This window comes from Artibeus jamaicensis, unplaced genomic scaffold (genome assembly GCF_021234435.1).
Source record: "Artibeus jamaicensis isolate MK-2021 breed Jamaican fruit bat unplaced genomic scaffold, CSHL_Jam_final contig_477, whole genome shotgun sequence".
NCBI classification, from domain to species: domain Eukaryota; kingdom Metazoa; phylum Chordata; class Mammalia; order Chiroptera; family Phyllostomidae; genus Artibeus; species Artibeus jamaicensis.
In genome coordinates this window covers 5755331-5826489 of record NW_026521854.1, presented here as the reverse complement: position 1 = coordinate 5826489, position 71159 = coordinate 5755331, and the positions used below count along the sequence as shown (strand labels likewise).

The 71159-nt window shown below is 45.1% G+C and overlaps 2 protein-coding genes across 2 annotated transcripts; one reads left to right on the top strand and one right to left on the bottom strand.

Annotated features, from left to right (window-relative positions):
* Positions 1 to 1876: 1876 nt before the first annotated feature.
* SLC18A1 (solute carrier family 18 member A1) lies at positions 1877 to 25547 on the bottom strand. The gene is made up of 16 exons (XM_053668145.1): positions 25477 to 25547; positions 23190 to 23433; positions 21198 to 21561; positions 20538 to 20596; positions 16723 to 16806; positions 15835 to 15927; positions 14243 to 14332; positions 13979 to 14022; positions 12203 to 12263; positions 12022 to 12117; positions 6162 to 6240; positions 5187 to 5238; positions 3932 to 3995; positions 3561 to 3680; positions 3185 to 3318; positions 1877 to 2395 (listed from the first exon to the last, which is right to left on the bottom strand). The coding sequence occupies exons 2-16, from the start codon at positions 23311 to 23313 to the stop codon at positions 2282 to 2284; spliced, it is 1578 nt and encodes a 525-aa protein (XP_053524120.1). The 5' UTR covers positions 23314 to 23433; positions 25477 to 25547; the 3' UTR covers positions 1877 to 2281.
* Positions 25548 to 40536: 14989 nt separating this feature from the next.
* On the top strand, positions 40537 to 64171 carry ATP6V1B2 (ATPase H+ transporting V1 subunit B2). The gene is made up of 14 exons (XM_037152694.2): positions 40537 to 40710; positions 46914 to 46969; positions 51299 to 51397; positions 52102 to 52195; positions 52323 to 52400; positions 52926 to 53065; positions 53395 to 53496; positions 53836 to 53933; positions 54541 to 54664; positions 56239 to 56389; positions 58353 to 58435; positions 59814 to 59918; positions 60984 to 61113; positions 62768 to 64171. Exons 1-14 carry the CDS (start codon positions 40575 to 40577, stop codon positions 62905 to 62907), a joined length of 1536 nt encoding a protein of 511 aa, XP_037008589.1. The 5' UTR covers positions 40537 to 40574; the 3' UTR covers positions 62908 to 64171.
* The last annotated feature ends 6988 nt before the right edge of the window (positions 64172 to 71159 follow it).

The following is a 71159-nucleotide window of genomic DNA, read 5'->3' as shown; positions in this document are numbered from 1 at the left end:
CTTGCTGAGTTCGCAATTTCACTTTTAGAACTTTGTGTCATGTCTAAATGTGAAAGTGCACCATGCATTCTTTTCTTCATCCCATTTGCAAAGCCACTTGTAAAGACGGATTCCATCGTCTACTTTTATGTGACTCTTCTTTTTATATGTTTCATACATAGGCTGCGTTTATCCTTATTTCTTTCTTAAAAATTTTTTAAAGATTTTATTTATTGATTTTTGGAGATAGGGGAAGGGAGGGAGGGAGAGAAACATTGATGAGCAAGAGATGCATGACTAGGTTGCCTCTCAGGGGGACCTGACCCCCAACCCAGGCATGTGCCCTGACTGGGAATTGAACTGGCAACCTTTTGGTTTGCAGGCTGGTGCTCAATCCACTGAGCTACACCAGCCAGGGCATATGGCTTATTTCTGATGGATAACAAAAAATGTGTCCTGACTGACCTGGGGTGTTTGGCATCAACTCTTGTCTGAATAAATATGCATCGGTGTTTTTTTGAAATATGTTTTATATTGCTCAAACAGTGTTAGCTGGCAAATCAAGAAAGACTTCCTGTTTTGAAAAATCTTAATTTTTAAAATGTGTTAGCAATTTCTGTAACAAGCCAATCCTTTATCATAGGTCCTTCTCCACATGGGTGGGAGACTCAGCAAGGCCCCGTGTCAGGGCCTCAGACCCTCTGCGCCCACCCGCCCCTCCTCCCTGCACAGGGGCCTCTGCTCAGCCTGCATTTGTAGTTACAGGTCGCATATTGTGACAAATGACTTCCTAATTTTATCACTGAGCTCCTTCAAAACCTGAGACCAGTATCATCTGACTAAATGATAATATAAGCACATCCGGTTTCACATATCAGGCAAGTCCAGTTCATGCCAACGCCCTGGAAACATTTCTACAGATCAGTCATCCATTGTCTATAAATGATAAGATTCACTGAGGTTCAGCTTGAATGACACTTGGGTCGAATCCACCAAACTCCTCCACAGGCAGGCAGCCATCAGAGCCGGGCAGCCTGCCAGGGTCGAGCCTGGACAGCCCACTCTGCCACCCAGGCACCTGCACCGTGCACCTGTGGGCCTTTCCAGTCCTGCCTTTGCTTCCGTCTCTGTCATTGTTCCCCACCCAGACCGTGGGCACCCCTGCGTCTTTGTACCTGAACGGAGTGCACACCAGCGTGCAGTATCGATCGTGGTACCCCGTGCGTGTCCCGTCTGCCCAAACAGACCGAAGCTACTAAAGGGCGGGTGCCTTGTCTCCCACCTCTCTGAATCCCCATCGCTCAGGAACTGTTTCCAAAAAGTGGCAAAAAGTCGAAACGTTTACAATGCCCAATGTATTTGCCCACAGACTTTCTTTTGCTACAAAGGAGCATCTAGTTTGCCACGTCTGAATTACGTAATGACGCACTCATTAGCAAGTGTGAGCCAGTGTGAGCAATGCCTCACTAAGATCCTCGGGGAAGAATTAGGAAATCCATCTTTGGGAGGACTTTTAGGGCCTCTGCTTTTGAACTTCTTCCCACGAAATCCTGGGATACATAGATGCATTTTTCTGTCCTCCTGCTTTTATTTGTCAGCCTAAGAGGCTGAGGAAAGGTGGAGACCCACAGGGGAAAGAGTGAGAATGCCAGTAACCGAGAGCACAAGATAAACAGGCTCTGCCTTCCACTGGCTAATGAAGAGTCCTCCATTCACTGAGGGCAAAGTCATATTAGTAGCTGTAGGCTTTGCCATGGACAAAAAACACTAAAAGCCAAGCTAAAACTTTCCCAAACTGGCATTTTAGCAGTACAATGTTGAGGACGCTATCTCACCTTAGCCCGGAAAGCTCAGGGAGGAACGGGGCACGGAAGCCCGAGAGCCTGCTGGGGACGCTCCAGAGGAGATCAGGAAGCAGGTGAAGTGAGGTTTGTCAGCCACCCCACTGGTTTCAGGGGCACCTTGTGCTCACTGCCGCCTCTGGGAGGTGAGTCACCCCTTGCAGAACCTGTCATAGCTCAAGTTCAGCCAGCCTCCCGGAAGCCTGAGAGAAAGTGTCACTCTGTCCTCCCACAAAACCTGAGCCATCTGAGGCATCAACATGGGGAGCAGGAGCCATGGGTGCCCCAGGAGAGGAGAGAACCTGGGCTGGCAGGGGGAGGGGAGGTTAAGAGACACCCAGGGGAGAGGGAAGTGAGGCCTGCTGAGTGGCCCATGTGCTCTGGTTCCAGGGAAAGGGGTGGCCATTGAAGCCCGAGCCTCAGAGACCCACGTGTGACAGGCCAGGGAACACCTTCTGCTGCTACTCCTCACTGCCAGGCTCCTCGTCGCTGTCCTCCCCCAGAGGAAACGCCCTTGTGGACTTCTGGACCGCGTGCGTCCGCGTCTCCATGGGGCAGTCCTGGCCCAGGATTGCCTGCAGCCAGAGGCAGGGAGAGAAACCACCACCCGTCATCCTCAGTCTCCACAGCTTCCAGCCAGCTCACCCAAGTCTGGTGCTGCTGGGGAAAGACTCCAGGAACGAGCATAGGACCCTCTTTCTGCTTCACACGTGTGCACAGGCCTAGTCAAGACAAACATCTGATATCCTGTAATTGAATCCTTATGGCCATAGCTCAGGCTACACCACCCCCATCAGACCTTCCTTTCTTCTATTGTTCCTTTGAGCAGCAGCTACTTCGTCTCTAACCCTCCCACCCCCTCAGCAGGCTGGTGCTGCAATCAGAGGACAGTATCCCGTTAACTAGAATCACAGGCTATGTTTCCCTCCCCTGTGGTTTGGTATTTGAAGAGGTGATTTGATAAGGAGCGTGGTAGACACGAATGAATGAGTGAATGGACGAATGAATGAATGAACAAATGAACCCAGTGGAATTCCATCCACTTTAGGGAGATAATCTGGCAATGCACACTTTGCTGGTAACGGCAGTCTTTGATGGTCCCTGCTCCCGACTCCCACAAACTTCCCATTTTCTTCATTTCCTTAGGACCCTGCCTCACTGCCTGCTGTGAGAGAGGAAGCAGTTACGTAGAGAAGCGAAAAATAAGGAAGTGCACAAAGGAAAGATAAAGATGGAAAAGGGATCAGAACCCCTGGCAATGCAGAGAGACGTTGAAGAGGGAGGAAGTAAGAGCGCAGGATGGAAAGGAATGAGAGAGACAAGGAAAGAAATGAGACTTTTTTAGCAGTAGCAGAGCCCCTTACCAGCTTCTCCTCCTGGGCTGGGGGGCTTTTCAGGAAGCAGCAGAGAGGGGCGTAGGCGATGTTGATGACTCCGATGATCACCATGAGCCAGGGGAAGCCCACGGCACGCACGATGGCACCGCCTGTGGACGGGCCTGTGAGGAAGAAGTATAAGTCACCAGTGTTTACGAGGCTTGGTCACATGGAAGGTATCGGGGGAGGGTCGTCAGCAGGTGACCCAGAGGATGTCCCAGGGTCAGATAGCTCCAGAAGCCTGAAAGGATCAGCCTCCCAGCTCTACTTCCAGCTGGTCACCAGTGGAAAAGGGAGACTGGGACACCAGGTGCTCCTGGGTGCTCCTCTCTCCCTCTCCACTCCCGCCCCCCAACCAACATACCTATAGCAAAGCCCATGCAAAAAGCCACATCGGCAATGGCGTAGACATTCCCGTACACGGAGGTGTGGCGCAGGTCCACCAGATGCCCCATGATGGGCATCATAGAGGAGTCCACCATGCCTGTGGCCAGAGCAGACCGCACACCTTCTGTCAGCAACACCCCCGGGCCCCTCCCTGGCTGTGCACCCTCCCGCCCCCTCCTCTCTAGTGCACTTCCTTAGCCTGCAGTCCCCCTACTCAACATGACACTCATTCCAAGTAGGAATGTGAGCTCCTTTCTCCACACCCTAGCCGGCTGCCCTCCCGATCTGTCTGCCTTTCCACAGACTAACATCCAGGGTCTTCTTATTTCCTCGAAGGGCACTTCTTACCTATGGCAAAGCCAAGCCCTGCATTGGGAGCAATGAGGCCAAAAATATTCCGAGCCAGAGGAACCTGCAGTAGGAAAGGAGGGAGAGTTCATCAGGAGCCCAGTGAGCCATGCGGGGCAGCTCAGCAACAAAGCGTGTTCGCCTGCAATGCACTCACAGCTGCTCTGAGCCACAGGCATTATCGGCTTGGATCCTCACACCTCCTCAAGGAGAACTCTTGACCTCCACTTTGAAGATATGAAAACTAGATTGGCTGTTTGGTCAAATGCCCGTCCCAAAATTACAGAGCCAGTAAGTGAAAAGGTTGAGTTTGCACCGAGTTTTGATTGTGTTATATCATAACAAGGGTCCTTCTCTGTCGCACGGACCCTCCCTCCCCGTCCTGCACACCCCTCAGACCGACGCTTCTGTCCTCCTTCTTCCCTGAGTGGAGTCCCCTCATTTCTATTAGCAGCAGCATCTAAAAGTCTAGGCTAAGGCTTAGCTCGGTAGCCAGTGGAGCAAAAAAGAGAGGAGAGACCAACGCCCAAGTATCCATAAGCCAGAGGGCAGGCGGCCTGTGATGCCCGTTCTCCCGCCCCGGGCATCTGTCACCTAAACCGCTGCCCGAGCACACTCGCCTCTCAAAGGTTTCACATGCTGTTTAGATTTTAGTGGCTGATACTAATTTTGGGAAAGATTCCTCGAGGAGTATTTATATTTTATTGACAGTACTGGCTACGAGCCCCTGGGGCGCACCGTGTGCCAGACACCGCTGTGGTCTGTGGATGTCCTGGCCACCCTGTGATTGTGCTCCGATCCCCATCACGGAGGGGAGAAAACGAAGGCTTAGAGAGCATGGCGGGGGCTCTAAAGTGGAGAGGCCCTTCTTTCCTTCTTCTTCCACCTCATAGTCTGGTGCTGGGGGCTGAGGCACAGACAATAAACTCACTCAGTGGCTTACGAGGCTCTGTCAGGGCGGGGCGAACACACGAAGTCATAAAGTGCATCATCCGGCTGGCCCAGAAGTAGACGCCCACGTGCACTGCTTCCTCCTCCCATGCACACGGCCTGGGTCGGCTCCAGCCCCCCCACTGGCCCTCCCTCTCCCCGCCCACCTCCCTACAGTGGGACGTCAGGGGGCAGCTCTCTGGCTGCTAAATTCCCACTGACGCAGAGTCCTCGCCAAGTCGACGCTCTGCTCATTTTGAAGGACAGTGATGTTTAAACGTCTGGGTCTCCCTCTCTTTTTTCACCTAGACCTTATTATACTTACACAAAGCAAGCTGGTACCTACTACCACCATGCCAATCAGGGAGCAGCGCCACCTGGGAAACAGAGCTGTCATTAAATGGTGCCAAGGGGAGAGATCCCTTCCACTCGCCATGCCGTCACCACCACACCGGTTAGTCCTACCGCCCCTAATTCCAGGGACCCCGTGGGAGGTCGGAAGATGAACGCATCTCTACGTGACCAGGTGGAACCCAGGCGAGCCCCTTCCCTGTCCTTTCCTTCCCCATCTCTCACCTGGCCCCACGCCTCTTCCCCCAGCAGAAGGAGAGGGGGCCCGATGGGAACTATTCTTCCCTCCCTTAGAAGAGGAGCCAGCTGGCTGAGAAGGGCAGGCCCGTTGGCAGCACCCCTCCAACGTAACCCATGATGTCTCCCCGTCCAGACAGCCTCTCCCCATTCATATCTCACTGTCTCTTCACGACCCCTCTCAGAAACCACAGGAAAGTAATGCCAAACTTTTTTCCTTCTCTGGTTGCCTAGAGCAGCGTTTTTCTTTTTAATCTTTATTTTTGAAGTCCTTATGCTGAGCTACGCAGATGAAATCAGAGCTGCTCTCAGTGATGTAGGAGCAGGACCCAGACTCACACCTCTTCCCCCAGCCCTCGGGGGCCCGGGGGCGCCTCCGGGGCCCAGTTGGGCAGCTGCTGCTGTTTCTCAGGCCTGTTCTCTGAGGGGTGGTTCGATCTCTTCAATGGCACAACAAGCACCTGGAAAGTGAAAGCTGTGCCTCAGGTATTCACTGCCGCTTCTACAGCAACCGGCGCAGGGCCACTGTCCTTTCACCTTTTAGCCCTTGCCACCTGCCGGCCCCATCCTCCCGGGGACAGTGATTACGTGTGTGCTGGTCCTAAACGTGCCACCTCAGCGAAGCTGCTCATCACCCCAGGTGCAGGGACAACCTCAGAGGGCTGCCCTGTCTTACACTCCTCCTGCTCGTCCAGGTGCCCAGTCTACGTACCGACCCATCTGGTTGGCCAGCACGCCGAAGAGGTTGGTGCCGATGAGGTAGGACACGCTGGCGGGCAGGAAAGCCAGACCTGTGGGAAGACACAGGTCCGCACCTCAGGACACGCCCTGTGCGCTCTAAAACACCTCCATCCTACAAGACAGTGAAGTTGAAGTTGCCTTCAAGGATTGCAAAGCAGTTTGTTTTGTGGGTTGGGGGGGCCCTGTGCAAACCCAGGCTGGGTGCCGGAGGACCCCACACCACCGCGTTCCTCAGGAGCAGGGCCTTGTTTAGCCTCAGTACTTGCGGTGTGCTTCCAGCTCCCCGCTTGGACTTCTGGGTGAGCAGCCCCAGCAAGCCATTCTCACGTGTAACGTGCCCTGGGCCGTTGGTGTAAGAACGCGCACACACTGGAGAAAGACACACACTTCCTGGGAAGTGCAGCTCCTGCCTTGCTGCCTCCCGGCCTTTCTATCCCTTAGGTCCTGACGTGGGTGGGTTAGTAAGCCTTTCTGAGCTTTGGTCTCTCATCTGGGAAAAACAAAGCTGTTGTTATGTGACAACAGCTTACGCCGAGGAGCACATTAGATGACGAATGTCAAGTGTTTTGTAAACTGAAGCCCCGGTCACACTGTGATCTGTGACACTAGAGTCAGGCGCTCTGGAGCCAGCGTGCGGAGCCCACAGCTGTGGGTTCACTCCGTGGCTTGGCCAGTTGTCAGCAGTGCGACCGCGGGCAATTTATTTACTTCCTCTGAGTCTCAGGCATCTGTTCACTCATTCAGTGCTTTTAATGAGCTTTTGTTATAGGCTAAGTATTCGAAGGGCCAGGGATAGAGTAATGAATCAGAGAGGAAATCCTAGTCTGGGGAGGAAGACAGACTAATAAATAAGGAAACAAATAGATGAAAAAGAGAATTTTGAAAAATGATAACCTTTGTGAAGAAAATGTAATGTGATGTAAGGCAGAATGACCAGAAATGGAGCTAACTGAGATTTGGTGGGGCAAGGAAGGCCTCTTTGAGAAGCTGACATTTAAGCTAAAACTAGAATAATCAAAAGAGAGTTTTCAAGCAGAAAAACAAAACAACCCCCCCCAACACCGCTTCACGCAAACACCCAGGAAAGAAACCACTTAGTCTGTTCTAGGAGCAGGAAGCAGGCGGGGGGTGCAGGGGTGCTGAGGCGCCTGTGCAGGGGAGTGCAGCAGGACAGGCGTGCCTGGAATCTGCAGTTTATGTGGAGTGGGAAGTGTGGGAGAGGAATGGCTACTCTGACTTGCTTTCTAGGGTCTCTGGTTGTGGTTAGAAGGATGGCTTCACAGGACAGGAGTGGAAGCCAAAAGCCTGCCTGCAGCACCCGGGAGAAACGGGGTCTTGTCTCAGCCTGGGAGTCACCATGGAGAGGAGGGGATGGAGTGGGAGGCATTTTCTGGGCGGAGTCAGTGGAATTCCGGGTTGGGCTGGCCACAGGCACAGCAGGGGTGGGGGAAAGAGAGAAACCAAGGAAGACTCCCCAGTTTTTGTCTGTATCAACTGGGTGGCTGGAGACTGGAGGTGAAGGAAGAGCTTGGAGGGCTCATAAAAGGTTCAGAAGGCCCATCAGACGCCCAGCTGGAGACGTCGGGCAGGCGGTTGGGCAAACGAGTCTGGGGTTCTGAAGAAAGGCCCCAAACACAGATGCCCATCTCCAACTACCTGGTTCATGCATCCTTCTTACAGCCTGGGGAGGGGCTGGGCTCAGCTACAAAAGATCAGGTAGAAAAGAGTCCCACGTTCTGCAACTCTGAGGACTCCTACCTTTAAAAGTTAGCAGAGAGGGAGGATGTAGGAAAGGGGGAAAGGAGCAGCCAATGGAGGGGTGACAGGCGATGGAGCCCAGAAGACAAGGGACCAAGAGGAGTTCGGCCTTTGAAAGCAGCGGAGGTTCGGCAGGGACAAGGCGGAGGCGGTGGTGCCGGCCCAGGAGCAGCGGAGTGAGCGCGCTCTGTGATGGAAGCAGGCGAACCCCCCCTTGTTTCTCCTTTTCTTCACAACCAGGAGCTGAGAATGGCGAAGCTGAAGGGACGAGGTTGTGCAAGCGGTCTGGACAGAGAAGAGTGAAAGCCATTTTGGAAAGTGAGAACATAGCTATGGGACTTACAGAAGAACTTTTGGACAGTGTAAAAACCTAGCTTAGTCAACTCGAATTAGAAATAAAATTTAAAAGAAGATTATAGTGGAGCAGAGAAAGAGAACCTATTTTAGATTTGGGGCCCTAGAGCTAAGGCGAGACCAACAGCGTGGCCCCGGGACGTTCTGCCTTCCCGTTCCACTGCTCGTGTGGAGGCAGAGCAGGGGTGACCAGGCAGGCCTGGCAGGGGTCAAGGCTCTGCCGGGTCACGGCCCCGGGGGGAAGAGCAGGCAAAGGAGCGCCAAAGTTTTCAAAGGAGTGGCATTGATGGTGGACCTGGATCCATCTGGATGGAATCCGGGCTAAGACAGAAGTGGAGACACGAGTAGTGATGAAAACAGAACAAGAATTGAGGCCAATGGCGATCTCAAAGTTGTCAAATTTGTTGAGGTGGAGGGATTAGAATGCCTGAGCAGAGTATGAGTAAGGTGATAACTGGGCTGCTCGGAAGGGCAACTTCAGGGGGGATACCAGTAATGATGTCAAGGTCAAGGTTCTATAAAGGTTTGATTGGCAAAGGGGAGAAGAAGCAGGGGTCATTGCAGAAGAGTAGGTTAAGGAATAGGCCAAGATGTTAGAGGGTTATCTACCTGGATATCAACGTCCCCAAAACAAGGACAGGAGTAGAGGTGGAAAAGACCCACAGCTTTCATGATGGAGATGCAGTAACTAAGGGGTGGGTGCTATAATTTCACAAGATCTTCAAAGGAGTTGGGGTCTTTGAAGGAGAATGAAGAAGAAATAACTCAGAAGCAGCAAAGGAGGCACCTGGACGGCCCTGAGGGGGCTGCAGGAAGCAGTGTTCTCAGGAAACACCCAGGTGTCAGCGCCAGGCGATGGAGGATGTGTGCGGAGCCCGGGCTGAGGGCACTGGGACCTTGCCTTGACAGGAAGCTCCCGAAGGCCCAGAGTTTGGTGGTGGTGGTGGTGGTGGGTGGATAATGGGAAATTGGGTCAGAACAAGAAACCTCTACAGGGCGGGGGTAAAAACAGCTCCTATGAGAAAGGCTGGCTGAGGGGCTTAAATGACACTCATGCACAGCAACCATTTTGTGTAGCTCCTGGCTCAGATTAAGTCCCCGCTGAGCGCTGGCTTTAATTAGTGTCATCTGGTAAGAAACAGGGTCAGGACTTGGACCCTGGCCTCCCACTCCTGTGCCAGCTGTTCCCACCGCCCACACCCCCAGGGCGGCAGGCAGCTGGCTCTGGCGCAGGGACTGTGTGCGTGGCATCGCCAGCTTCTGTGCCTCTCTGTGCTGATAGGAAGCCATGCCGCCTGGTAGCTACTATTGTGACGATTACAATGAAACCCAAAGTCAACAGTTCCCTGGTTACCAGCAGATGGCTTGTTTGCTTTTAATATTCTCTCCCGTGGGTGGAAGTGAAGTACACCTTAGTGGATTTGTCTAGTCGACCTGTGAGGTGTGGCAATCTGTCTCGAACTGTGCCTATTTGTTATGTTTAATTGCTTTTAAAACATGAGGGGTTTTAACTACCCACCTGTCCACCTGATTATCTGGAAACAAGTTCCTCTGGGAAGCTACCTGCCACTTAGATGGTTGTCTCAGTGTCATTTTAAAGGATGGAAACTTCTGAATGAGATTCCCCCTGACAGTGGCACATTGTGCACGAGCAGTGTCCCCAGCCGTGTGTCCACAGACACACATACGTTGTCCCCAGCACATCTTCAAGGGGTGGGACGTCACTGGCTGTGACTGTCAAAGTGATGTGAACAAAAACGATTACAAAATAGTAATGACTTTAATTTACTGAGTATATTTCATGCCTGGTGCTAATCCTTTTAGAATTCATGTAACAGTGTAATCTGGAAAACAACTCTGGAAAGCAGCTCCTTTTTACAAATGAAAAGAGCGAAGTTCACAGGAGGTTAGAAAACTTATTCAAGGTCATAGCCAGTAAGTGGCCACTGAGAGTCACACCCAGGTGGGCCTGTCTCCGGGCCCCAGCTCTGCCCGCCCTCAGTGACACGAGCGGTGGGCAGACGGGACATTCGAGCGCTCAGTGACAGACTGCCACCCACCTCAGAGGCCTCATCTCCCTTTTCCCTAAATGCAGTGCTCTGCATTCAGGGCAAAATGTTTTGAAGTGGGGTCCCTGAGGCTGTCTCCGCATCATTGGGAAGCTTGGAAAGCAAACTTGTTTCACTGAATTGCCGGGGGTGGGGCCCTGATACCCCAGTTTTAACAACCTTTCCAGGCAGTTCAATACAGATAGCACCGAGGACGGGTGTAAAGGATGGAGGAAGACAGGGCCTCCTTGAGTTCTGATGTTCCTGCAAAGGGGACCTCGTGAAGTCACCCCATGAGCTTCCTCAGGTGTCTCACCTGCCACTCTACCTCTCCTAGCGAGAAGCAACGGTGCTGCCTAATAGAAACTACTGTGACGATCACAACGATGCCCAGAGTCAACAATTCACCAGTTACTGGCTGATGGCTGGTTTGCTTTATACAGTCTCTCCTTTGGGTGAAGAAGGCTGGGGAAGGGCCGTCTGGAGCTGTGGGTCCCACCTGCATGGCCCGAGCCTCGGGCAGGGGACGCTGGCTGGCACCAAGCACTGACTAATTCAATTAGTTGTCATGGTCAGAGGCAGCTGCCACCCAGAACAATTCAATTTGGGGCTGGGAGCCTTGCTTAGAACTGTCCCCTAAAAAATTAGATTTAGTGCTATTATTGCATGCTGAGCCACATCAGGTCCTCATTGGCTTCCCCTCTGGCCCCATAAGCTTCCCCTCCCCGCAGTGACAGAGTACTTTGCACATAGTCTTTCTCTGTCCTGTCCTCAGGTTTCCCAAAAAGGAGCAGAGGCAGCTAGAGGCCTCTCCCCTGGGCCCAGAGCTCTCCCCTGGGTGAGGGCTGCAGAGTGGCCGACTCCAGAAGCTCCTCTCTTAGAGGTGAAGAGATAGCAAAAAACCCCTGAGATTTTACTGTCTGTCTCAGATTACCGTGTATTCCTATGTGGAATCTAATGGACTAACTGAAGCAACAGGCAAAATAGAGGCAGACTCATAGGCAGAGCAGGCTGACAGCTTGGGAAGTGGGAGTTGGGGTGGGCGGAGGGATGCAGCAAAAAGGAAGAGAAAGAACGCAGGGCGCAGACGACAGGGTGGTGACTGGGGGGAGGCGGCTGGGTGACTATGGGGGGATAAATGGTGACAGAAAGACTACACTGAAAATAATGTAAAAAAAAGTAATTCAGGGGAAGGGGAGCTAAAGAGAAAATGTGGGTGGTGGTGACGGTGCATATTCATGTTCTACAGGCCAAGGTTGCAGTTATTCCTCAAATGGCCCTTTGAACTGGACAGGTCCTGACGCCTGTCTGAGAAGTGGGCAAAGGGCTCTCGGCAAGTCTCTGACCTGCACAGCTTGAATAGCCAATCAACAGAGACGAGAACCTGCCTTCTCTGCCTAGAAGTCATTAATGGTTCAGCCACACAGGAAGTTGCTGCTCTCCAGCCCTGTCAACAGAGCCTCCCTCCCTTCTTTGGCTGCTTCTTGGAGGGACCACCCACCCAGTCAGGCTTGATTCACAGCTGTGAATGGGCAGTGATTCTATGAGGGGAGCACACTGTCCCCCTGGGACCCCGGAGACCTGGGTGTACTGATGCTCTTGGATTACCTGAGAAAGGGCTCGTGGCAGGCTCTTCTGCTCAAGCCTGAGCTGGGGACCAAGATCACTTACCCAGCTGCCACTCAGGGGAGCACATGGTCCGCATCATCCAGATGGGCAGGGTGGGCTCCAGCATGGCCACGCCCATGTTGGCAAAGCAGAGGGAGCCTGGGGGGACAGTCCCGTGAGCCACCATGGCTGCCCCGAAGCCCGGCCCCTCCCGGCCCGTGGGGGTGGGGTGTCATCAGCTTACCTGCAGCCACCAGGATATAAGGGTCTTTGAGGAGGGTAAGGAGCGGAGTCCCCTTGGCACTCTGAGGACACGGACAACAAAAACTCCCATCTGTATAGCATATAAACCTCCCCCTTTCACAGAATCTGAGAACGTACGGACGTGGAGTCAGCACCACCCCCACAGGGTCAGGGCTCAGTAACCCCCAGCTGCCCCAGTGTCTGTGCCGACCGCGAGCAGTGGGTTCCCAGGTTACCCCCACTTTGGTCTGACCTGGATACAAATTCAAGGTAATTAGAACAAACTTTCCTAAATATTTTGCATTTTTATCTTTCTTTCTTCACGGTTTTATATGAACTCCCCAGAGCCAACTTTGGCTTGAGGGCAGGCAAATACCAACTCCAGCGTTTAACTGTAAGGATGCCCTCGGGGGAGGCTGCCTAGATGACCTCTAAGGCCTTCTCAGTGCTGGGGTGCTGTAGCTCAGGTCTCAAAGTCACTGTCTCCGTTGCATGGAAAACGATACAATGGTTAACATGTGACAACACGAGGATGAAGTGTTTCACATACTCACAACTGCAAATCTACTTTTGCCCCACCCTGCATGTTAAATATACATTAAACTCATGACTGTATATGTGTATATATGAACTTAGCACATGAGTGTATATATATATTTATATACACACACACATACACATATATATAGTCATGTATATGTAGTTATACACTGCTTCACAGTGGGGATGCACCTGAGAAATGTGCTTAGGCAGTCTTGTCTTTGTGCGAACATCATAGCATGCACTTACACAAACCTCAGTGTTACAGCCTGCTTACACTTAGGGTACACGGTGCAGCCTCTTGCTCCTGGGCTAAAAGCATGTATAGCATGTTATTGTGCAAACATCATGAGATTAAATCAAGCACAGGGGAAAATTATGCAAACATGAGACGCACTAACTCCAAGATGCACGATGCCGCTGCTAGTGTCACACGGCAAACTGCTGCACAACAGACTCTTTCTTCATGAGTAGAAAGAATATATTCTAAAATAATGATAGGCCCTGGCTGGTGTGGCTCAGTGGATTGAGCACTGGCCTGCAAACCAAAGGGCTGCTGGTTTGATCCCCAGTCAGGGCACATGCCTGGGTTGCAGGACAGGTCCCCAGTAGGGGGCACACAAGAGGCAACCACATACTGATGTTTCTCTCCCCCTTCTCTTCTCTTTAAAAATAGATAAATAAAATCTTTTAAAAAATGATGAAAAGAATAGTAAAGTACAGAAACGAGTAACACAGTTGTTTATTATCATAATTGTATGTGCTATACTCTGAAACTGGCGGCCCAGTAGGTGTGTTCACACCACAGACAGGAGTGACACACGATCCCATGACTGGCTATGATGTCAGAACAGCTGCGATGTTACTAGGGGGTAAGAACTGTCTCAGCTCTATTGTAATCTAGTGGGACCACCACTGTACTCGCAGTCCGTCCTTGACCAAACGCTGTTACGTGGTGCATGACTGTGTGTGCTCCTGTGTGTCACCTAAAGTTTCTCTGACTCTCCGTAAGGCCCTTCCTCCCCCTTTGGGAAACGTCCAGCCAGACTCCTGTACTGTCCCCCGTGCCACCCTAACTGTGACTCAGTCTGGGAATCCCAGTTCAGTTCTCGCTTCCCCGGACTCCATCCCCTTCCCCTTTCTTTTTAGGTTTGGCAGGGGTGATCTAGGGACGCCTGGGTCGGTGCCCTTGGCCGTTCTATGTATGGCCTGGAACTGGAGCTTGGTGTGTACTCACCTCAGGAGAGAATTTGGACGGCTGTAAAATACAAAGCTGGAGTGCTAAGGAAGAAAGGGAGAGAGACGGCGCGGTTTATCCGAGTGTCGGAGGCTCCAGTAACCGCCACCTTGCTGTCACCAAGCCACACACAGATCTAACTCCCTGACCAGGACGGGGCAGTGCTTGAGCCACTCAAACATGTCAAGACCGACACCACAGCATAACACATCCCGAACCCGGCTTGGGCTGGCACCTGCCTGGTGGCCTCTAATGGTGACTTACCTCCATCCAGTAGTGCCAGGAAGGCCAGGATGAGGAAGGGTGAAGACTTCCCGACAAACTCATACATCACACTTCCGAAGGGAGCCCCCACTGGAAAGGCAAAGCAGGTGCAGGTTCCAGAGGTGAGGGCCAGGGCCCAGGCAGCGTGGCGTGGCCACGCAGACCCCGCGATGTCCACTGAAGGCCTAGGGGCTGAGCTCCATGGGAGGTTCTGGGGATTCAGAGCTGAAGAAGACCTGGCTCCGAGGTCTTCGAGTGCTAGTGGAGGAAATGAGTGTGGCAGGGTGGGGGGTGGGGCAAACAATTAGAACGTGGTAGAAGGTGAAGTTCAACAGTAGAGGTTCCACCTATGGAGGGCTGCGTAAGCACAGTGGAGTGAGCTCAGGAGGCCACAGGGCTTTGCCAGGTGGACAGTACTGGTGGGGAAGAACCACGTGCAAAGAACACAGATGTGTCAGAAAAGAGAGGGTGGTTGGAGAAGCAACAGAAGAGTCGGTGCTCCTGGAATACGTGTGTTTGGGAGGGAAAGAGTGGAGGTGGGGAAGGCCGAGGCCACAGAGTTAAGGGCCCCATAGGTCTGGACACGGCATCTGCTCGGCCTTGCAGGCTGGGGAGGAACGCCAGTGCTTTTTTTTTTGGCTGGGAAGGAATCCCAGCAGCTCTGGGCCTAGGGAGCTTCGTCAGGAGCAGCTTGGAGGATGGAGAGACTGCGCGAGAGGGCAGGCAGGAGGCTGGTGCCACACTGCAGCTGAGGTGGGATGAGGAGCTGGCCTCGAGGAAGTGGCTGTAGAGGACACTGGGCGTGTTCGTTAGGGAGGGAGAGGAGAGAGGGGGTACGGGGGTGCGCCAGTCTCAGCCTGGGTGTCTGGGTAGGTGGGTGCTACAAAGAGCAGGGGTTTTGTTCGATCTCTTCCCTGTGGTCGTAGAGGGTGGGGTGTGGGCCAGGCAAGAGACCTCTGGTGTTTTCTCCCCAATAACCTTGCAAGCTTCTATGGGGCAGGAACCACACCTGGGGCTTCTTACCTACATCTCCTCTGCACTAGCATTGTGCATGGCATGCAATAAGTGCTCCCCAAAAGTATGCAGCCTGTTGCATACTAAGTCAATTAAATCATACGAAGGATGAACCTCAAAGAAGGGACAGACAGCTTCATGGTTTGAAGCTTGGGATTCAAGCCCAGAAAACCTGCATCTGTATCCTGGCTCTGGCATTTCCTGGCTGTGTGACCTCGATGGCTATTAACCTTTCCTATTCTCACCTGCGTGTCAGGGACGACCACTCCTCCTTCACAGCACCATGCCAAGGATTGAAGGAGATTATATCTGCAATGCATGTAGCACAAAATCTGACATGTGGAGATCCACTCCTTGACTAGACTAGGCTTCTAGATCATTCCTTAAGGGCTATTCAGCTTTGAAAGGGGAAAGTAATTTCATCTTTCCTGGACAAAATTTTGGAAGGACTCAAAACATGACTGGACAGAGAAAGAAGGAAAAGAGTGCCTTCCATGACCTTTGAAACACCTGCCTCCTGGAGCCACCCGCAGTTCCCTGCCCTCGTGATCCTGGACCTGGGGCCCGGAGCCACGTACCCAGCACTCCCAGAGCCAGGCCCCCCAGGGCGATTCCCATGGCACGGCCTCTCTCGCAGTCATCAGTGTAGACACTTGCCAGCATCCCGAGACCTGAAGGGGAGGGACAGATGGAGTCAGCATCTCCACTAGAGTTTCAGCTTGAGGGGTTTTGCAAAGCTTAACCCACAGTGTTTTGCAAATACTTCCCCACCGGTCCCCCTAAACTCCCACACTGCTCACCCCTTCTGTTCAGAATATTGTCGGGAGTGTAAGTCTCTGGGAAGTGTAAGGCAGAACACCATTGTCCCACGACACTGGGTTTCACATCACGTTATCATTTCCTAGCACCTTCCCCGATGGACAGATCCGGACTAGGTCAAGGAAGGGAAACCTATGAACCCAGAGCACTGCTCCATTCAACAAGGGTGTGCGAGGACGGGGGCAAAAGCCCTGCGTGTCTGGGAGAGGGCGTGGGCTGAGCACTCCTGTCCCCACACTCGTGTGCTTCGTGGTGCAGAATTACATTTGACACCGTATTCAAGAGCACTGTGCAAACTGTGATGCTGTTACTGGTACTGCTAACATCACTGTTCCTATGAAATGGTGAGAGGGGACAGAGAAAAGAGCACGGAGTGGCATTAGTAAGAGCCGGGCCCACTTCACGGTTTTGCCTCGGGCTTGCTCTGAGCTGAGCTGGCTGCCTCCTACCACTATCAGAGGAAGTGATGTCAGGCTGAGGGATTTACAGGCACTGCCGGCAACTCTATAATTATCTTGCTTTCGAATCACAATTTCTGCCTTCTAGGGTATTTTCTTTAATTTTTCATAAAAATCTTAAAGAGGTGGTGTGTGTGCACGTGCATGTGAGTGTGCATGTGCACATGTGTGTAAAAATGTCAGTGTTACCTGCAACAGATGAAAATGAAGATCCGATGCCTTGAAGGGTTCGAGCCACAAAGAGCAGGGTGTAGGTACCAGAAAAGGCAAACACTGGGCAGAGAGAATGGCGAGAACGCTCCGGTTAGCACACCACGTCGCAAATGTGGGCCATCATGCCTGTGTTTAAATAAAGCCTGCTCACTGCTCCTTGGGTCTGGAGCTGTCTTCTAGTCTCCCGCCCTGAATCGGGACTGCATTTTAGCTGGTGCGAAGACTGAGAATTCGCAGAAGCATAGACGGATTCACCGCGCAGAGCTGTAGGCAGGAGTCTGGATTTCCACCTTTCATGCCCAAAGCCAACGTCCAGCATCTGTCCATTGAAATGAGGGCTGTCTAGGAAGTTCAAGGCCCTGGGTGGGATCTTGTCCTTAGACCCTACTTCTGGATCCTCCATACACAACACCCAGATTTGACCTTTGCCAATGTTGGGCCTCAGCGGGTCACCCAAAGGTGGGGATAAAAAGCTATGTGTACTTGAAGGACCATAGGCATCGGGTAGACAGTAAACTAATACCTTGCTATCCAATCAGATCTTTCCCTTCACCTTATACTGAAAGATCTTTTAGCCAGATAAAATCGGTGAGTATTTACTAAGCAGTACTGAACATGCAGCTGTGCTAGACTCGTAGCAGATGTGAAGTAAAGAGACGTCCAGTTCATGCCCCCGAAGAGGTTCAGTCCACTAGAGACTGACATACACAAAGCAGAACCAAATAGAAATGTTACCAAACACTAAATTACAGGGTGTTGGTGCTGAGGTTGGTAAGTGCAGACACATCTCACCTCTAGTTCAAAGGCAATGCCCACAAAAGACAGAAGACTCCTCCCAAAGTGTCTGCATCAGCAGAACCGAAATCCCTTTGCCCACTCATTACAGATGTCCTCACTCCTCTGATGCCTTATAATCTCCCACTCCTTCCCGACGTGATCACACTGTCTCCAAACACGCACGTGCTTGGTCTCTCCTCACCTGGCCTCCAGTGCCTGCTCCCAGGCCTTCAGGTTTCCAATCTGCTCAAGGTCAGCTCTTCCTATATTGTTTACTAACTCCTCTCTGTTTGCCCCATATGCCCAGGGTTTTCTTGGCTTTAAAACCAAAAGTTTCATATCTTGGGAGGCACCTCAATTTCAGTGAAGTAGGATGGTTGGTCATCCTACTTAGGAAGACCAAAGCAATCTCTTTTTCACTTTGCATCTCTAACACAGGCCATCATTTAGGTCCTAATTACACTGAGTCTGGTTCCCAGCTGGGGGCCCTTCAGGGCGGCAATGGGCAGCAGCAACCTTTTTCTAGTATTTCAAAAACCCAAATGGAATGTTCCACAGGAGGCACTAAACACCAAATGCTCGCTAGGATCAGGCCAGCTCAAGTGCAGTAGCACTGGTCACGCCACGGAAGCAATGTCACTGTGTAATGTCATACATACAATGTGGTAAATAAGAAATGCTTTCAGGCTGGGACTTTACACTAAAGACTATAGGGTCCTGGAGGGCAGGGGAGTGGGTGGAGGTGGAAGAGGGTATGGGGGGCAGATAAATGGTAATGGAAAAATACAATAAAAATCATGTAAAAAGTTAAAAATACAAAGACTAGGGGATCCTCTAGTCTTAATTTATTCTGTGGGCTGTTTGTTAGTCAGGCCTCCCAGGCATTGAAATAGCAGGTCCTTATGACTTTGATTAAATTTGCCTTTAAATCCTGGTTCTGGAAATCATCTCTCTCCCCCCACCCCCACCTCTCTCCTATATATACAGGCCCAGCAGAAGAGAAGTAACGCCTGCTTGAGTGTGGTTCCTAGGGTAATAATATGGGTTTTATCATTTATAGCTTTATTTTGAGCATTTCATCTAAAATGTCATGTGGTGTGCTTGAGTGTGATATTGTTATGTCACAGAACTACATGTTTATGATTTTGTAGTAAAAGAGGGTATTATCTGTGCCAGACCCTGTATAAATATCCCTCAGAGACCCAGCCTTTCCCCTGGATGGTCAGCAACCTCCGAGGCAGCCAGAGACAGGGCCTGACTGGTGATCATGGGGCCTGGACCTCTGCAGGCTAAAGATAACAAGTGGACCTAAGTCACGCTTCAGCTGCTGAGACCTAAGCTGGGACAACGCCCTGGCTACTTTCCCACGAGACCAGACAGAGGGATGCTGGAACAGACCTCAGAGCTGTCCTGGACACCTGAAGAAATGATTCGGAACCCTTACTTACCTCTGACTAATCAGCTCCAGCCTGGCCCCGAGCCCCCCAACCCTCGGTGTCTTGTGACTTGCCCTCTATAATCTGTAACCTACATGCCATCAGAGAGTGTGGGCTTCTGAGCATGAGCATCCTGTTCCCCTTGGTTATGCCACTCATAATAAAATAGCCAATCTTTTTCCCCTGCAGTTCTTGGTGTTTAAGGTTTCGCTCTGCTTGTGCAGGAGGACAAACTCTTTCTGCTTAGAAAGAGCAACATAAAGTCCTGGGGAACTGGAAATGTGTCTTTTTTTAAAGATTTTTTAAATATTTATTTATTTATTTATTTATTTATTTATAGAGAGAGGGGAAGGGAGGGAGAAAGAGAGGGAGAGAAACATCAGTATGTGGTTGCCTCTAGCACATCCCCAACTGGGGACCTGGCCTGCAACCCAGGCACGTGCCTTGACTGGGAATTGAACCAGTGACCCTTTGGGTCTCAGGCCAGCACTCAAGCCACTGAGCCACACCCACCTGGGCTGGGAATGTGTCTTTATACTTCACATTCCTTCACTGACTTTTGCCATCAAAGCATACTATGTATGCTCCATGAAGTTTTATGGAATGAATGATGGATGTCTCATTTGATGGAACAGCAAGTTATTTGTTTTAAATTTACTGTGTAGCATAGACTAAACTTCTAGAAGTTCAATAAACACCTCTAACTTGAATTTCCTCTGCTTTGCTTCAGCTAGAATTGCCACAAGTAAGCTGTGGTCTGGAGACAGAACTTAATCCGGCTCCTGCACTTTGTAGCCTTCCAGCCCTGAGTGAGACAAACTCCTGTTCAGCACTGGTTGATGGGAGTCAAGCCCTGGGCTAAGGAGGCCTGCGTTAGGGTCAGAGTGTCAGCAGGGGCAGCAGGAGCCGCCAGTCGGCCCTGGGCTGCCTCCCCTGCAGGAACCCCCTCCCCGTTCATTCCTTCCTCTTGTAATTCTCAGGGTCAATTTCTGGACTTTTTTTTTTCACTTACTGTTCTTATTCCACTGCCATTTTATTAGGAGCATCTATTGGAAAGTGGATGCACTATTTGTTTTTCCCTTTTTTCTTTCTTTAACAAATTTATTTTCCTAAGCTAGAACATTTTCTAACCTTTAATGTTCTCACATGAAGGCAGTATACTGGGGTATTTCCCAATTGCTCTTGTCCAATTTAGATTCTTCGTTTGCTGCCCTTTACTTTTGCAAATAAAAAATAATACAACATCTTTCCAAAGAACATGAAGGTTTGTACTAAACTCACTCAAGGGATTGCTGATACGCACACACACACACACACGATGGCACACACAGCAAAACAGTTTTCACAGCTTCCCTCAGTGGACAGAAGTGAAGTATCTGTTCTTCTATAGCAGAATATACAGAGTTGACTAGACTGAGTTGCCATTATTGCTCTAGTGCCCATACCAGACACTGCAAAGCACTTAAATCAGTACCATAAGCCACTTAGCTAGCGTGCTGCTGCCCTCTCCACTGCAGTGCACGTGATAAAATCAAAGGTAATCAGTGAAGGGAACAAAGGAGGAAGCAAATTACTTACTCACTGTGGAGAGAAACATGATAACAAAGCCAGCAAACATGGGAATGTGGTATCCAATCCTAAAAGGGAATTTGAAAAAAGATACAGTTCCAATAGGCATCCATATTCTGAGACTGCACAGTTTCACGTAATCGAGAAGGGAAATTCATTTATTTGAGTACATGGTAAAACATGTCTCTGAATGCAGGTGTAGGGAATGGATATGACGTATAAATGTATATAAGCAAATTAACAAACATGCAGTATGACCCACAGGCCAGGGCCTAAGTCTTCTTTTCCAGAAAGGACAGCCTAGTCAGAGTGTATGCTCCTCTGAAAAATTGGGATGGCCCCCACACAGCTGCTAAGAAGCCAGTGCTCTGGCTTAGATAGGCCTGCCCCTTCCTCTTCATGTCCGGCTGGAGCTGGGCTCTGGGACACGAACGTCACCTCGATGGCCTGCTTCCCCTTACTGTTCTCTTCCCGGTACCCAACAGTCGTTAGGTCACTAAGAAAATCTGAAGCCCATGGCATTTCATCAACATCGGGCTGTCCTTCGGGGTCACCAGCTTTTCTAACAGCGGACTGTCCTGGGGTGCAGACAGGAGAGTTTCCCTTTCTTCCTTCTAACCCCCCTTGGGACACCCCAGCCTACTCTCTCACTCGGAGCCACGGAGGTACCTGTTGGTGAGAGGCCCCACGAACGGGTTGACCAGAAGCTGCATCAGAGCCTTTGAAGCAAACAGAACCCCGACTCGTATGTTCTCTTCCTCCAACAACTCTGTGTCCTGAAGGCAGTCATTTTTATGGGTTGAGGTGGTTCCAGTGACTGGAGGTGGGGTGGTGCCAGAAGTGCCATTTGTCCCTGCTGTGCCCCTGGGAGCACTTTCATCAACAACCACAGTGCTGTTATCAAAGAAGGAGAAGATTGCAGAAAAGGCAGGGGAAGTGAGGGCTTCCCGGGGTGTGGCGGCAGGGGCCCGATGCAGAGAAGTGTTGACTTCTTTGAACTCTGTGGCATATAGGAAGGTGGGCACGATGGGCACTGAAAGTCAAGAAAGACAAGGGGTCAGGGCTAAGGGCACATTGTCTTCTTAACACTAGATGGTTCAAGGTCATTGCTATGAAGTTCAGTTTCATGCTCAGGGCAGGTGTCTACATGACGAGATTTGAAACCCAGTATAAGATTGTGCCCACCCACATTATACCATTAGCTAAAGTACCTAAATTCCAACTAACATGTAATTGGTCCTCGTTATTCATAGATTCCATATTGGCTGATCTGCCTACTGGCTAAAGTGTATCTGTAATCACAAAGCCAAAACCTGTGAAGCTGTCATGTGTTTTCTTGGACATACGTGTAGAGAGTGGGGAAAATTTGGAGTCGCCAGTTGCTCACTTTCCCAGCTGAGGCTGAACAAGGCGGGCTCTGCCTTTTTACTGTGGCCGATGCAGAGCGGGCAGGGCAAGGAGATGGGAGGAGCGGCTGGCTCCGCCGGGCAGGAAGCCGCAGCTCTGGGGCTGCTTGGACGGAGCTCTAACCCAACCCTGGCACCTGTCGGCAAGGGGCCTCGGACAAGGCACAACGAGGCCTTGTCTGAGACAAGGCTCTGAGCCTCGCTTCCTCTTTTGTAAAGAAAATAGAGAAGACTCACAGATACAGGAAACAAACGGATGGTTGCCAGATGGGAGGGGGTTGGTGGTGGTTGAAACAAGTGCGGGGATTAAGAAGTACGCCTGGTTGTTACGGAACAGTCCTGAGGATGTGAAGTCCGGTGCGGGGAATGTAGTCGGTAATATTATAATAACTACGTGTGGGGCCAGGTGCCTGCACTTATTGGGCGGTCACTTCCTAAGTCATACAAATGTCTGATAACTACACTGTACGCTTGAAGCTAATATAATATTGAAGGCCAACTGCAATTGAAAGATGTAGAAGAATAAGAAAATAGAATCTGCCAGGATGTGCTGTTTTCAGGACTAAGAGCACAGCCTACACAGGATGTGTGTGCACACATCTCTCCCAGGAACAGTGAGTCAGCACTGGCTAAATGCAGGGTTTGCAGCAGCTCTGGGAGTGTAACCACCACGCGTAGCGAGAATCGGCCATGTCGGGTTAACAGTTTGTCTCAGAAAGCTTCCTGTTTAAAAGTGTATGTTTTCCCCGGGGGGTAACATGTTAGTGCCCATTTGGATACTAGCATAACCGAATGTAAAGATGGATAGACTACCAACCAAACAGAGAAGGACTGGGGGAATGAACCACCAGAAAGGTAGGTTTTGGTAAACAGCTGGATATCCATAAAGCATGTTATTTCTGCAGAGCAGAAGCTGGGGCGGCAACACAGCAAGAAGATGCTCACTGTCCCAGCGGCCACAGGAGCTGCTAGTGCCTTGGGCAGACCGAGGGGTTGCGGGGGTATATAATGCTAGTTCTGGCTCCACTCGGCCTCTTTTTGGATCAGATATTCTGCATCTTCTTCTCTTTGAACCTCTGGGGCTTTCGGCAAAGGTCGGCAGGCTTCAGACCTTGTTTCCTGCCATTCCCAGCAGCCTCCGTGCACTTTCAAACACGAAAGGAAATGCTCTCAAGTGCATTCACTGCTGGAAGCTCGAGGGGAGTGTGTTGCCGGCCCGGAGCCCATGACCCCCGACACGAAGGCCTGGACCTACCGACCACAGTGAGCAGCATGTTGTCCAGGAGCAGAGCCACAAACACCACTCCCAGCACCAGCTTCCGGGACTCTCTGCCCTCCCGCAGCAAGCGTCCGGGGGCGTCCCAAACAGCCCCGAGCATGACCGCGGTGCTGAGGGTCTTCTCCTTTGGGTGCTGGGTGGAGGTCCTGTTACACCTGCAGGCCTTCTGCCGCCTTTACGGGAGGAAGGGGGGGAAGTCTGGCCAGAGCGATGAAACTCACTATTAAAATAAAAAGTAGAGTTGCAGGTGGAAGGGCGGGATGTGAAACTGTTGCACGCCCGCGTCTCGGCTTGCCTCTCACGCAGCTTAGTAACCCACTCGCTCGGTTCCCAGAGGGCCTGCCCGGGAGCAGCGGGCACGGTTTCTCACACGGGAATTCTGCCTCGTGGGTCGTGCGGATTCTGGAGCCCACCGAGCTCCGTGTCTACCATGTCAGACACTGGCCCGTCACCTCAATGGTTACATCCCATCCGAGGACTATTCACACTATTATTTACTCAAAATTTTCCTCTAAATCTACTTAAAAAAACTGAAATACTTGTTTTTAAAAAGAACTTCATGTGCCAGGCCAAAAACAAATTATAGTCTACGCCTATGTGTCACACAAGCTTTTCCAGGAGCCGTGAGTGTGACCTGTGCTGCCCACCGAGAAGCCCGGCATAGATCAGCCCCTTCATCTCGGAGGGGGCATCTGAGGCAACCCACAGGGCTGCCCAAGGTCATACGACTGGTGTCCACCTGGATGAAATCCCAAGCTTTTCAACTTGCAGGATGGTACCCTGCCACCTCCCCTGGCTCTGAGGTACTAGAAGCACTCTTAGCCTGCTGTTTAAGCCATCACGCCTGCTCAGAAAGGTGTGCTACTCTGTGTAAATAAAATGTTCACTTTCACCATTAGTTTTCTATTTAGGATTTCAGCTCATTAGTCACCATGAGTCATAGTATTTTGCTAAATTTCAGGTGATAACAGTGTCCGGGAAAGTAGATACAGAGAACATTTTGAGGGTTGCCAGGTGGGGGGGTGGCTGGGTGAAAAAGTGACAGGATCGAGAGTGCACATGGGTTGTCACAGAATCGTCACAGGGATGTCGAGCACAGCCTAGGGGACATGGTCAATAACACTCTAGTAGCTACGAATGGTGCCGGGCGGGTGTGAGTGCATCGGGATAATCGCTCGGTAAGTTATATAATGTCTAATCCCTGGGATGCACACCTGAAACTAATAAAATAATGTGCATCAACTGTAATAGAAAAAAGTGATTTAAAAATGAGAAAAAATTTCATTTTGTTTTACATGGCTTCTGTTCCGGTATCAAGGATACCGAGTGTGTAAATTTTAAAGTAGATTACCGCCACAAAACACATCAGGCTCTAAAGGTCACAGACACTCAGGCAGGGAATTTCTGCTCCTCAGGGCGTCCCCGAAGGGAATGAGGTTTAGGGTCGAAATTATGAATTGCCGCATTATTTACATAAGAGTGAAACACTAAACAGCTCTTAAAATCATGTCTTCAGACAATTTCAATGACTTAGAAAATACTTTTACTATGATGTTAAGTTTAAAAAAGGACATTAAACTTGTATTTACAGCTTGACCTCAGTGACATAAAAATTTGCGCCTTTTTAAAAGACTAGAAAGATGTACACCCAAATGTCAGCTATTATGATCAATACTTAAATTATCTTCTATGTCCTTTTCTGTCATTTCTAAATGTTCTATTGTTAACAATTTTCATAATACAAGAATTAAATAATGCTCAATGTGTATCCCTGGGATTCAGCAGTCAGCCCCCAGTACTGGGCTCCTCTGCTCTGTTCTGAGACAAGACTGCGGGGAGAGCCTCTCCTACACTGCGGTTCCAAGTAACTGAGAGGTTGCCTCCGAGCCAGATCCCCAGGCAAGTTTTAGCCAGAAAATTCATGCGATCATTTAAGATCCTGTATAAATAATGCATTTCTAAATACAAATTTAGTTCAAATACATAGAGAAGGTAATAAAGACACTCAAAGGAAAGCAAAAGAAAACTAAAAGATGTAAAATGGCTTAAAATAGGCATTCTAAGGCTAGACCAAAAAATACAATGAACAAACCCAACAACCAAACCAAACCAAACCGAACCAAACCAAACCAAACCAAACCAAACCAAACCAGGAATTTGCTAACTAACCAGCAGTGAACTTTACTTTAGAATCAGTATTTTCTGCTGAGAGACAGAAATCACTAGGAAAGATTGGATTTGTCCAGCGGGAGGAACTTCTCACCTTAGAGCCCATCGTGTGTGAGGTGCTCCGGGAGACGAGGCAGCTGCTCCCAGTTCGGCAGGGGCTCTGTTCTCTGAGCGTGGACGTGCTGGTGGATTTATTGCTACCTGTTATCTGAGGAGGCCAAATGTTCCCTTTGTCCACAGAAAATTTAATTGGAACCTCCAACAGGTTCCATTCAGACCCTTAGGTCCCTGCGTCAGAGGCAGGAGAGCAGGACTGGAGACAACAGAGAGGAGAAATTTTCCTAAGCAGAGAAGCGCTGGTCTGCACAGCTCCTCATCTGTGCTTATCTACCATCGAACAATTAACTCTTGCCTGGATCTGAATACACGCTGGAGGACAAAATGGAACCAGATTTCAGTTTCTGTTCGTCGCTACAATACTTAGTCCAAGAGGCTCCACATAGCCTGATTGCTTTTGGGAAAGAAATAAATCTTATCAGATCAAGTGTGTGTGTGTGTGTGTATGTATATATAAAATCTATGCATATTGTTCTCAAGACATAAAAATCCAACATCTATGGCCTCTGTAAAGTCACTGATTGTGCACTAGCTTCCCAATGCCAGCCTAGGGCCTGGCCCGCAGTAGCATTTCTTGGAAGGATGACTAGATGGATGGCTACAGGAGAGAGAATGATTCATTGTGGATCTCAGAAATGCACTATAGGTCTATATTTTTCTGATATTATGAGTCATTGGGGCAGCCCTGATTGGTGTGGCTTAGTAGGTGGGGCGTTGTCCCACAAATCAAAAAGTCACTGGTTTGATTCCCGATCAGGACATCTGCCTGGGTTGCAGTTTCGGTCCCTGATGGAGGTGCATATGGGAGGCAACTGATGGGTGTTTCTCTCCCCCGTTGATGATTCTCTCCCTCTCTTTGTCCCTCCCTCTCTTCCCCCCTCTCTCTCTCAAAAAAAAAAATAAATAAAACAAAGTCAGTGGGGTAAAGACCATAGACAATTTGTCAAAGAGCAAATACCATTAAAGAGCAAGGGTAGCAGCAGAGGTTTCCTACTGTGGAATTGGTGGGACCCTCTTAATTGTACGAATTAACTTGGAAACCTTCATTTCAGGGCTAACAAAGAAAGAAAGCACCAAAGGAAGCCTGGGAAGAGAAGTATGGGGAGGAGACAAGGACATTAGGGGAGTGTATGAGTTTCTTATGGCTGTTACAACAATCACCACAAACTTAATGGCTTTAAAAAAACACAGACTTACTATTTTAGAGTTCTGCAGGTCACAGGTCCAAAATAGGTTTTACTGAGCTAAACATCAAGGTGTTGGCAGAGCTGCAACCCCTCTGGAGACTCTAGGACAGACTCAGTTTCCTTGCCTTTTCCAGCTGCTGGAGGTGCCTGCATTTCTTGTGGCAGCTCCTTTCCACCTTCAAAGTCATCAGTGTTGCATTAACTCTCTCTCCCATTTAACGTTTTCTCTCTCTGACCTGTTGTCTCTCTCCTTCACTGATATAATTACATTGGGCCCATTCAGATATTACAAGAAAATATCCCCATCTCAAGATCCTGAACTCAATCAGATCTGCAAGTAAGTTAACATATTCGGCTCCAAGATTAGAATGTGAACATCTCTGGCAGGGGTGGGGGCAGCAGGTGTTGTTCTGTCTATCACATAGAATATTATTGTAGGGGGCATGGAATACCAGCCCTTTTATGTACCTTGTGGCCTGAGTCCCTATATGGGGGTGATTAGGGCCAAAAGATGGAAGGCTGTATTAGAAAAGTTACAAGACTCTGGGCATAAGGCAGTGGCCTGTCTGGAGTCCAGGGGACATTTCTGCCACCATGCACTCTGTCTTAAGTGCAGCTTTGTTACTCTGAGGGCTTAGGGCAGCCACCAGCAAAGCGAAACTATGTCTAATAGAGAACACCTGGAGCTGAGGGGTTGGGTAGAGCACCTCCACAGGGAATAAAAAGCCCTTCTGAGATATTACCAAACTGGGGATGCTCCCAAATGATTGGGGAACCATGGTTTGGGGGAGCTGAGAGTCTGAGAACAGGTATAGGCTGAGAATCATCAGCCTTTGGGAATTAATGGAAACAACAGCAACAATAATAATGACCAGCATTTATTGAGCACCTACTACATGTGAGACATGTTTCTAATATATAAGGTCTGTCCAGAAAGTATCTGTCCATGTACAATGAAAAATAAAGACATTTATTGAAGAAGCTATAAGATATAAGAAACACTGTACGTAGGACAGTGACACTTCAGTCCTTTCTAAGGAGACACGTTGGTGTTGCAGACTCTTTCCAGCAGAGTCCACCTGTTGTGGTTGATGATGAGAATCAATGCACAGGCGACAACAATCCTGTGTGGAAAAAGGGAACAGGCACAACTACTCTCTCAAGGGGAGAGTGCCTATGGTGCCTCGGCCACTCCCTCAAGAGGGGAGCACCCCGACCCTTGCCTGGACAGGCTTTTATTGTTTTCCTGGGGCCTTACATCATAGAAAGATTTATTATCTATCACATAGAATATTATTGTCTACATTCTAGGTACAATCAAGGAGATAAAAATAACATGCAAAGGGGAATGGCAATGAGCTCATTAGCTCTGTCTTTGGGAGAACTCATACAGGCTTTGGATATTACCTTGAAGATAGACAATACACATTTGTTGTTTTAGACCAGGGTGAGGGAGTTTTAGCAAGAGCAAGCCATAACAGTCTGTATGCATTTTCTAGGCCTGATTCCCACAGGAAAACTCGGTTCAAAGGTCTGGCTCCTGCCCACCACTTTGCATCTGTAGGTTTTCCATACAGAGCTGAGTCACATTTGCCAGGCCGAGACAAACAGGTCTCCTGCACCTTGGGACCTCACACAGTGATGCCAATGCCCTCAGCTGTCCCAAAGTATTTTCCTGAATCTCACTGATGGTCTGAAATCTTTTTCTTTTCAGAAGAGATTTTAATTTCGAGAAAAGTCAGAAGTCGCAGGGCACCATATCTGGGCTGTAGGGGGGCTGAGTCACCTGGGTGATTTGTTTTTTTGTGAAAAAACTCTGTAGAGACGTGATGCATGAGCAGGCGTGTTGTGGTGAAGCTGCCAATCACCATTTGCCCATAGCTGTGGCCTTCTGAATCATCTGAATAGTTTCTGTGGAGGAATGTTCAAGCTTAATGTAAAATTTGATGCAGATTCATTGTTCTACTCACTCAGTCATTATGAATGCGATGGCCACACAGTACACACGCTCAGTGGTGTCTCAACCCCTGCTGACTAGTACAGTGAAGTCATCATTGTTCACGCATGCGCGTTCCAATCTACTCTCCTTGGCTGCCAGGTTACATCCATGTTGTGTAAACTGTTCTCATTATGTTAACAATGTCTGGACTTTTTCCAGACAGACCTTTATATGCATATATTACATATAATGAACATACATTATATATTTATTTCAGTCAACCATAAACCATGCTAGTAATCACAGGTTAGCCAAGCCTGGATTGGTCTCATAAATGCCTATCACTGTAACAGTCAGAGTTTTGTCTAGTAAACAGAGATGAGCTTGTATCTTCTTGCCTAATTTTTTAATGTAAAAAAATCCAAAAAAGTTTGTGTGAGTATGATAAAATGAAAATTTGTATATACTGTGAGTAGCTATGCAAGGAGATACACTTGTAGAAAGCATTGTGGCTTTCTATCTTTTGACTTTTAAGTCATAGAACTTTTATACTTTTTTACTCAGTAATTTCACTTCTTAGGTATCTATTCTTTTAAGAAAGCTAAAATATGGGAGGAATATCAGAAGCACAAAATTATTATCATAGTAGTTAGGAAAAATTGGAAACATCTTAAATAGGCAATTGTAGAAAAATGATTACTATATGGGCTTGAAGAACTGTCACATAACTATTGAAACAAAGAAAAAAGATTATCATGAAGACTATACATCAACCTAGAAAAAATTGTGTATATATACATACGTAGATATTATAACATCAAGTGAGAAGGTAGGATATAAAACTTTACATACATCCATAGCAGTATTATCACAGTAGTCAAAGGCAGAAGCAGCTTCAGCAATATGTTCATCATATAGATAGATGGATAAACAAAATGCGGTGTGTGCAAATGGTAGAATTCACTCAGTTTTAACAAGGAAGGGAATTCCAACACATGCCACCACGTGGACACGGACAGTCTTGAGGACACGAAGCTAAGTGAAATAAGCCAGCAATAAAAAGACAAATACAGCATGCTTTCACTTAAATGAGGTATCTATAGTAATCATATTCATAGAAACAGAAAGTAGGATGGTGATTTTCAGGGTCCGGGGAGAGGAGGAAATGAGGAGTTGCTGTTTCATGGGTTTAGAGTTTCGGTTATGCAAGCTGAAAAACTTCTGGATGTCGGCTGATTGCGCAACAATGTGAATATACTTAGTGGTGCCGAAACTGACACTTAAAATGCTTACAATAATGGATTTCATGTTACATATATTTTACCACAATTAAAAATGTTTTAAAAACTTTATGTACATTATAATTATATACTCATAAAAACTCCATGTACATTGAACAAATACACCTAAATTATGTTAGTGCTTATGCTAAATGGCAACATTATGGGAGATTTTGAATTTTTTTAATCTAAATTATAGTGAAAATAATGTTTAAATTTTATTTATTTATTTATTTTTACAGAGAGGGGAAAGCAGGGAGAAAGAGAGGGAAAGAGACATCAATGCCAGAGAGAAACGTAAATTGGTTGCCTCTGGTATGCCCCCTGGGGACCAAACCTAGGCACCTCGAATGGGACTAGAATTGGTGACCCTTTGCTTTGTGGGGTGATGCACAGCCCATTGAGTCACACTGGTTGGAGCAATAATGGCAAAAAACTTTTAAATAAAAACTCATCAGTAAAAATAACTTATTCTGTGTGTGTATTAACTAGTCGACTCTAAGCCCTTAATAAGGACTAGTGATTCCTAACCAGAGCAGGGTGTTGAGAGCAGTCAGAACTGCAGTGGAAGTCTGAGGCTCTTCGACTGTGGCTCTGTTATTGCTCCAGTGGAAGAGGCTGGCACGCAGCATTATCAGACAGACGGCTTTTTCTGCAGACCAGCTAGCGTGTGTAACCTAATTACACTTACCTTTGGCCGTGGCCAATAGGGCTTGCCAGAATAGATGGTGCTGTGACTCTGACTGGAGGGTGCTTTCATTTCTCATTGCTTCCTGTTCCTCTTACTGCTCAAATATTTAACCATCAGTTCAGACTTCCTCTTATATTGAGCATATGCCAGTGTTCCAACCTCGAACTGGAGAGGTTTGTTGCTGTCACAGGCTTCCGAAAAGAAGGCCAGGAAGGTGTTAACTCTGTGGTTACGATCCACATGGCATTGTGCACCATGGTGGGTGAATCTGTGTTCAAAAACATAGGGAATTGCTGGCTATGCTAAAGTGAGGGAAGAGTTTATTTCAGATCAATGGAAACAATGTGCTTTGAAAACCCAGCTCAAAATAAGCTGGAACCTTATTGAATGATTGCTTTGTAGGGACACAGAGAGCAAACTCAGCAATAAATCAGTAGGACTGGGGATTAGGGAAATTCAGCCCTCCTCTACCAACCAGCACCCCTTTACCCCCAATGTTCTTGAGGGAATAGCCCTACCTATGGAGACAGAAGACTCAGAAATGTTTAAAGTCAAAGCAGATATTATAGAGTCTGCCCCTCTGAAACTGGATTCCTTATCCTTAGAGGCAGGTTCCTTTAAATTCTGTGTGGATTTCCTCCTGCTGGTGCCACCAGAGGGAACCTATAGCTGTTCCATTCTCATGCAGAACTTGGAAGTAGGTTGTCCTGGTAGGACTTGCCCTTGGGGGCTCTTCTGTCTGTCACTTCTCACCTGCTACTCAATTATTACTTTTGTGTCCTCAGCATGGACCTAAGTCCCCTGAGCACACTCCTGCCTGTCTTGTCCTTTCTCCCTACTTTCAACTTCCTTCATCTCTGCTGTCCTGGTGAGGTCCCGCCATTCTTGCTAGCTCTTTTCCGCTGCTTAGCATGCCTTTTCAAAAATTCTTTCTTACTGTCAAGTTCAGCCTGGTCATTGTCCTCTGATTACTAGGGTGGACCTTCTCTGCTTGACTGGAGGGTGTGACGCAAGTCTGCTCCACTCAAAAAAGGCAGCCCCAGCTCCATCCACTAGCCAGTGCCCCCACCTCCTCCCCATTGGTGCCACCTCAGAGCTTTCCAGGAGTTGGTCAAGAACAAGACTGACCAAGAGCCAGAGGCAGAGATGTAACGCTTTATGTCACTGTGACATTTTCCCTTGAATTATAGGAAATTATCTGCTTCTAGACTGGAAGCTACTTAAAGGCAGGGTTTTACCTACTCATCTTTGTATTCCACGCAGCACCTGGCATCTTGCTCCACACTTGGTAGCTATTGGATGATGATGGTGATGAACATTCTTGCTTCTGAAGCATCACTGGCTGTGGCATTAGAAGCCCTGAAGGAGACTGGCACTTTCCCGGAGCCTCATTGCTTAAGAGTAGGAGTAAGTGAATTCCATCTTCCATTTGGAATTCAGATCCTTAATCCATCTATCCGTCAGTGTGTGAGCAGGATTCCACAAGCAGAGCTGAGGGTTTTGAAATCCACCACTGACCCTTGGGATCTTAGGCTCAGCCACGGCTCTTTACTAACCTAAATTCATGGACCAGAGGTGGAAAAGCCACCATCCCACAAACCACTGCGCTAAGTCAGAGTGCCCGTGGAGAGAGCCATGGCTTTTGGTGCAGTGTGGAAGAGTCCCTGAGGGTCAAAGGCCATGTGTTTTTTTTTAAATAAATATCTTTCTATGAATACCAGGGGATGGAAAAGAAGCACCTGAATTAGCAGGGTTTGGGGCCTGGTCCCACCTTTCACTGGCTGAGAGAATTTAGACAACTACTTGATTTCTCTGTGCCTCAGTTTGCTAACTTATAGAGTTCTTGTGGGAATTCAGTGAGTAAGCTAACAATAAGAACCTAGAAGAGGGCATACAGGAGGTGCATAATACTGGATTTCACACATGTATTTTTCAGAAAAACAGTAAAACATGGACTCTGTCCTGATTGAACTCCTCCATTCACTGGGGGAATTTCCGAACACTTAGTTCCTTAAAATAAATTCTTCTAAGTGCAGCGCCCCCCACCCCCGTAAACTGCTTCAGAGCTATTGCTTCTCACTGATGAGGAGAATTTACTGCCTTGCTCAAGACTCATTTGGATGCCCAACATTGTTCGTCTGATCCACATACCCCAAACTCGGTCTAACTGAACGGATCCACCTTTCCCTGGGGGGACCCTGACCCCAGCCAATCTTAACTGACCTTTCTCTCACCAGTTAGATAAGCCAGGATGTTATTCTATGCTATTTTTCACATTCTCTCTGTCAAATTAATCTCGTCTCCACACTATAGCCTTTAGCTTCTTAGAAATAGCACTTTATAGTAATGTCACCTTTGCTTTAAAGATGTGACACGGCTCAGTTCTCCCGAGGGCGGAAGGAAACAGGTCTCAAGTTCTCCCAAGGCTTTTCAGTGCCAACCACCATGTTGAGTTCATCACCGGTGTTCACGCAACAGAAAGTGCCATTCACGCTTTCACTGCCCTCTCTGATGAGGATACCATAGGTGAGCCAGAAAACGAGGCCCTTGCTGGCAATGGTCAGAGTCAGACATCCGGACAGAGCAGGCACATCGCTGTGACAACCAGCGGGAAAGTGGGGATGTCCAAATTAGAATTTGTCCCTACAGTTTTTCCTGAAAGTCTCAGATTTCTGGGTCCAGCTTGTGTTGCCTTCGACACCAGAGACGGGGCTTCGGGCAGACACCAGGTCAGAGCCCACACTCTGGGCTCTCATTGCAGAGGCTCCGAAGCCCCTGCCTGCCTTAGCATGTCCATGTTTTGTCATGTACAAGGAGCTCCCATGTATAGTGCGCACCCACGTTTTTGGCCCAACTTTCAGGAAAAAAAAAAACCCTTTCATTTTAATTGTTTGATTCAATTATTTATTTATATTGAGAAACAAAACCAATTATTGTATTCCAGGGTATTATTTTGCATATCGATATCATTATTGCTTTCTAGAGTTACACTTTTATAGCATAAGCCTAAATAAAAGAATTTAAAAACATAGATATGGAATTAGTACTACCCACGTATAATGCACATTCTTATTTTTTCCTCAAAAATTTGGGCAAAAAATTACACAAAATACACAGCAAAATATGGCAGTTCATTCTTCCAAAGTTCCCCTGGACGGGGACAGACTAGGTCATCTATAGTCATGCTGCATCTGAAGAAACCTCCCCGACTTATGACTTACTTGTGTTGTACACAGGCCGTGAGCCAGAACTGGCAGCTGCGGAGAAAACAACCACCACAGCGTGGTGTCAGGTCCAGATGGGTTAGATCGTCTTCCCAGCCCTGATACTGTTTTGCTTCTGGGACTTGACGAACTCACTTTACTTCTCTGAGCTTCAGTTTGTTCATCTGTGAATTGAGAGTTAGATCCCTAAGGTCTAGTCCAGGTCTAACAATCACAGAGCAGTCCTAGAGGCAAAATGACGAGTTCTCATCGAATGCTGGCCCTGTGTCATCTGTCATTACTCTCTCTGACCCAGATCCCTCCCAGGCCTCTGTGATACAGAACATTTCATTTGCCCAATGACGTGTCTATTTCACCGCTAGTTTAACCTACTGCCTGTTAAAATAAAAACTGCACCATCTTAAACAGAAGCACCTTAACAGTCTTAATTTTATGTCTGATTAAAAAATGTGATGGATGCTCATGCAAAATATTTTTTGACAAATACAAAGAATACAAAACATCCTGTAAGTCAGAGGTAGTCATGGTTAACATCTGTCTGTCATTCTGCCCATGTTTTCTCCGAGGGCACGTGTGCACACACTGACAGCGGAGATTTTACTGCGCATGCCATTCCATCCGGGAATTTTCACTTAATACTGCACGCATTGTGAAATTTTCCCCATGCTTAAAATATTGTTCTGTCTCAGTGTCTGAATAATTTTCCACCAAATAGAGGCATTAACATTTATACAAATGATTCCATTTTGTTTGGGACCTTTGGAATGAGAAATGGCTGTCATGATCTGGCAACAAAAGGCAGTCTTTGACGAAGGGCCCCTGGAGTCTCCAGGACCCTCTTTTCCATGTGGCACTGTGAGACACTGATACAGCTGGCGCCTGCGATGGGAACGTCCAGCCATTCGCCTCTTCTCAAGTTCCCAGGTTTAAACATTGTCAAGGTTTGCTCTTAAGTAGCCACTGTCCTGCTCATAGGGGGCCCTCTGCTGTTCCCTTTCTTTCCACAACCCATCAGCGACCCTAGTGATGAAGCAAGTAACATGGAATAGAACCAGAGATCTCAGCTTTCGGGAGGTCAAAGTACATTTTCCAGCCTGTGAAGCTCACTCTGAATTATAAAATAGCCAACACAACAACAAAAAGAGAAATTCATAGATATATATATATCCTCTCCCATTCGATGCTGATATTTTTATATTGATTATATCATACTGGTTTATGCCTTGTTATGTGGAAAAGTAAAGGCCTATTTATTCAATCTGCCATGGTTTGTATTCACTATGTTTTCCTTGATCAGGATATTCCAGCAAATGAAGGGAAATGCACATCACACGGGGAAAATTAGTTCACTGGCACGAGCTTTTCCTCCCCTTCCCTTCTCAATTTCCTTCTGCATTAATCATTTGTAATAAAAGAATGTGGTTGCATTTCTGTCTGAGATGTTGATTTCTGGAAGCATTCTTTTAAATCCTTGAGAACTACGACCTAAAATCTCCCCAACTGACAAATGAAGACTCAAAGACAGAAGGAAGTGAGGATCCGCCCAAGGTCAAAGAGGCTGGTGACTCTGAGTCTCATGTTCTGACCACATTCCCTACTGTTGGGGCCAGTCTTGCATTCCTTAGGGGTAAAGTAAAGGCAGGATTTTAACAAATAATAGGAGGACAATAACCAGAATACTATCTGAGTAGAGTGAGTTTTCCTCAGGAAAAAACCCTCTATATAAATAAGATTGGTGGAGGACTGTTCATTCTTAAGAAAGGAGTAACCCATTTCCATTCATCTAATAGGTATTTGTCAAGTACTATGTGCAGGCTACCTTGCTGGATATTATGGGTAGAAGACACAAGAAAGTTACAAGGTATAGTCACCGTTTAATACAAACTAGTCAGGAAGATGTGTCATTTATAAAAGCTCTTAGGAAAGAGCCTGACACATAATAATTAACATGTAAATGTTTGATCAAGCAGTCAGTCAAACTATATAATAATAATAATGATAGTTGAAATATATTTAGCCCTTGATATGCCAAAAACTTGGCATTAATCTTTAAATACTTACAAGTTAATGAAGAAGGTACTACTACAATCCTTAGTTGGCAAATGGGACCTAAAGAGAATTTTTTTTTCTCTCTAACAGACATATTTTTGTTCAAGGATAACTGAAAAAATTGGGACTTAAATAACTGTCTGGCTCCAGAGCCTCTTAACCATAGTATGTATGACACCTGCTGTCCCCTAGTCAATGTTCTCTGTGTGAGTGGATGTGACTTTGGATATTTAATGTTCATTTTAGAAGGTAAGAAGAGACCCCTCCAAAGAACACTGCATTCTCAATTATTTATATCACAGCACAGTGTCTTCTGATTTTTATCCATGTGTAAAAGTGCTTTATATGAGGGCAATTGGTCTATGTAAGTTTAGCTCTTTCCACTCAGTAGTACTTTGTATAAATAATTCCATATACTTGAATTCTACTAGCTATCTATCATATGCATGCCAGCATCCATTAAATATAGAATCCTTATCCAGTTTATTATTGTGGGATATTTCACTATGATGAGTAATAGTATTGCCATAACAAGCTATGATCATATTCCTTTGGTTAACAGTCCATCCCACTTTGAGATTACCAAGTCACATTATTGGACCAGAGATGATGAACAATGTTATGGTCCCTGGGCCATGCCAGTTTGCTCTTCAGAAGAAGTGGCCAGTTTACACAGCCAGGAGAAATGTGTTGGCACAGCTCATGGTCCCTAAGTCCGCCCACACTTTAAGAAGAATCACTTGGTTAGTTTTGTTGACTTCACAGATACAGTAGAACCTCACGGTTGTTTCAGTTTAAATTTCTCTATTATTAGGAAAACTAACATTTTCTACAATTTCCTGCCTGCATTTTTATGTGTAAAATATTCGTTTTATCCTGTCTTTCTTATATATTAAGAAAATACTTTTTGAAAAACTTGAGGAAAAGTGTTTAAGTATTAATGCTTTAAATATCTCTGAGAAACTTCCGTGTTCAATTTTACTTGGCTAATATTTTGAGCTACCTGCACTCTACAAAGATACCATTATAAGACCCTCAGAAATTATAAAGTAAAAACAATTGTATTTGACTAAGAAGTTGAAGATGGTGTCACGTAATACAACTGTGAGTATCTGACACTACTAGATAGAAATATAATTTAACACACGTTTCTATAAACGAAGATACCATTTTTCCAATTACTGGATGCTGCTTAGCTATTTTGCTTTCTTTAAGAGTATCAGGCTCTTGCCCTGGCTGGCATAGCTCAGTGGATTGAGCGCGGGCCTGTGAACCAGAGTATCGCGGTTCGATTCCCAGTCAGGGACATGCCTGGGTTGCAGGCCAGTTCCCAGCAGGGGACTCATGAGAGGCAACCATACATTGATATTTCTCTCCCACTCTTTCTCCTTCCCTTCCCCTCTCTCGAAAAATAAATAAATAAAATATTTTAAAAAAAAAAAAGGGCTTGGTGTTGATGAACTCCTTAAAAAAAAAAAAGAGTATCAGGCTCTTTTGAGAATCTGATAGGAATCTATGGGTTATCTCCATGGAAAATGCCATATGCATACATTTTTTCATAAGGCTTTAGATTTCCATGTGCCCTCAATGCAAGACCCTTGTTTTACAGCAAGCTTGGCTTTATAGCTATCATTTATTTTTTCAAAATACCTCTCCCAGTTGCACTCTTCTCTACATTCCCATGCCAATCCCTGTGATTCAATATCAGGTTATAGATAGGACAGTCGAGGAGAAAAACACGCGATGAGCTCCGTGACGGAGGCGTGGCCAGCATGCTCTGCAGGTGGGCTGTAGGAGCACCATCACGCCAGCCGGAGCCCTCCCTGCTCACCTAGACAGTTCCTGACTGCTCTCTCAGTGTCTCTTTTGCCTTCTGCCCCAGTTCATGATTTGCCCAACAAACAAGATGTCTTTTTAAAGCCTAATCGGGTCACATTAGCTTTTTATAAAACTCTCTAATCACACTAAGAATAAAATTCAAACCTCTATTCAGAGCTTCCAAGGCCCTATGGACCTGGACCACCCTCTCCTCTACTGCTTTCTACTTAGCTTAATCCTTTCTAGCCGCTACTTTCCTTCTGACTCAGGACTTTTCCACTTACTTTTCTACACATCTCCTGGAACTTCCCATGACTCTTTCTCTCTGCATTTTAGGTCTCAGATGGCTGAGAGGGGCATTCCCTGACCATACCATCTAAAATCTTCTATCCTGATCACTCTTACCCCTTATCCTGTTTGTTATTTTTCATTACACTTGTCTGTACCAGGCATTTGATTAATGTTGTTTTCTGACTTTTCCCCTCTTTTAAGTGCTGTGAGGACAGGGACTTTGTATAGCTCCAGAACACATAATCAGTTGTTCAAATATTTGTTCAATAAATGTTAGGGTTAATACTTTGCATATGCATTACAGACCAGAACTAATTCCTGGTCATAGAGTAAAAAGTTAAAGAAAAAAATTTAAAAAGTAAACATCTTGAGCCCTGGCCAGATAGCTCAGTTGGTTAGAGCCTCATCCTGATAGGCCAAGGTTGCGGGTTTGATCCCTGGTCAGGGAACATACAAGAATCAGAGAGTGAATAATTAAGAGGAACAAAATGATGTTTCTTTCTCTCAAATCAATAAATAAAAAATTTTAAAAAGGTGTAATGATAGCTAACAGTCTGATATCTGAAATTTACCTATTAGTGTGAAAAATTAGCATGAGAAGGGCAGATTTATAATTTTTATAAAAAGGATGTCATACATTGTATTTGGAAAAAATCTGTGCAAACATGTTAAAAGATTGAAAAAACATACATTATTAAATTCAAAGTAGAAATATTTGTCATATACACTCATATAATATATAGAACTTTTCTAAGGATAGGTTAAGTTTCTAACAATGAAATAGTTCAGTCTGATACCACCAAATTACTCTTCTAGACAGCATACCAATTATACTTTTAGCAATAATATGTGAAAATTCTTGTTTCCTTAATCTCGCTAACTTTGGACATTGGTTAAAAATTGTAGTCAGTCTCATGAATCAAAACAAAATGGTTTTGATTTCTTCTATCTTCCTTTTCTTTGATTATAAGATATACTAAATGATGTTCAATCTCACTCAAAATTGCATCAGTGGTGTGGTTCGGAAGGGTGAGATGCACCTAAAGCAGACTTTATGCAACTGAATAATTCTCACTTCATCTGTAACATACAGCCATGGTATACATTTCAAATCCTAATATTTTCACCCATGCAAAAATTTTATTGGTCTTCATTAAGCATCTATCTTCCCATTGTAACATAATGGTCTTCTAATGGCCAGGCACAGTGGATACTTAGAGTGCTCCTGGAACTTGCCTTCCCTTTGTTTTTTGGCATTATACAATAACCCCTCGATACATTCTCTTCTTTTTGCTTCTAGGATGTGCGGTCTGGGTTCTCAATAACTCTAGTATCAGTCCAAGTTTGATTGCAGTATACTCTTCTTTTGTTCATATCCTGATCTTAGTCATTCCTTAAAAGTTGATTTTTCACATTTTCCCACAACACACACACACTCTTTTTTAGTCTCTTTTATTTTCATATGACCAACATGATGACAAATTTTGATCTCAGTTCAGGCCAGATATCATCTCCTGAGATATTTATCTGTAGAGTCCAGTAGAAATCTCACTTTGAGTATTCCACAGGAAACTTAACAGACCCCCAAATAATTAGTTTTTCTCTTTTCCTCCTCCACCACCAGCAGTGTTCACCACTTCCTTCACTATAATCCCTCAGTCACTCAGGCCCAAGCCTGAGTTGTCACTGCACACAGCCAGCTGTTTATTCTAGCTAGTTCTGACTCTTAGTTTTCAAATACATTCCACTTTGTTCTTCACAGTGCTACCACTGCCCTATAACAGTCCAATATATGGTTTTTGAATGATAGATGAGTGAATGAATTGAACAGGAAGATAGTAAAAGAAACGATGGCACATAGCACCCTATTTTAATGATCACCAGAATAGGTTTTATGAAACCATTTAAAAATATATGTTTTATTTATTATGTTCTTACAGTTGTCTCAATTTTTGTGCCTTTGCCCCCCCCTCCATCCAGCATGCCCCACTCCCTCAGGCAATCCTCACACCATTGTTCATGTCCATGGGTCATGTGTGTAAGTTCTTTGGCTTCCTCATTTCCTATACTGTAATTTACATCCCCATGGTTATTCTGTAACTACCTATTTGTACTTCTTCATTGCTTTCGTTTTTCAAAGTGTGTTTTTAGACCTTGAGTTCATTCAGTGTCTTGAAGTGCCATTATAAAGTGGACATCACTTGACCTTTTCTTGTGTGCTCTTGCCTCTTTCCCCCTCCGTCCCATTTCCCTCACTCCCTCCCTTACATACGTCCCTTTTTCCTCACTTCCTCTCTTTCTCCCTCAAATGTGTTGCTTTTCTCTCTGGATACCTCTTCCTCTTCAGCTTCCGAGACCACAGCCACGGTCCCTCCCTCCCTGCCTCCCTCCCAGCACTCTGGTCAGCTCCCTGCAGCAGGCGCGCAGGCTCAGTCCCGCCTACTCTGCTGTCGAGTCACGAGGAAGCCGCGGAGGGGGCGGGGCGAGGTCGAGGCACCGCAGCGCGCAGGGGCGGAGCCGGGTGAGCGGGCTGCCCCCGCTTATATCTACGCCTGCGCGGCGCTGCTGCGGGGCCAGTCGGGACGGAGGAGACAAGATGGCGCTGCGGGCTATGCGGGGGATCGTGAACGGGGCCGCACCCGAACTACCCGTGCCCACCAGTGGGCCAGTGGTGGGATCTCGGGAGCAGGCGCTGGCAGTGAGCCGGAACTACCTCTCCCAGCCTCGCCTCAGTGAGTATCAGAGGGCAGGATGGAGAGGGCAGGATGGATCCTGTCTTGGCTCTTTAGCCCAGCCCCTTGCTCCTACTCACCTGCTTAGCCAGCGGCCGGGGGGGTGGGGTGGGGGATGAATTATTTACTTTTGCCTTTCGTGTCTTCCTGTACCCTCACCCGCAGGCCTCTTGCTAGAAGGAGATTAGGGTGTACCTTATATTGCCGTGAGGGAAAGAGCACCAGCGGGAACTTTTCCAGGGGTTGGTGGGCTCCTTCCGTTTCCAACTTCCCTCGGCCGGAGCATTCTCTGGCACTAGCTTCCTGTCCGTTCCTCGGGAAGGCCGCTTCTTGTCATTCCAGCCTTCATCTTCGCCTGACCTCATTTGGATGTTTAGTGGTCGAGGGAACGGCCCCTCCCTATCTGCTCTCAGTAGCTTGGACCTCAGGGCAGCTCTTGCCGCGGGCGAAGGTGTAAGTGTCGTCGCTGACGTGGTCCGGCCTTTCGGGGATGGAGGGCTGCCCGTAGGCAGAGGGAAATGTTGGGTGGAGGGGCTGTTCCACAGCAGGACAACTAGGTATCAGGGAACGCTAGAGCTGAAAAGTACCCCGCAGGTTATCTAGTCTAATCCTCTCATTTTACAGTGACGAGCCTAAGGTTCCTGGAGGGACTTGCCAGGCTCTAGACACCTCTTTATTGGCAGAGCAGGAACTAAAATTCCAGGTCTCTTAATTCTTGCCGGGCCTTTTTCTACCATTGCCTGTTCATTTACTGACCAGTTAACCTAACTTGGTTGAATGCAAGGCTGTCTTGGGGAAACCAAGCATCTTTGCTCACATAGCATGATTTATGCAAAGCATATGCATAGGCATATTCATTGTAATTATAAAAAGGCCTTAAAAAACCAGGTTTAAGTGAACTGCTCAAGAAATGGCTCTTTATTATGAAACAGTACAGTTGTGTAGCATCAGACCTCTTCACAGCCTTCTTAGGAACTGGGGATGCGCCCTGGAAGTAGACTCAAAACTTGGGAAAGCACCAGATGTTTCTTTCTGGTGCTTCAGGTGGCAGAACCAAATATATTTGCACTGGTTAATTGCCAGAGTGCCTCTTTGTGGGTGGCTCATTGGTTAAAAAGAATTTCAGATGAAGGGTTTCTCTCCTGCCTGACTAATCCCATCCTGATCTGTTACTGGGTCATGTGACAGCACTGCAGGGCGAGGAGAGGAAAACACACTTGATTCTATGGTTTGTTGAGATGTGCTTTTTACACTGGGAATTATCTGAATTACAGAATGCCAACGGGGGGGGGGGGTTGTAAGCTGATAGAAATGTTTCAGGAAATTGACAGATGTTGCATTTTATATTGACTTTAACAATAAATTTATACCGAACAAGTACAGATTTGCTTGTGAATTGCATCTGTGTGTTTTGCTTTGGGTAGAACAGATAGACCTCAGTAGTGTTTCTCAGAAAAGATTGTAAGGGTGCAGTAGTTAGTTTTCAGTAATTATTCACTCAGTGTCAATTCAGAGAGTATCAGAAATGAAATAACATTTTTTAGAGAGTTCTCCATGATTAAGGTTGTAAACCCTCAGGAAGATGAGTATGGTATCTCTGTGTGCCTAGCCAGTGACTAAAGAACTTCCCTAGATGAGATTCCTTCTGACAGAATCATTGCAACATAATGCTTAAAACTGAACCTTTAGAGGTCAGGAATCCTTTCTGTATACTCAGTGCCTCCCACATTGCTTGACACACAGAAGTACTGTGTCTTATAATTTGTTGTATAACTTGCATTTAAACCCGTTGTTCTAGGCCCTGGCTGGTATAGCTCAGTGGATTGAGTGTGGGCTGTGAACCAAAGTGTCACGAGTTCAATTCACAGTCAAGGTACATGCCTGGGTTGTGGGCCAGGTCCCCAGTGGGGGCGATGTGAGAGGCAATCACACACTGATATTTCTCCCTCCCTTCCCCTCTCTCTAAAAATAAATAAATAAAACCTTTTAAAAAATAAACCCCTTGTTCTAATAGTTTAGTGGATAGATTCTTAATGTGAATGGAATCAGAGTAGGGGGTTGGGATACTTGACTCAGTTGAGTTCCCCTTTGTTGAGTTACTCTGAAAGGCATAACTGATGTCATACTTAGGCTAACAGCTAACTGCATTTGCAGAATATCATTTTCCCCCCTGCATTGCCAAATTCTTGATTCTAGTTAACAATATTAGTTGCTGAGAGGTTAATAAATATTGATTAACCTCTTAACTTTTCTAATTAAAGATTGATGATGCTGTCTTGGGCAGTTATATTACAGTTATTTAATGTGTGCTGTTTAATATCAGCAGTTCACTGTACAGATTGGATCCTATTTTAAAACAACTTCAGGGTTATGGGGCTGTTAAGAACTGGAAAATGGGATGTGTAGGCTTAATATAATCTTGAGCACTTTAATTGAATTCCTAAAGTCACAAGGAAAGGAAAATTGGTTTTCTTTTAAACTTTGAGCAAGGTTCAGTAATATACATAGAGCTTTGGACACTATACATTTTGAATTAGATAATCTCCATCGTTCTTGAGACCCTAGGTTAAGTAACCTTATGTTTCTTACATCATAAAGCTGAGCGAGCCCCAGAAAAGTCAGATACAGGGGTCGTCGGCCTGCCTTTTCCTAGAGCCTCTCCCTCGGTGCCCACTGCTCTCTGTGTCTCCTGCTCAGGGTGTGGGTATCTACTCCTCTTGCACAACGGAAGATGATTGCTGTGGCTTTTTGTTTTGCTAATGAGGCGGAGGTTGAAGGATTAGATCTCTTGTGCAATGGCTGCCAAATTTTCTCTAAAAATTTCACAATCATTAAGTGGTGTTAGTAGTATTGAACAATCTTATATCCTGCAGGAGGAAGAGGATGTCATCTGACAAGATACATGGCTTCTTAAAAACCTTTGTAGATTTTAGTTTTAAATGTTACTCCATAAATATGTATTGTCTGCTTGGTAGTTCGCAGTCAGAGATGTGCCTTGTCGGTTGTGGAATGTGTTTGGCATATAATGTAAATGCGCGCCTGCTGTGTTGCCACAAGTTCTGATCATCCCCTGCAGATTCGAGTTCTCCTTCATTTGGAACATTTCTGGAGAGGAATGGTTGTTATTTTGGTAAATAGTAGCATAATCTGTGAATGGTTTTTTAGTTTGGCAGCCTTACTCTCTAAGCCTTTATCTTTGCCTTGGGCTGTTCATGGTAATGGTGAGGAAGGCTGACTAAATATCCTGAGAGATAAAAGGTGGTGTTTGATAACATTTTCTCCGGTAGGTTTGTCTTTGCAAGTAGTTTTATTATTATGGAAAAGAGCTATAGTTTGTATATAAACTGTTTTTAGTATATATTCATTGTCGCAAGTTCTCAGAACTGTGTCATCCCCATATTTCTTTAATTATTCTGGAAACTGGGTTGAGAAATATTGTAGGGTCATAGGGTACCAACTTGAGAATTAGGGGGAAACAACCCAAAAAACAAAACCACTTCCCATCCTGGCTTTCCTACTTAGTAGTAACAGATTTCTCAGAGCCTTGGAGCCTTAGTTTAAGTGCAGAATGGGTATATCAGCCTTGCCTGCCTACCACCGTCATGGGGAACTGAAATAAAATAATCTCTCTAAAGATGCTCTGCAGAAGTGTGGTACACTCACCAAATTTTTGTTTGGTGATTTTTTTAATTTAGTTTGGGTTACAACACTTAATAGGTTAGTTTGTCAGTTTAATTTAAACCAGGCATGTTGCTTAACCTCTGATTTGTATCTAAAGTAGTCTCCTCCTGTTTTTCATGTTTTCCAATGAGGCAAAACTGCTGAAGCATCTCCATTAGCATCTTTCCTCTATTTAAACTCTCTAGTTGCTACACTTCATTGAAGAAAGATAGTTTTGCAGTAATGACAAAACATGGACACAAAGGGAATCACTGTCCTGTGCATTAAATAGTGAAAATAACTTATTTTTTGTAGCTACACATGCAGACTAATGGCATCATTTTGAGTGGCGTAGCTGTGGACAAATGCAAGTGTGCCAGACTACAAAGTGACTAGTGCAGTGCTAGCGTTTGAGCTGCGGTGCAGAGGTAAAGAACAAGCGGCTCTGGAGCCCGACTCTGTAAGTGCAGGTCCTCAGGCACATTACTGAATTTCTGAGAATCAGTTTTCTCTTCTAAAACTTGGGGTGATATTTGTTACTCACAGACCTGTTATGGATATCAAATAAGGATTTCTGACAAGTGCTTATGAAATGTGTATTGGTAGTATTGACATTAATGAAGTCAAATGGTTACTTACTGGCTTTTTCGAAGGCTACCTAGGATGTACCCTACAGCATAGGGAATAATCCATAATACTGTGCCAGGTTGGTACTGGAGATATGGGGGGGCACTTTGCAAGGTACATGATTGTCTGTCATCTAACCACTGTGCTGTACACCTGAGACTAACACAATATAATGTTGAATGTAAACCATAATTGAAAAATAAAATTTACATTAGAATTTTTTTAAAGGCTACATATGTTATTACAAATGGAGAGACTTTTTTTGATGCAGCAGAACCGTGTCTTGTGTAGAAGTCAGCTGTATTCACTGTTTCCAGGAATAGCAGTGACTAGGGTTTCTTTTTCTTGGTCATGCTTTTGCTCGTGACTGGCAAAACTTTGTAATTTTGAATGTGTTGGATTTAAGCATGAGATTCTGAAACGTCTTTGTATTCAGAGGACGTGCAAATCTTTTCTAAAAAGTAAGGAGGCTTTCAGAACCTGAAAGATTTTATCGATGTTACTTTGCCTATTATCCATCTAAACAGTGGAGTGGATTTTCATAAAAGCTGCAGAAAATAGGACAATTGGGGTCTTTCTAGTAATTTTTGAGGAATGGCTCATTCTTTACCGTCCATTCAAGTAACTTTTTAAATTTGTGACTTGCCCTTTGTCTGTAGTTACAAACAAAAGTCAGTGGGGGGCCTCTGATGAGATAGTTACAATTACAGAGGTCTTGTAGCACACGTTTGCTGTCGGGATTGAAATGTGTGGAAGCCAGGGGCCCTGGCAGTGCTTGCCTGCCCTGTCCCCATGTTCCTACCTGCGCGTTGCTTTTGGGCTGGAGAAATTGTGTCTCTGACTCAGGGGTTCTGGAACCCCTGGAGTGGAGAGGCTGGTCTCTAAACGGTTTCCTCATACTTGGGAGTCTGCGTCTGTGCCAGCAATGTCAGCCTGAGACTCCGTGAGAAATCAAGCAAGTGAAAAGTTGCCACTTGGTTGACAGCTTCTTAGAAATTACTTTAGGACTTGTAGTAAGCTTTTTTTTTATACACTCATGTTATTTTTTTAACTGTTCTGATTATGAAGTTGAGTTAATTCCGATACCGTAATTACTCTCTTGAGTGTTCTGTTTTATACCTAGTCACCATTGTACTTGACAAGTGGTGGGAGGTGTGAGGTGGGGCGGGCCGGCTCCTGCAGGGGTTAGCTGCCTTACAGACCCGCACTTCACTCCTGGGCCCTAATTTTCAGGGGAAAATAGATGTCTCTAAGCTCACAGTAACATTGGACTCTTTTTTTTCCTTTCAAAGAATACTTATCTCATTTGACCCTCTGGCCTTTCATTTCCTTGCCTACTCCCTCCTTCATAAAGCAGTTTTCTCAGTTTCTAAGATTCCATGCAGCGATAGCCTTTACCTTAACAGACTGCATTTTCTCAGATTTCCTTTGTGAGTGTTGTCAGTTCTGCTTCAGTTAGGTATTCCCTTCCCTTTCCTTGCCCACTTTGGTAAGTGCCACTTCCTCTGTAAAGCTTTCCTGTTCTCTTCAAGGCCAGAAGGACTGCTAGGTTCTTCCTTTGCTCCCACGCCCTCCACACATCTGTTAGAAGAGCCCCCAGCTACCCCTTCTCCATACGAAACTGAGCTCCGAGGGAAATCTTTTCCTCTGCCCCTTTTTTGTCATTGTATCCAGGGTCCTTAGAACATCATGACTTACTTAAAACATCATAGGATTCGGGTGGTTTTGGCTGCGTGTGGGCAGATTATGAAAGGCTCAGTCATATCTAATACATTCAACAAAAAGTGTGGTAACTGTTCAAGTGCTCCATATTGTAACAGGGTGATAAAGTGGAGAGGGGTTTTTGTGTGATCCCAGGGAGATATTTGAGGCTGTTGTCCTGTTTGACTAAAGCTGACTCTTCTGTTTTTTTCCAGCGTACAAGACAGTATCTGGAGTCAATGGTCCACTCGTGATCTTAGATCATGTTAAGGTAATACGCCACCATCGTCGTTTAGCCATTTATGAAGTTACAAATGGGGCATTAAGCCCTCTTTACATATACTTTAAATTTTACGTCAGGACTCTTCAGCCGTCTCTTGGTCTGGATGTCAGTGCTCTGTAGGAGACAAGTTTTAGATCAAAAGTCAGAAGACTGGATTCTGGTACTGGATCTACTGTGGGTTCTGTTAGTGACCTGGGGTCCCTTGTCTGCAGAATTAAAAAAAAATTTGTCACTCCTACCTCCCATGTCTGTTAGGGGGAAAAACCATAACATTTATGTGTATATTTTGTAACCTGTAGAATGTTGTATAGACATATGGTATCATGCATGATATATGATACATGACTCTTACAGATACAGATATATGGCTCTTTTCATAGACTGCCATGTGTTATAATTACTTGTTACATTTTTTTGTCTTGACTAAAATTTTAAGGTCTGTGAATGAATAAACAATGCTACTTTTTATCTTTGAGGGCTTTACACTAATATTCAAATATTGAATAAATAAACACATTGTCTCAATAGAAACTAAACCCCTAAAGCAATGTATAGTTTCTACTTTTTCAGTTTGCTTTACTTTAGTTACATGCTGTTTTAGCCACACATGTATATGAAAATTATAAACACATTAGTGTTACCTTAGAAAAAGAGGCATAGAATATAGTCTGTAATTGAATATCCTGGGCAAAGTCTGCCAGAGTTCTGTGATAAATATCTCTAGAGAAAGTAATTTCTCTAATATGCTCTCCAGAACAGTAATGCTGCGTCCATTGTCGTAATGGATTAGGGCGAAAGGCACACAGTTACTTGTTTGTTGAGGAAAGTAATGGTAGAAGTGTGTTGGCATGTGACCTCTCCAGAAGCAGAAAATAAGTGGAAAAACAACTCTTGAAGTACATTGTCTCTTCAGCTTTATATTATCTCAGTGAGGTAATGTTTCTGTGCATAACAAGGTACCTATACAAATGAGTCTCAAGGTTCACAGCTAGTGTACCTCCCAGCCACAGTCTCATGCTAGTCTGCAGTTGAGTCACAGCCGCGGTGTGTGGCATCCCGGTTGTACAAGGGCTGGGCAGATGCCCAGTAGTGCTTTGTGAAAGAGCCATCACGTCCATTTTTTTGAGGAAGTATAGGAAGCTTTATTTGTGTCTTTCTCTTTCTCTTCTGTATTCTTTAATAGATAAGATTTTGGGTTCATTTTTTGAATGTGAAACTTTTATATTAGTAAATATATTATTGAAAAGTTTAAAAATATTCATTCATGTTTCCACTATGTCAAGTGCTGAACTCAGCCCAGAAAATAAGACGTGAACAGTGGGCATGGCCTCCCTGCAGTGAGCACAGCACAGTGGGGAAGCAGGTATAACACAGGCACAGAAATGTCTGATTGTTTAGCGCTGTCGGGGGGTAAGGGCAGGGTACTGAAAGAGTTGATGATGAGAAGGACTTAGAAAATGTCTTTGCGGAAGTCATTTTAAGAGAGCAGAGAAAGTCTCATTGAATGTTCAGGGTGTGGAGCTCCAGCCGAGGAAGAGCTGATAAATTTTATGTAGTTTTACAAATGGCTTTATACCACCAGATTTAGAGTGATTGTTTTGTTTTCAGTTCTTGGCTTTTGTTTTTAACTTAAAGCATACACGTAGGATGAAGGAAAACAGATACCTTTATACAAATTGCATCAGAATAGAGCAAAACGGAGACTGCTGCCCAGCGCATCTCAGTGAAGTGAGCACACCTTTGACTCCCACACTAGACAAAGGGTACTACAGGAAAAGAAAGTGGTAGCTATTTTCACTTATAAACACAGGTTCAAAAATTCTTAATAAATATACATGTAGTGGATGTTAGCAAAAATAACTATGCAAAAAATAAACACACTTATGACAAATTAGAGTTTATCCCAGTAATTAATACAAAGTATTTTTTAATACTTGATATTAGAAACATATCAGTATAATTCAGCTTATTCATGGATTAAACTAGAAAAAGCTTATGCTTTTCTCAATAAATACAGAAAAAGTAGCTGGTAAAATTACTTATTTTTTAAATACGATTTTTTTAATCTTGGAAATTAAAAAAATTGGGGGGAAATAAGGACTTGGTCAAATTTTTAACCTCTTAAGGGATACCCACCGCAGCCTCCAGCAAACTGCGCACGTAAGGAGAGACTTGAAACATTCCCATTTACATCAGGAGCAAGGCGAAGAGTCCTGTTGTCCCCACCACTGTCCATCCTCGAGCTCAGAACCCAGCTGACCTGGGGGAAAAGAAATTAGGGAGTCAAAGGATTGGGAAGAAGAAGGCACAGCTAGTCATCATTTCTTGGTGATGTCAGCCAAACAGAAAACCCACATCATGCAGCGGACAAACTGTTAGAAACAAGGTGTAAAGCAGAGTTGCTGGATGCAAGATCAGTCTGCAGAAATCAGTAGTATTCTGTGTGCCAGCTAACTAATTAGAATAATTAGTACCTGTTTACAGAAAACCACAAAACTTTGTTTAAAGACATAAAACTTAAAATAAGTATAGATTCCGTGTTCATGAACGACAGACTAGAAGGGTGTTGGTTCTCCCCCGGTAACATCAGAGACAGAGTGACGAGTAGTGAAGATTTGGGGCAGGAGGAGGCAGGGGTGTCGGTGGGGAAAACGGAGAACGCCCCTCACACGGAGAACTGGGCGTGGTGCCTGGTAAAGGCTGCCTTGCGAGTCTGGGGAGCATGTTGTGCTACTCAGTTAATATTATTGGGCATTTGGCTTCCTGTACTAAAAAGAATAAGAATGAGAAAAGTAAAATTACTTACCAAAAGTAAATCCAGATGGATTAAACACCTGAACATAAAACAACCTATTTTAGAAGATAGTACAAAAGACCACTTTAGTGACTTCAGTTTGGAAAGTTTTTCTCAGCAAGACACAAAAGGCACAAATCATAAAGGACAAGTTATTTTATTACATAAAAAGTTTTAAAATTTCAAGTGATAAGATCCCATAAACAAATTTTAAAGACAAGAAACAGGCTGGAAACAGATATTTGCAAAAAAATTAGTATCCAGAATCTACAAAACTCCTAAAAATAAAAAGCAGATTCTGTTGAAAAGTGAGGAGAAGCTATTAATGAGCCAGTCATAGCAGATGAAGTCTGAGTTGCCAGTGAGCGTGAAAAGATGGCCCAGTGTTAGTAGAATCGAAAATACAAAGTGGAAAGATGCTATTTTTTACTTTATCAAATAGTAAAAATTAATGCTTAATACTAGTTATATAAGCTGGCAGAGATGTAGGGAAAAGATACTTTTGTATACTGCCCGGGAGACTGTAAGTTAATAGTTCGTTTGGAGAGGAGTTTGGCAGGAAATGGGCGCAGCCTGTGGGGAGCACATGCGGAAGCGTTCACTGCAGCAGGTTTGCTGCAGTGCAGATTTGGGATGGCCTTGAACTCCGTTTTTTTTCACTACAGTCTGTTCTAACATTAATTTCAAGATGCCCATATATTCGGATGCTAGCATGTCCAAAATCAAGTCACAATCAATAGTCTGTCATAGCTTAATTGGCAGATGTTTGCCTTCACATCACACAGAATAGTGGTGCATCTTCTAATAGATTATGTTGATAAAATAAGGTAAATATTACATGACCAATCCAAAACATAAGGTTACATTAAATAAAAAGTTGCAGGATGATAGTTTTAGTGTGTTGCGTTTGTATAAGTAGAACCACACTATATTGTTAGAAACGTGAATTTGAAATGTTATGAATGGATTAAAGGAGTACGTATCTGGTTAGGAGATTTAGACTGGGGTGGGTATGTGTTTATTGTAATAGTCATTTTATTATCTAGTTGTATTCTGTCCTCCTGCCCCCAAAACATACAGGCGATCACACACACAGCCCTGGTCACACACACAGCAGACTGTAGGTCTGAGTAGGGGGAACACGGTTGTTTCTGAGTTCTGTACCTTTCTGTAGTCTTGAAACTATACATGGAAGGAGAAATTTTAATTACTGCATTTTCATGGATTTAAGACCCTTCTTAAAAAGAATAAGAATGAGAAACCTTATAGAATGAGTAGTTCTGTACCTTATGTTGGTTTGCCAGTGTATATACCAGTGATGAGCACTTGAAGGACTTGAACTACTTCAGGATGTCATAAACTCTGGAGTGCACCTTTGTGTGTGAGGAAAGTGGTGGGATCACATACGGGTACACACTGTGATCGAGTTAGAGAGTGTGTAGTGTTTGGGGAAGGTTTTAACCCTAAATCCTAACTTTAACCTCTGACCCTATAGTTAATTTCTAATTTTTTATTTTTCCTAGTTTCCCAGATATGCTGAGATTGTTCATTTGACATTACCAGATGGCACAAAGAGAAGTGGGCAGGTTCTAGAAGTTAGTGGTTCCAAAGCAGTGGTTCAGGTAAGCGTCATTTTCAAAACCTGGTCAGCTCTACTTTTCCTAATCACAGAAATATAAGGAACATCATGTGTTCCTTCTCATCATCATTGAATAAGTGTATCTTTAGAGATTGATTACTGGTTGTGGGGGGAGAATTATTTTTGCATCTTTTCATGCCAAATGTCAGCCACTTGCCTGCTTTGTAGCCCAATAGCTCCACCGGTAAAGTGGCTTATTTTTTTAAATGGTTAAAATGAAGCAGATAATCATGTAGAAGGAGAGACGAAAAGCAGAGTTTGTAGCTTATGGGATAAAACCACAATGAGATCTGAGTCAGCTTCTTTAAATTATGTCCTGTACTTCCTAACTTTTAATGTAACCAATTTGCCAGTTTTCTCAAGTAACACATTCCCCCCAGATGTACTCTGGGGCAAGTGTCAGCACCATTCCTGTAAAGGGCTTTGTGGAGCCACCTAAGGGCTCTGGTGCATATTTTTTTTCTTTCTCTTTTTTAAAATTAATTCTTTAAAAATATAAACAAACATTTTGAGCTTGCTTACAGAATTTGATGTCCTGCAGGCATGATCCTTGTCAAGAGGCGTGTTCATGATATTAAAAATGGTGTACGTTTATGTACAATACTTGACGTTATAAGGGGTGACAAAAATTGAAATGCTGATGAGTTAAATTTCTTTACCCTTCTGATTACTTCTCTTTCTTGGTAGGTATTTGAAGGAACTTCAGGTATCGATGCCAAGAAGACATCCTGTGAGTTTACCGGGGATATTCTCCGAACACCAGTGTCTGAGGATATGCTTGGTAGGTGAATGTTGTTACTCATTCTGGGCAGAGATCTGTTTCCTTTCAACATGTTTCCATGAAGTCTTTTCAGAAATGATGAATATTGGTGCCCTTGTCCACTCGGTACTGTCTCACTGTTTTACAGGTCGGGTATTCAATGGGTCAGGGAAACCCATCGACAGAGGTCCGGCTGTCCTGGCTGAAGACTTCCTTGACATCATGGGTAAGGACCGTCAGTGGAGTTCTGTGTTTGGGGGAGGTGGCCTACATCCATCTAGCTTGTGTCTCTGCCACATAAAGAGTGATTTTTGTGATACTTTAATTATGGAACATGTGGCTATAATCAACATGTTCCATAATTAATTATTATTTAATACCTTTATTTTTCCTAGAGATCATCTTAAAATGTTATATAAAATACTTTAATATACTCTGGTTTCTCTTCAGATTGTATAAATCTTTTCACCTGTTGAAATATTTTAAGGTATTACTAGGATATTCCTGAAATGTGAATAGAAAAGCCATGGCTTTGAAATGAGGACTGCTCTCTTACTTACTACACCTTTATCCACTTTAGGAACTTGAGTTCTGCCACCATGTATTTCTTGGGTCTATGCAAGACTAGTGGAAAAAATTATTTAATCACTTTCAGAAATAACAGCTACTTTAAGAGTAGAAAGAAATGCTTTATATGGTTTAATCTTCACGTACAGACATGCGAAAATTTTCCCTTTTTGAACTGCATCAGGCCAGCCAATCAATCCTCAGTGTCGAATCTACCCAGAGGAGATGATTCAGACGGGCATTTCGGCCATCGATGGCATGAACAGCATTGCTCGGGGGCAGAAAATCCCTATCTTCTCTGCTGCTGGCTTACCGCACAATGAGGTAAGAGCTAGGACCTGTTTGGTGCACAGTTTAATGAGGAAGAATTTCTAAATGCTTCCCATTAATGGGAAACCAAAGTTTTCGGCACTAATCCCCACTGGTACTGTTTATACAATCCATTACATCGAACCTTTATCCACGTATGATCGCTGTCTTCTTGGTTACCCTTAGGAATCTTTGCAAAAATAAAAAATAGTTTTGTTGGGTAAAGTCCTTTAAAATTTACCAATTTTATCTGTAAGTATAATTTCAAAAAGTTCAGGATGAAAGTTATTTTGTTGTTAGATTTGTTATTTTAGATTTCAACCCAGTGCTTTTGTACTCATCAGATTGCAGCTCAGATCTGTCGCCAGGCTGGTTTGGTAAAGAAATCCAAAGATGTAGTGGACTACAGTGAGGAAAATTTTGCAATTGTATTTGCTGCTATGGGTGTAAGTAAAATTATTTTCTGGCTTCCTATCAAACATAAAATTAATTGCTTATGTTATTAGAGCAGTGTAGAAAATTACTCGGGTATCATTGAATTTATCTCTCCATGGAGAAATTGCAATTTGGCATTTTGGGTAAACTAAGGCACTTGACTATAAAATGTAAGAATATTTCTCTTTGTGCCCAAAGCAGGCTGTTTACGCTGTTGGCTTCTGTGAAAAATTTTTGAGTACTTAAAACTTTAAACAAAAGAATAGTGGAGACCTATAGCTTGGCCTTCATCAGAAACATATGTTGAGGATTTGTCTTCTGCTAGTACTGATGAAGTCATTACTATTTAGGTAAACATGGAAACTGCCCGGTTCTTCAAATCTGACTTTGAAGAAAATGGCTCCATGGACAATGTCTGCCTCTTTTTGAACTTGGCTAATGACCCTACGTAAGTAGAGAGAGCTATTTCTTTCTGTTCACCCAGGCTTCGGGTCAAAAATGTGACTAGGAGTAGGGAGGTTAAATGTTACAATAATGACAGCAACATGGGATTAAGAATGAGATAACTCTTTAAATTCCAGTTCTACTTTCTGGTGGTTATTTGTCTTTGAGCAAATCACTTAAGCTCTGAAGCTCAGTTTTCTCTTCCAGAAAAAGTGACAAATAGTGCTTGACTCACGGGCTTTTGTGCCTGTTAACTGAGATACTGCATCTAAGTTACCGTCTGTACCTGCGCACCGTCTGTACTCAGTGGTCCTCGCCTCTTACCTGAGCAGTTGGGCCCTGTTCCTCTTTGTTTTTCTCTTCTCTGTTTCGAGAGCTGTGTGGTTCTGAGAAGTTCTTTATAAAATAATTTAACTTTGTAGAAGTAAGTTTTATTATGTAAGTACCTAAAATAACTGCCCATTTAAGAACTTTAAAGTAATAATTGCTTTACCCTCCTCAGTTTACTTGAAGCTTTTAGAGGGAGACTGTACTATTATTTCCAGAATCTCATTTTCTTTTGTTTTTGGCCTGTTTGTTTGAGTAACTTAGGACTTAATGTTCCATTTCAGTATTGAACGAATTATCACTCCTCGCTTGGCTCTCACCACAGCTGAGTTTCTGGCCTATCAGTGTGAGAAGCATGTATTGGTTATCCTAACAGACATGAGTTCTTATGCTGAAGCACTTCGAGAGGTAACTTTTCTCTTCATTGAAATGGCTTAATTTTCAGGGTAATCTTGTCTCTTTGTAAGTTTTTACTTTCTTTAATCAAATTTTTAGAACTTCATTGCTCATATATTAGTAGAATACCTTAATTAATCAGAAAGGAAAATCCAGCTGGTTTTCTGTCACTTTAGTTGAAATGATTAGAAGAGATTTAAGGTATTGGCCTGTTTATCGTACCATCACTGTCTCCATGGAGTAAGACTTGACTCTGGAATGGAGTGAGTGATAACTGTTGCAAGCTGCTTACTCAGTTACTCTCACAGAAAGTTCTCTCTCTGTCCAGACTGTCAGTATTTAACCCTTTACCGAATTTCGTTTTTAATGATGTCAGCAAAAATAGAGGCCATATTCTGGCAGTGTCCTTCCCAGCACCTTTTCCTTCAGAAAACTCAGTGTTTACATAGGAACAATACTAAGATTCTAGAGTTATCACCCAGAAGTTTAGGGTGATTTTTTTCTAATGCAAGTTACTGAAATTTTGAATAAGTTACTCTTTTAAGCATATAATAAGGAGAAAGACTTCTGAAGAGACAGGCTGCGCAGCTTCTTAAAATTCCCTGAGACCCACACCTCACCCTGCTGCCATGCTGGACGGTGGAGGACACCCCTCTCCCCACCTCGGTCGCAGTCCAGTCCTTTTCTAAAATCAGCAAAAATGAGTTACTGGAGAAGTGGAATAAAAAATACATAATTTACAAGCCTAGATTTTTTTATTAGCCTGAACAGATGTTGAAATTGTTAAGTTGCCATTAAAGTTTTCTAAGTGCAGCTCTTGTTTTCTGTATTTCCGCATTGCATGTTGATAAAGCTGCTGTTCAGAACATGCTTAGAGTGCCACCGAGGTAGCACCCTGTGGGGAGGTGCTCAGGTAGCACGCACGCACCCCTGGCCTTCATGCTTTGGGTTTTTAGTGGTTATAGATTGATAGGTACTCCTTCTAGTCTGCATGTCTCTGAGAGACCGTTAATATTCATATTTTGTGTAGCGAATAGACTCCTGGCTCTGTGATTTTGAGAAGTTTCTTACTTGACCTTTGGTTATAATTAGGATATTGGCATCAATACATTACCTTCCTCACAGGGTGGTTGTGAGGGTTAAGTAATGAGTGTAAAATACATCAGGTGCTTTCTGGTATGGATCTTCTTCCCTTTGACATTTTCAGGTTTAGCTTACATAAACATGGCAAGATCCATGGCATGAAATAAATCTTGTGAACTAAGGAGTTCTTGTAGTTTTAAAATTAACTTCCTTTGATTTATAAAATTGCAAGCACATTTTCTTCTAGCAAGCTATTTGAAGATTTGCATTATGGCAACATGATTTTAGCAAAAAAGGGGGAAAAAAAACAAACTTGCATTTCCCATTGTCAGCATTTTTGTTGCAGGGTAATTTGAATTTGTGTTGCTAGATTTTTGTAAATGAAGTCTTAGAATATTTAAATGAAAAAGATAATATTCCAAGTTTGTAATTTGACGTGTTCAAACAGAGCTTTCCTTTCCATGTTCTGCTGTGTGATCTTTCCCTCCTGGGCTTACCGTCAGGTTTCAGCTGCCAGGGAGGAGGTTCCTGGTCGACGAGGTTTCCCAGGTTACATGTACACAGATTTAGCCACAATATACGAACGCGCCGGTCGAGTGGAAGGTAGAAACGGCTCTATTACTCAGATCCCTATTCTCACCATGCCCAATGATGGTAAGTGTTTGTTTTTGGATGATGGCAGCCCTGCTTCTTGTAGGGGCTTTGATTTCAAGAGAGAAGACTGTCTATCTTGATGAGTTAAAACTCTTATGAGAGTTTATCCTTCAGGAGTTCACATTAGTGAAATATACCCAAGTAAAAGTTTTCATTTGAAAACTGCTCATAATTATCATTATCCTTTTGTGGAAGAAAAAAAAAACAATTTTCTTTATAATTTGAATTTAAAATTTTTATTTACTTGTTACTGTTGAGTGCCTGTGGTTTGCAGGACGCTGGTCTAAATAATGAGGAATTTTTTAAAAAAATGTATGGTTTCTACCTAACATAAGTTTTTCAGTCTAATTGGATATTTTTTATGTATGTGCACAAAAAATATAAAGTAGCATAACTCTTGAATGAAAATCACAAACATTAAGTGCCATAAGACAATAGAGATAGTCCTGGCTGGTGTGGCTCAGTGGATTGAGCTCTGGCCCACCAACCAAAGCATCGCAGGTTCTATTCTAATTCCCAGTCAGGGCACATGCCTGGGTTGCTGCCAAAGTCCCCAGTAGAGGGCGCATGAGAGGCAACCACACACTGATGTTTCTCTCCCTTTCTTTCTCCCTCCCTTTCCCTCTGTCTAGAAATAAATCAAATCTTAAAAAAAAATAGGCTTTGGAGACAGATGATCACCAATGGCTGGTTAAAGGTGGCTGTCTTTGACTATGTGCACGGAAGCCCACAGCACAAGGCCTGTCTGTGTGTGTGCTCAGCGTGGCTCCGGAAGCAAAGCTGTTGGCCTTTTAGTCCTTATCTAAGATTTTGTAAAGCACTTTTACGAGATATTTTCCAGAAACAGTAATAACTCACTGTATTTGAGGACCGTTCTGAGTGCTTTATAAATATTGACTCATTTGATTCCCGTAGTGACTTTGAGACAGAGTTGTTAACCTGAGGCACAGGGAGGTAAGTATCTGTCAAGGTCAGGAAGTGAGAGCTTTAGAACACAGGCTGAGTTCATCATTCACACCACCTGGTACACTGTACTGCCTTTGATTTGAAAGTCATTTGTTTGAGAAAGTAGCTACAAAGTTACTTCGTGTAATTTAGCAGACTAAGAAATGTGCCCATTTGTATGACCTTTTCAGTGCTGCCTGCATCGTGGTGGTTTACTTGTCTAGCAGCTCATGTTGAAGTTTATGAGCTAGGAATATTCTCTTATTTGGAATAAGAGAGTTCCTGGGAATATCCCTGTGTTCTCTAGGAATATTCGCCAGTGGAATATACATCCATAGGGAACTGGAAATACACATCCTTCTGCAAGGGAACTTTGTATTTAAGATGGAATTTTGAAAAATCTTTTTGAAAGAGGTCACATAACTATGAGAAATAGTACTTTTTAAAATACATATTTTATTTATTTTTAGAGAGAGGGGAAGGGAGGGAGAAAGAGGGAAACATCAGTGTGTGGTTGCCTCTTGAGCACCTTCTACTGGGGACCTGGCCCTCAACCCAGGCATGTGCCCTGACTGGGAATCAAACAAGAGACCCTTTGGTTCATGGGCTGGCACTCAATCCACTGCGCCACACCAGCTAGGGCAGATATAGTCCTTTTTATACTGCAGCTAATTTACCCTATGTACCAACATATGTTTATGCTGCAAACAAAACTGTTTAATAACCTCTAGCCACATTTGGTAGTTTAAATTCTAGAGTTAATTAAAATTAGATAAATTTGAAAAACCATAAAGTTTTTCAGTTATGTTAGCCACATTTTTATTGTGCGCAGTAGCCACATTTGGCTAGTTGCTACCATGTTGTACAGCGTAAGTATAGTACTTTTCCATCGTCAGAGAAGATTACTTTATATAGTGCCATTTTAGGTAGTGCTGTAGGTGATGCAGATGGACATCCTCTGGGTTTGTTTACATGAGATGGACAACTTTAACTGATGTCAGATGTCTTCTTCTGGTAGATATCACTCACCCCATCCCTGACTTGACCGGATATATCACCGAGGGGCAGATCTATGTGGACAGGCAGCTGCACAACAGACAGGTATGTGCCATGCGAGCAGTGCTAGAAAGCTCACAAGTCTGCTCTTCAGTAACTTGGACTTTGCTCTTAGGAATTTTTTTTTTTTAATATCAACTTAAATTGATTTTGATGGGGCTGTAAACTTGTCATTTCTATATGTAGCAGATCCTTGAATAATGTTTAATTCAATGTCATTTTGTTATAAAGTTGATGAAATGCCATAGGAAGTTAACTTTTGTTTATATCAGTTACCCGGTGATAAAAATGGTTTTGTTATGTGCTGTTTCTCTTCAAGTCATAGAACCGATATAGTAATTGAGGACTTAACTACAAAATCCTGCTGTGAATAAGAGTGCTAGCATAAAGAATTAAATTTCAGCTTTTCTTTATTGTGCCTTAAAATGGAGTCACTTGTTTTAAAGAACTTTTCTGGATATTCTGTTCTACAGTGGTGTAATCTACCAATCTTGGTAGTGATACAAAAACAAATTTTTTTCCTGTTTTATTTTTTTATTGAGGAATAACCGATCTGTTAGTTTCAAGTGTACAACATAATCAATTCGGTATTTGTATACAGGGCAAAAGGATTACCACATAAGTCCAGTTAACATCCATCACCATAGTTACAATTTTTTTCCTTGTGGTGGGAAACGTGAAGGCCCCTCTCCTGGCTGCTGTGCAATGTGCAGTGCAGTTCTGTCCACACGGTCACTGTGCTGCGCGCTGCATCCCCTGACTTACTCGTTTTAGAACTGGAAATTCGCGCCTTTCCACCCTCTTCACCCATGTAGCTCACCTACCCCACTCTGTGCCTCAGGCAGCCAGCCACCGGTTAGTCTGTTCTGTATATTCATGAGCTCAGGGGTATTTTTGTTTGTTTGTTTTTAGATTCCACATATAAGTGAGGTCATAAGGTATCTGTCTTTTTCTGTTTGACTATTTCACTTAGCAGAATGCCCTCAAGGTCCACCCATGTTGTTGAAAATGACACAATTTCATTCTTTTTTATGGCCGAATAGTCAAAGACAGAATTTTTTATGGTTCTGTAACAGATCACCCTTTAGGTGGAATTATTGTTAATCTTTTTATTTTGTATGTGATTTCGAGTCAGTTCAGAAGATCAGTTAGATTTGATACTGTAGACAGGTACTGAGATTCAGATTTTCAATATAATCTCATACTGAGTATAGGTTTCACTTTTTTGATTTGATTCTTAAAAGAAATACTGTGCCATGAAGTATTTTGTACCAGGAAGTCATGTTCAAACTAATGTAGGAAACAATGCAGCAGTTTAATGTCATTTAAGGGATAGTAATGAGTTTTAAAATGCTTCTTTTCTACCAGTAAAGCTTGAATTTTGTGCTTAAATGTAATATCTTCCCCTCTCATTCTGCCCAAGATTTACCCACCTATTAATGTGCTGCCCTCACTGTCACGGTTAATGAAGTCTGCCATTGGGGAAGGTATGACCAGAAAGGACCATGCTGATGTCTCCAACCAGCTGGTACGTATATCTTCTTAAGGATGGCCTTTAAAAAAGTAAATACCTTTGGTCCGTTCTTTCTGCTGTCTTACACCTCTTATCTTTCTCCCATATCACTTTTTTCCCTGTCCATATACAATTTTATTATAGACTTCATATGAAATATAAAAAGTCATTAGGCCCTGGCTGGTGTGGCTCAGTGGATTGAGCACGGGCCTGTGAACCAAGGGGTTGCTGGTTCGATTCCCAGTCAGGGCACATGCCTGGGTTGCAGGCCAGGTCCTCAGTAGGGGGCATGTGAGAGGTAATCACACATACCTTAATAACAATTATGGGGCTTTCCTGAAAGGGTGCTCTAACATTTCTTGCTTAACATATTAAAGCAATTGCTGGAACTCTAAGGGATACTGCTTTATGTATTGTGTGGATTCCTTGGTTTCCATAATCTCATGAGACTGTGCGGCAGGCACAAATAAAGAAAAATGCTTTTAATTTTGAAGTAGAAATGGTACACCTGATATCACAAATATGGTTTTTTGTTGTTGTTGTTGTTAATGTTTTATTTATCTTTAGAGGGGAAGGGAGGGAGAGAGGGAGAGAAATAATCAATGTATGGTTGCCTCCCGTGTGTCCCCTGCTGGGAACTGGCCTGCAACCCAGGCATGTGCTCTGACTGGGAATCGAACCGTGGTTGCTTGGCTCCCAGGCCCGTGCTCAATCCACTGAGCTACGCCAGCCAGGGCACAAATATGTTTCTTGAATAGATCTTCCAGATGGAATACTCAGTGGTATGAGTTCTGATTTTCCAATGCTGTGAAAAATGTAAGCTCATGGACAGAGTAAGGAAGTGTGTTTTTGTAGTAATGTTTACTGCATAACTAAAGACTCCTTTCTGAATGAGACTGCTTCGTAATCAAGTCCTTCTGACATTTTCATGAGTTTTATTTATGTGAGTTGTGTCTGTCAGTAACATGCCTTTCCTTCTGTGGTCTCTGGGGAAGACAGCTAAAGCTACACGTGTGTGGCCTTGGTCTCTGTGAACACTGGTAAAATCTCCCTTCTGTCCTGTGAACCTTGTCCCCGCAGTACGCGTGCTACGCTATCGGTAAGGACGTGCAGGCCATGAAAGCCGTGGTCGGAGAAGAAGCCCTCACCTCGGACGACCTTCTTTACTTGGAATTTCTGCAGAAGTTTGAGAGGAACTTTATTGCTCAGGGTAAGATGCCTTTTTTCTTACAAATTTCAACAGCTTCATTTGTAGCTCTGAAGCTCTCTTTCCTAACTTGAGAGATTTCACATTGGTCTCTGTGTAGTTTTTCTTCTCATCAGAGAAGAGGGTCTCCCAGCTGCCTCAGACCTTGGTACTCAGCACTCTGGCTCCTCCCCCTCTGCCTTCCACCCTTATACCCAGTGATGTAGCTCCCGTTTAACTGTCTCCCCTCCTTACAGTTGCTTCCCTTGCCAGGGCTTCCTCCTTCCAGCCTCTCTGCAACCATCTCCTCTGGCTTTGGGGGTTTGGGACTTTTCTGACCCATCTGCCTTCATCTCCTTTTTTGATTTATCTTCCTGCTGCTTTATTGTTTGTGTTCCCAGAAGCTTAGTTGCTTGTTCTTTCCGTGCTTTCTTATCCCCAAGCTTTGGCTTTCCCCCTGTGCTGTTGCCTGAATTGCTGTGTATGATCCTTACCCTCTTTCCAAAGTCCTAATCCCACACCTTCACCTGGGCCCCGTTTGTGCCACCATCCCTGACGTTCAGCATGGTCAGCACCCAAGTGGTTCCCAGCTGACCACCTGCATAGCAGTTCCCTTTCAGTTTCCGTCTACCTCTGGCATGACCATTGTCCTGGTTAGCTCCAGCTCAGAGACTGGGCATTGTTCTCAAGTTCCTGGTGATGCTGAAGCTTCTGATCTCTGGCCACTCTCTGAGTTGGACCACACTTTGAGTCTTAAGACCTACTCCATGCCTTTGGCCTCGTCCTCCCTGGCCATTAGGGCCAGCTTTTTCACCAGTCTCCCCCATCCCTATGTGCCATTGCCAGGGTAGCTTTTATCGATTGTCCCTCTACTAAAAAGTCCATAATGGTTTCCATTCATTGTACCCACAGGTTTTCCAAGCTGTTTTGCTTGGTTTCTCTCCTGCCACTCCTGCTGATGCTGGTAGTGCTCTCCTGAGCTCAGCATGCTGAGACCGGGTGTGTTTGTTTTGGAACAGTGCAGGAAGCTACACACTTAGGGTCTGTGTACTTTTCTAGTTAGGTGACACATTTTTTATTAACATTAAAATTCCCTGAAATGCAAGGGTGTGTGTTTCATTTTTAAAGTAAAATTGAAGTTCTTCTGGTAGAGGAAAGAATCCAAACCTTCAGCCACTCTGATTTCTTGGTTAAGAAATTAGGTTTGTTTACATGAGAAGGATGGTTTATGCTATGTAAAAAAAGAATAATTTTGAAAACCACTGACCTATGCATGTGCTCAGGTGGCCTTTCAGGCTTTCTACGTGTCCGCAGTGGCCTCTGCTGCTGGGAAACACTTTTTGTCACTACCCTGTGGACACAACACTGGGTTGGTTTCCACTGCCCAAGGTGTTTAGATGCTACCCAGTTGTCGGAAAAGCTCCCCCCACCCACTGCACACACTAGACTTCCTGCCTGCTGTCTCCAGCCATGGGCCTCTCCCTTTCCTCTGCTTCCAGATGGTGCTTATGATCTGGGCCCTCATTTGCATATTCAGTCCCATCCTGTCTGGGGAGGCCTCGTGCTCCGCCCCTCTTCATACTCCATGCTCACTGGGCTGGTAGAATAACATCCTGAATGACACTGGTGTGTTGGAAGTTGTTTGCCAGTATTCATCCAATCTCAATTTTCTTACAAGGTCCTTATGAAAACCGCACTGTCTTTGAGACTTTGGACATTGGCTGGCAGCTGCTCCGAATTTTCCCCAAAGAAATGCTGAAGAGAATCCCTCAGAGCACCCTGAGTGAATTCTACCCACGGGACTCCGCAAAGCACTAGCTGCCACTCATCGCTGGCTCAGTACCTTTGTGACATACTGGTTCTGCTGTCCGTACCCTTTTGCGCCCCCCATCGCCACCTTTGTGTTGGAGTTTACCATGTTACCCTGTAATTAAGAACAGAATAGGTGACATCCTGTGCCAGTGTTGCTGTGTCTTAAACTGCTTACAGACTTTAAAATATCCCTGTTCAGAAATCCTGGATTTTCCATGCTTTGTTTAAAGTAGCTGCAGGGGTGGAGGTGAGGTTTCCTTACTGACGTGTGTATTTGTACATAGTGGTAGCCAGTTGCCCGATGGTGTCCTCAGTATTTGGGTGTTCAGACCTTCCCCTCCACCCCGTCTATCAGAATGTCGCTGTCGGAAGTTTCAGTGCCCTCATCTTCAGTGCCCCGGGTGGGGCCCCGGGTGGGGCGGGGCGGAAAGAAGCCTCCTCTCGGAGAGCCCTGAGCCCTCTCTCCTGGGCGTCACGTTCGCGGTGTCCGTGTGCCGCTGCTCTACCAGCCGGCCTGTACTGTCCGCCTGCTCTTCCCTTTCACGAGCAGAGTAGAAGAGGAGCCCCTCATCCTCTTCAGTACGCACAGCGGGGCCCCCTGGGTGACTGGCGGCCCTCCCTCGGAGGAGCACAGTCACTGGCGTTTGCACAGCTGGCGTCCATCTGGTAGTGGTGGACGCCTTGTCTTGATCCCTCCTGGGCTTTCGTGCAGAGGGATCCTAATGAAAATGACTAGTGTCATTGTTGTTTGGGAAGAGTTGGGGGTACAGTAAAGAAGAAGAACCTATACCCGTTCTACACGTGGACACACCAACAGTGGTGTGGTTTTCTGAAGTGTTCGCCGGGTGCTGAAGGCAGGGCGGCAGGAGAAAGCTCTGCTGTGTATGGATATTTTAAACTCTGTTAGGGAGCAGCCTTTGGGAAACCCCCGTATTTGGTCCTGCTTTCTGACCTATCTCTGCCTCTTCAGGGTCATCTTGTGGCACAAGTGATAGTGTTTAAAAGCTTTAGCCTTTTAATTCCTGCTCCTTCTGGCCCTGAGCTGTCTTCTCCGCACTCCACCGTGTCTCCTGCGTGCTGCTGTCTGTGTTCTTTGTTACTTGGGCGCAGTGGCGACTTCTCTGCATTCCATCCTTCAAGTTGTGTAAGGTTCTTCACATTTTTCTTGGAGTGTGTTGGGGGGATTTGGGGGGAGTCAGCATGATTATATTTTAATGTAGAAAATGTGACATCTGGATATAAAGTGGAAATAAATATTAAATTAATGGAAGTGATCTAAGGTGATTCTGTGTCTTCTAATCAGAAAAACAGCAGCAACGAGCAAGTGTATACAGTGACACAGGTCTTAGATGCACGGTTGGAGCATCATAACCAGTGTTGGGAGCCAGCCCTCTGGGTTACAAGGAGCATGGCCAGGCCGCCGTTTTTAGGCTCTTTGTGGCCCCTCTTCCAACAACACTGTAGTCTGATTTAGGGCTGAAAGTTGCTGCGGAGGTCTGTATCATTCTTTGCTTCAGATGTTTTCAGGGCCTCTGGGCCCATCTGCCACAGTGAAGGTGGGCATAGATAGAAAATGAAATACAGCTTGAAGCAAGCCAAAACTCACTTCAAATAAAGTTTTAAATAGCCCTGGCCGGTGTGGGAGCATCATCCCCTAAATCAAAAGGTTGTGGGTTCAATTCCCAGTCAGGGCGCTTACCTAGGGTACGGGTGGGTTTGGTGCCTGGTCAGGGCGCGTGTGAGAGGCAACCAGTCACTGTTTCTCACGTTGATGTCTCTCTCCCTGCCTCCTTTTCCCTCTAGAATCAGTGAGCGTGTCCTAGCGTGAGGATGGAAATGAACTTAAGTAGATGTCCAGCATGTCCGAAACACCCTGGTTAAAGCAGCAGGATGCGGTGGCCTGGGGGCTTCCCATTCCCTATAGGGAGCGTGTAGAGGATGCAGAGCTGGGGTCCGGTCGTGGCAGGAGCCCGGGAGGCCTGTGGTCTCGTCCGGCTGCTGCCACTAACTGTGCCGTGCTCATTTGTTTGCTTACGTTCCTTCTAGGGTTGTAATGGGGCCCAGAACTCAAGGTGACCAGGAAGTAAACATAGGATATCCCACTCTTACAAGTCTTGACTGGCGGATGGGATACATGGAGCAGGGCCACTGAGTTATTTTGTGTATCAACAGCTGGACAGCTTCGTACCTCATGTGCAAAAATGGTTATTTTGCATATCAACAAGTCTAGCTAGGGAGATATGCGTGACTGAAGACCTGTGATGTAACTGGGAGGCATTTCCCTCTGGTTATAGCGCCTGTGTGAGAGCTCGGACATGGCTTGCTCCTCGCTAAGGGGCCGTGCCGGCCCAGACTAACTATGGCAACCAAGGAAGGCTGAAAGCACTGGATGGCTGGCAGGTGTAGCCAGTTGTGGGAGGAGTTGGAGATGGGGTTGCAGAGGAAGATTCACACCAGGATTTAAATGCAGGTGCACCAGCTGTGTGGGTTCTAATGCAGTGTTGGGGATTCGAACCACGTGGCTTAGGAAGCGGGAAAGCAAGATGTAGTAGACATGCAGAGTTCTCAGCGGTTCGGGAGAATGCAGGAGAGACCATGAGTGAAGGAAAGGGGTGGAAGGACTCTTGCTGGTGGGCCTTGAGGCGGTGCCACGTGGGTTTGGACTAAGAACTGGGATCAAGGAAGTGACACAGCTGATGGTACTGGGAACCGCTGAGCTTGGATTACAGGGAGGAACCGGGAGAGGAACCGTGAGCTGCGGACTTTCCTTCTGGAGGACAGTATTTCTGACTGGCATGCTCGGGGCTGGCCTGACGGGGCAGAAGGGGGAGGGCAGGACTGTGTGTTTATGGGTGTATCTTTGTTTCTAAAGGGAGTGAGATTTAACAGCAGAATTCTGCCATCATTCTAAACCTGTATAACCTTTATTTAAATAGTTCCTTTCCTTTTTAACAAACTCTGGCATTGAGAGCCACAATTCCTAAGGGCGGCAGGCAAAGAATCATAGTAGAGAGAGAGAGATCGCCCTGCCATCCTGTAACAGGGTTATTCCAAGGACTAAAGGTTTTGTGTGTGAAACGCCAGAACAGTGTGTGGTCCGTGGTGGGCACTCAGAGCAGGCTACTCTTACCAACAAACCTTTATCAGGGCAGATTGGCTTAGTACTCATATAGTACTTAGGAGTAGTTGGTTGAGTGGTGCTCTTGTTAATTTATTACTTATTTTTTAGTGGAAATATTTTCTTAGTGTACCTTTTTGTATCAGTGATAAAGGCTAATTAAAAGGCCCATTAAAATTAATGCTTTAATATGAACCTTCATTGTGATCAATTAAAAAAATTTTTTTAATTTCAGTAGGCTTAAAGTATTTAAGAAGAGAAAAAGTATCTTTAAAGTTCAGGCTAACTAAATGACTCATGAAACGCATTGCTGGCAGTTGGCTCTCACTTCAGTTTGTGAGATTCCTTGTAAATAAGAAAATGTTTTAAGACTAATGTAAGAAATACCTCACTCTAGGATGTTTTCTTTTTAGCAAGTATAGATGATGCAAGGTATCTGAGGTCAACAAACATTGCCTGCTTTTGAACTTTTCCATTATACTGGTCAGGGAAAGTTAGCTTATCCTTACTAGGGGGCAACAGAAGAGTTCCCCCCCAATAAACTAAAAATACTGTTTAGAGTCAGCAAAAACTTAATCTTCAAGAGTTAGCAAGCCAACTCTTGAAGGAAAATCATCTTTTGTGGGAAAACCTAATTACAAAAAAATGGTCTTAAAAAAAGTAATATGATACCATATATAGAGAACCCTAAAGATTCCACAAAAAACTGTTACTAGAACTGATAAATGGATTCAGTGAAGTAGCTGGATACAAAATTTATATTCAGAAATCAGTTGCATTTTTATACACCAATACTGAACTATCAGAAGTATGAATTAAGAAAACAATCCTATTTATAATTGCATCAAAAACAATAAAATATGAGAGCTTAGCCAAAGAGCATACATGCAGAGCCCATGGACACAACAGTGTGGCGAGGGCCGGTGGAGGGGGCGTGGGGGCTGGGAGGAGGTGGGCAGAAGGGGAAATGGGGGACATACGTGACAGTGTCAACAATAAAACAAGAATACATCAACACATTAAAAAACAGTCAGGTACCTAGGAATAAATTTACCCAAAGAGGTAAAAGACTTGTACTTGGAAAACTGTAAGACACTGAAGATACAAATTAATGGAAGTGTATTAATGTACTCAGGGACAGAAGTAATTACTATTGTTAAACGTCCATACTACCCAAAGTAATTTATGGGTTCAGTGCAGTTCCTATCAAAATGCCAATGGCATTTTTTCATAGAACTAGAACAAACAGCCCTAAAATTTACTTGGAACCACAAAACCACTGAGTAACTACAGCAAACTTGAGAAGGAAGAACAAAGCTGGAGGAATCACGCTACCTGGATATCACACACACTACAGAGCCACAGCAGTCAAAATGGCACGGTGCTGGTGTGAAAACAGACACACAGGTCAGAGGAACAGAAAGAAACCCGCACTTACTGGTCAATCTATGACAAAGGAGGCAATTCACAAAGGGGTAAAGACAGTCTTAATAAATGGTGTTGGGAAAACTGGACAGATACATGCAGAAGAATTAAATCATACAACCTTAAACCATGTACAAGAATAAATTCAAAAAAGATTAAAGACTCAAAACCATAATATTTCTAGGAGAAAAAATTGGCAATAAACTCTCGATGTTGCTCTTCGTAATATTCTTTCCTGATACATCTCAGGGAAAGGAAGTGAAAGAAAAGCAAATGGGACTACATCAGACTAAAGCTTTTGTACAGCAAAGGAAACCAAAACTAAAAGACAAACCGAATAATAACATCCGTTAAGGGCATAATATTCAAAATTTATTAAGAACTCATGTAACTTAACACCAACATCCCCCGCCACACACACACACACACACACCCAAAATGACCAAGGACCCAAAGAGACATTTTTTCAAAGAGGACATACAGATAGTCAATAGACATGAATGGATGCTCAACACCACTAATCAGAGAAATATAAATTAAAGCCACAATGACATATCACCTGTCAGATGGCTATCATCAGTAAATCAACAAACAAGTGTTAATGCGGATGTGGAGAAAAGGGAACCCCCATGCACTGCCGGTGGGAATGCAGATTAATGCAGCTGCTGTGGAAAACAGTACGGAGGGCCCGCAGAAACGACTAGAACTACCATAGGACCCAGGAACCCCACTTGTAGGTATTTACCCTAAGGAACCCACACCGTTAATTTGAAAAGATAACATGAGTCCCTGTGTTCATTGTACCATTGTTTACAATCGCCAAGATATGGAAACAACTTAAGTGCCCATCAGTAGATGAGTGGAGAAAGAAGTGGTACATATATACAATGGAATATTACTCAGCCACAAAAAGAATGAAATCTTACCATTTGTGACGGCATGGATGGACCTAGAGGTTATTATGCTAAGTGAAATAAGCCTGACAGACAATACCATACAATTTCCCTTGTGTGTGGACTCTGAAGATCAATATAAATGAACAAACAGCAGAAACAGACTCAGAGAACAGACTGATGGTTGCCAGACGGGAAGTGGGTGGAGGACTGGGTGAGAACGGTGAAGGGGTGAAGTGCAAATGGCAGCTTCGGAATAGTCAGTGCGGGGGTTGAGCACAGCACAGGGCACCTGGTCGGTAACATTGTATTAACTGTGTGCGGTGCGGGTGGGTGCCAGCCTCGTGGGGCAGGGCAGGGCTCTTCGTAAATCACAACTGTCTAACCACTATGCTGTGCACTTCAAACTAATAAATAATACTGAATGTCAACTGTAATAAAAAAATGAAAAAACAGTTCAGTATTTTTATGTCAAAAAGCTGGATAAAAGTGTACATTATATAGTATCTTCTAAGGGCTTTATTGTAGTATCGTAACACAGAAAATTGGAAATAACTCATGTCCATTAATAGGGGATTAATTAGGTAAATGATAGTAAATTAATACAAAGGAATGTTATGGAGTCTTTCCAAAGAATGAAATAGATCGTCTATATGCTGACATGGAGGGATGTCCTGTGTTAAGTATGGAAAGGATAATGCGAAATACTCTGTGTAGTGTGGGACCACGGAGTCGCTAGAAATGGGAGTCCAGCTGGGTCAGCCCTGAGGGGCTGCATTGCTTACATGCTACACTGGTGATCGCTCTCCCTGCTCCTTAAGTTCCTTGAAATCATTGCATGACCTCAGCTACAGCCACGTGATTATAGGTCCATCCTTCCAGACCAAGGTGTCATTTGTGATGCCCTTCATAATGTTGAAGAGTTTCCACAATCATCGATTGCCTGTTAAATCTTTATTCTCTGTTTCTTTGACTCTTCATTAAAATGTCTTGACAGTTCATGACTCACACACAAAGTAAAAGGCATGTTCCTCGCTGAGCTGCCAATTGCGGTTTTATTCCAAACCACTTTGCAGTTTGGCCTTGTGCAGCACCTGCTCAGTGCTTAAACCGTGTGGTGTCCTCAGTGGTGCCCTCCTCACGTGAAGCCTGGAGAAGTCTCTTCAGTGACCAGTTAGTCGCAGGGCTTTGTATCCTCAGCAAGAATGGCAAAACCTGCCATTCAAGAACAGAGAACTTGGTAAATGTTTTCAGGCACCTGAGCAACCTTGCGGTTGTGGGCCCGTTTGAAGAGAAAAGAAAATCCTCTGCCTGTGGCTGTCACCGACAGGGAAGGTGCCAATGAACAAGGCCTGGGTTGGCCAGAGCCCACTGGGTGCCAGCGGGCCCCTGGTTGGGACAGAACCGCAGGCCTTGTGCTGTGAATAGCAGCTGTAAGCAGTGCTCCTAGGACAGACTCCTTTTCTCCAAAGGATCTCATCTCCAAGCGCCAGAGCAGTTTATAGGTGTGATAAATTTGTGACTTGTTCAAGGTGACATAGGAATGGCAGCACATGAGCTACAACTGAGGCCTTAAGACATGGTCAAGTGGCCTTCCCACAGCACTGTGCCAACGTCCACGTTCTCTCCATGACCCGAAATGGGCAGGTGCAAATTCCAACCACTCGGTGGAAGCCAGGACTTTCTATTGTGGCTAAAAAGTCTGGTATTTTATGGGACATAATGGTGTTGTGACTGTAAACCAAAGGCCCTGATAGGCTAGGGCCGAGAACTCCTGGGTTCACACCGAAGGTGAAGACTTGGGGGAAGGAAAGACGCAGGGGTGTGTCTGCGGACAGCGGCCTCCAATGCGTCTTGGTTGCTTCCTAAGCAGGTGTACTCCTCACCTCCACAAGAGGGCAGCAGCCGGTGAGCAGTCGGCTCAGGCTGAACACAGCTCCAGAAATGGGGGCGGGCGATTTTCAGCTGTAGCAGCAGGGAGGTCGACGGTTCCCTGACTCAAACAGTGGTAGCTTTGTATTAATTTTAATTTTTTAAGCTATACATTAAATTGCAGTTACTAGGGGATATGCTCTAATAAAAATAGACCAAAATTGGCGCAGAGAGACCCCTGGAATCAGGAGGTCTGGGGTAGAAGATGGCACAGATTGTCTGGTCCCACTCTCCCCTTATAACAGGGCCTTCTGCCCTCTGGAACACCACACCCAGCTTCCGGTGAAGGTGGGACTGTCCCAGGAGGCAGTCCCCGTGGGGTGGGCCTCCGATGGTCGGAATGTTCCTCCAAAATCACGCCGAAACTTGCCTCTGCAGCTTCACACAGTGCTGTCCTTGGCTCCTCCCCAGGGCTCTTCTCTGTGGTAACCCTCCACTGCTTTGAAGACAATTGCCATTTTTTCTGAGTCTTCAGTCTAAATATTTCTAGTTCCCTCAAGTGATTAAATTATTCACCTGTTCAATAACTAAGGAGGATTAGGACCCAGATCCAACCTTTTAGAACAAGGATCTTTATATGTCTGTTCTTAGAATCAAGTTCTCTTCCTAGAGACTGGCTGGAACCGAGGTCATGGAAACCCCAAACATGGTCTTCAGGACGAGCCGTCCTGGGTGCCCGGCCTCTGAGGCCCACTTCGGTTAGTGGACACCTCAGTGTGCTCTGAGCGGAGACGGTCTGCTCTCTGGTTCTACTGTGTTTGCCCCGGGGGCCTACTAGTCAGTAGCATTCATGTGTTCACTTAATAGATACTCATTGTTCTGATAAGGCTCAGAAAGTACAGGTGAGTACCGAGAAATAAGAATTCCCGTAATCCTGCCACTCAGAGGAA

Excerpts from the sequence above, each read along its gene's own strand:
- SLC18A1 (XM_053668145.1), bottom strand. The coding sequence starts at position 23,313 with ATGCTCGGGGCTGTTTGGGACGCCCCCGGACGCTTGCTGCGGGAGGGC. Across the intron at positions 21,562-23,189 it reads CATGCTGCTCACTGTGGTCG|TGCCCATCGTGCCCACCTTC; the intron begins GTAGGTCCAGGC and ends CTTGACTTTCAG. Across the intron at positions 3,681-3,931 it reads AGGGCTTGGCTTTGCCATAG|GCATGGTGGACTCCTCTATG; the intron begins GTAAGAAGTGCC and ends CTCTGGCCACAG.
- ATP6V1B2 (XM_037152694.2), top strand. The coding sequence starts at position 40,575 with ATGGCGCTGCGGGCTATGCGGGGGATCGTGAACGGGGCCGCACCCGAA. Across the intron at positions 40,711-46,913 it reads CCTCTCCCAGCCTCGCCTCA|CGTACAAGACAGTATCTGGA; the intron begins GTGAGTATCAGA and ends GTTTTTTTCCAG. Across the intron at positions 58,436-59,813 it reads GGCAGCTGCACAACAGACAG|ATTTACCCACCTATTAATGT; the intron begins GTATGTGCCATG and ends ATTCTGCCCAAG.